Source organism: Nicotiana sylvestris, chromosome 1 (assembly GCF_000393655.2).
Source record: "Nicotiana sylvestris chromosome 1, ASM39365v2, whole genome shotgun sequence".
In the NCBI taxonomy this organism is placed as follows: domain Eukaryota; kingdom Viridiplantae; phylum Streptophyta; class Magnoliopsida; order Solanales; family Solanaceae; genus Nicotiana; species Nicotiana sylvestris.
In genome coordinates this window covers 80,112,186-80,173,133 of record NC_091057.1, presented here as the reverse complement: position 1 = coordinate 80,173,133, position 60,948 = coordinate 80,112,186, and the positions used below count along the sequence as shown (strand labels likewise).

The 60,948-nt window shown below is 38.4% G+C and overlaps 2 protein-coding genes across 2 annotated transcripts; one reads left to right on the top strand and one right to left on the bottom strand.

The window, feature by feature from the left end:
* Positions 1–8,381: 8,381 nt before the first annotated feature.
* On the bottom strand, positions 8,382–17,610 carry LOC104223979 (protein NETWORKED 1A-like). The gene is made up of 5 exons (XM_070161366.1): positions 17,343–17,610; positions 16,597–16,694; positions 16,258–16,471; positions 10,467–14,728; positions 8,382–9,867 (listed from the first exon to the last, which is right to left on the bottom strand). The coding sequence occupies exons 3-5, from the start codon at positions 16,355–16,357 to the stop codon at positions 8,647–8,649; spliced, it is 5,583 nt and encodes a 1,860-aa protein (XP_070017467.1). The 5' UTR covers positions 16,358–16,471; positions 16,597–16,694; positions 17,343–17,610; the 3' UTR covers positions 8,382–8,646.
* A 10,788-nt stretch (positions 17,611–28,398) lies between these two features.
* LOC138871857 (uncharacterized) lies at positions 28,399–29,270 on the top strand. Its single transcript, XM_070149766.1, has 3 exons — positions 28,399–28,599; positions 28,854–28,954; positions 29,063–29,270. The coding sequence occupies exons 1-3, from the start codon at positions 28,399–28,401 to the stop codon at positions 29,268–29,270; spliced, it is 510 nt and encodes a 169-aa protein (XP_070005867.1).
* Positions 29,271–60,948: the final 31,678 nt, after the last annotated feature.

The window sequence follows — 60,948 nt, the reverse complement described above, 5'->3', positions numbered from 1 at the left end:
CTTTCTGAGCTCGTTACTACTTTCAGCCCGAGGTTAGTCCTGTTACTTATTGAGTATATTGGGTCGATTGTACTCATACTTCCCTCTGCACTCCGTGTGCAGATCCAGGCACTTTTGGGCACGGTGGTTGCTAGACTTGGAGCATTTCCTGCTTGGGACTTTTGAGGTAGATGCTTTGACGTCTGCAAACCTCGACTCTCCTTCCTTTCAGATTATTTAGCACTGTTATATCCTTTCAGACAGTTGTATTAGAAATTTTGACTATTTTGTCATTTAATAGCTCATGTACTCAGTGACACTCGGTTCTTGGGGGATTTTGTATTGAGTTATGGTATTTCTTATCGGTTATGTATGAGATTTTCACGGTTAAACTTGTTTTATTATATTTTTAATTCGAAATGCGTAGTTAAATGGTGGTTGTCGGCTTGCCTAATATTGTGATAGGCGCCATCACAATATGTGAGTTTTGGGTCGTGACAGAAAGTATCAAATAAGAACAATTTATATCATTCATTCGAGTGAGAGTATTCTACTTTTAAGTTGTTCACACCCATGCAAAGATTAAAAAAATAAGTAAAACCGGGAGAATAAAAAGTTGTAGATAGTAAGACAAACTTGAAAATTGCTCAAATCCATTCTCTCCAAAGTTGTACCCGTTGCAAATTGAACAATTAAAATTAGTGTATGAAGAGATAGAAAAGTTTTTTTCTCACTCATCTTATTGGCTCATTTTACACTCTCTAATGCACAATAGAAAAAGAATTAAGCTATAATTCGTAAAAGAAACTACTAACATAAAACAAACTAAGGAGAAAGACTTATCAACGACTTGTAAATATTGTAGCCAATCACTAATGGAGAAAAGTGTGACTTTTTTGGGTAATTAATCGCTTTTATATTAATTACCGATAAAACTATACAAAAACCATAGCTTCGCTTACATGGCTAGCTATCTCATTATAACTCTATCACCTATGTAACATGAATTCTATACACACAAACAAAAATATAACTCTGCACTAATCATTGAATGCTACTGGTAGCTCTAATGTTTCATGTGTATGCTACTTCACGTGCAATAGCATTCCAATCTCTAGCCCTTTTTTCAAAGTCCTCAGATTTCTCTCAATCCAGATGGCATGTGATATTTCTGCATACACCATCCGGAATATCTTTGCTCTTTGGGATTTTCCTTTAGCATGTTGCAAACTCCATTGAAGGTGTTGCTCCTAGGAGTGTGTAATCTTGTATTCATGTTGCATCCAGTGCATGGTCTTCCTCCATAGATTCTTGGTATATACACAATTAACAAACAGATGCTCCCTGTTTTCATCATGTCCATGGCATAATGCGCATTGTGTTTCCACTGTCATTCCCCATTTTTGCAGGCTATCTGTAGTGAGAGAAGCCTTCCATGTAGTAGCATACACATGGTAAATTGTGCTTTAGGCCTAATGTTTTGAAACATTAAACAGTTCCAAATCACCCGAGGTCTTTCTCCCAGCAACTGCAGGTATATGTGCCTAATCAAACTAGTCCCTTAGTATCTCCTCACCTGATTCAAATTTGCTCGAGCATTGAAAATTTGTCTGATCACCCAGCAGGCTTGTTTAGGAACTGGCATTTGTAGAAATTGTTGACCTTTGATGTAATATGAATGAATCCATCTAATACACATTGTCCTGCTTAGCTTCCACATCTCAACATACTTTGGTGATAGCGGCACTATTCTACAATTGAATGTTCACTTGATTTAGGCCTCCACTAGACTTAGGAGAGCAGATCTTATCCCATGAGATCAAGGCCTTCTTAGTGATGGCATTGGTGGCAGACCAGATATAGCTTCTGCAATATGCATCAACAATCTTCAGCACCTTAACAGGTAATGGCAGCAGCTGAGCCCGGTAGGCTTGGATGCCAAAGATCACACTTTGTACTAGTTTAACTCTTTCTGCATAGGACAATTTATCCATGAAGATATTCTTTCCACTATCTTTTGAATAAGGGGTTGCCACTGGATCATTGAGATCTTTTTGGTTGATAGTGGTATGCCTAAGTATTTGAAAGTCATCTCTTCTTGTCCATATCCCAAATGTTGTAGGATTATGTTTCTTTCAGCAGTAGAGACCCCTCCAAAATACACAGAGCCCTTTCCCAGGTTGGATTGCACCTGATGCTTGTGAAAATTGATTAAAGCACTTGTGCATAGCAGCCACTGATTCTAAGTCACCTCTTGCAAATAGCAGTAGATCATTAGCAAAGATTAAATGTGCGATACCCAGCCTAGCACACTTTGGATGATATTTGAAGTCTTTATTATCATTCAGTCTATTTAGACTTCTGCTTAGGTACTCCATGACAATAACAAATAGAAAGGGGACATAGGATCCCCTTGTCTAAGTCCCTTTTTTGCATCAAATGGGATGGTGGTCTCTCTATTGATCAATATGGTATAATTGACTGTCTTGACACATTCAAGAATCCAGCTAGTAAATTGTGTAGGAAAGCCCAAATTATCCATTACCTGTTCCAAAAATATCCACTCTACTGAGTCATAGACCTTTTGTAGATCAATCTTAATTATGCACCTGTCAGAAGTGTGTTTTCTTGTATAAGTCTTGACGAATTCATGGGCAAGGATAATGTTATCAGCAATTCTTCTCCCAGGAATGAATCCAGGCTGATTTGCACTAATGATAGATGCAATAATCTTCTATAACCTTGCTGCTAGCACCTTAGAGATGAGTTTATAGAGTAAGGTACAGCAAGCAATAGGTCTGAAATCCTTCACAGTGGTAGGTTTATCAACTTTAGGTATCAGTATGATAGTAGTACAATTTATTGCCTTGTACATTCTACCAAGGTAAAAAATTCTTTAACAGCTTCACAGACCTCATCCTTGATAATTGGCCAGGTTTTCTTAAAGAAATAAGCATTAAAACCATCCATCCTTGGTGCCTTGTCATCTCTAATATTCTGTAAACTTTCAAATATCTCTTGATTTGTGACTTCTGCGCATAATTGAATTATTTGCTACCGGGAGAGTGTAGGTCCTAGTTTCATGATCTCCCTATTGATGGCAGGAATTGTTTGGGCAGCAATTTCCATCATAGATTTGTAGAACTCAATGATTTCATATTTAATCCTCTCAGCATCACTTAGGGTCTGTCCATCTAGAGATATAAGTTCCTTAATCTGCTTCTTCTGATTCCTTTCCTTCAATATAGCAGAGAAATACTTAGTATTTGAATCCCCAAGTTTAATCCACTTAGCTCTTGACGTTTGCTTTAAAACACTTTCCTCTATAAGGGATCATTTTTTCAACTGATGAAGAACATCTTTCTCCCGGTCCAGTAGGTAGTCATTGTATTATGCTACAATCTTCTCCTGAATATCTTGAAGTTCCACTTAAACCCTGTCAATCTTAGCAGTAATAATTCTGAATTCCTCATTGTTTAGTGCCTTGAGTCTAGGCTTTAAAGCTTTCAGCTTCAACCAAATAATCTTCATTCTCCATTCTGTTGTATTTTGATCTCATACTTCCTGCACTAGCTTTAAAAAGGTAGCATAGTCTACCCAAACATTTAGGAATTTAAAAGGGATTTTACCAGGCCTAGTAACTGTGGAGATTGATAGAAGCATAGGTGAATGACAAGACATTTGGGACATATCATATTCAGTCTGCACATGCCCCCATTGCATCATCCATTCAAATTTTCCAAAGACTGTCAATTCTACTACTGATTCTATTTGCTACATGTTGCTTATTTGACCAAGTGTAATAGTCTCCCTTCCATATTAATATTTTAGCTACAAAGCTTGAATGCAGTTAGAAAAATCTTGAATTTCTGCATATGCTATAGGATTGCCCATCACTCTATTTTGAGGATATAGCACTGCATTAAAATCTCCGCAGATTTTCTAAGGTGTTGCTATGTTTGCAGCCAAGATCTGCATGTCAGTCCATAGTGATCTCCTTTGTTCAGCCGTATTATATCCATAGACTGTAGTCATTAAGCAATCTATTTTCCCTGAGTTATCCTTCAGCTAGCAATGTAAGAATTATGCTCCAGCTTTTAATAAAGTCACAGTATACCATCTTGGATCCCATAGAACCCAAAGCCTACCATTCTAAGCATACTGGTAATTGGTAATCACACCCTAGTCAGGTACAATAGCTTTGATTACTCTCTTGGAGTTATGCTCTTTCACTCTAGTTTCCATCAAGTCAGCTAGTTTGATACTTTTATTTCTAATGTAGTTATGCAACTCTTTCTACTTATATCTCTTATTGACTCCCCTCACATTCCAAAATATCCAGTTAATCAACATGTAAGATGGCCTCTTCCCCTATCAATGGGTAATTGTTGTATATCTCCAGTTCCACAGGGTAGTACTTCAAAAGGATTCTTCACTGTAACTGCAGATAGCATAGGAAAGTTTGTTAAATTAAACTCAGGACTACTTTTCACTTGCTTTCCTCGATAACACTATTTGGACATATGAGCATCAATTGGAGTGTTACTGCTGTTTTGCCTTTGGTTAGTTTCTGGACTGCTACTTGGAGAAGCAAAGTATAACACCTGTTGCTCAACTGGTGCTTGTTGTGGTATAGGCATACTATCAACTTTTTGATGCTACCCTTTGGTTCTTTATTCCATAGTCACTCTCTTAGGTTCCCTTATCTTTTCATTCTGCTTGGCCTATTGTTTAGGTTCCTACTTGTTTGTTCCTCAATGGGGAGCCCATTTGTGACCAACCTTTTGGCATTGATCACAAAAATCAGGTCTCCACTCGTAATAGATTTCCTGCAGAAACTATCTACCCTTTGGATCCATAACTCAACTCTCATTAGGTAGAGGCTTAGTCACATTAATATCTATCAACATTCTGGCAAAGGACACTCTGGCTTTCTTAGTCGTACATTCATCAGCAAATATAGGAGTCATAATAGCACTAGCTATTCTACTCAGAGAATCAGCTCCCTAACAGTTCATAGGTAACTTTGGGAATTTAACCCAAAGGGGAATTTCAGTGGGAAATTCCTCATTAAAGTCAAAATCTGAGGTCCAAGGTTTCAAAATCATAGGCCTATTATTAATGGAATAAGGTCCAGAATAACAGATCTCTTGCATTTCAGCCTCCGTGTGAAAAATGATAATGTAATACCCTTCCTCTTGAAGGAACACATCCGGTTCTCTTAACATTTGCCCAATTAACAATGATATATCATTTCATAGTGTTATATCTCGGTATCTCGCCCAATATGTACACAATCAAAACACATTTCCACCTCTCTGTCTCAGATTCAACCTCGTCTTTGTCCAATTGCACAATTATTTGACCATTAACGATTTGTGGATGAATGTAAGACAGAGGCATACCATTTGCTGCTGAAAGAGATTAGACCTTGGTTCAGGAGGTACCTCTGTTGTAGCCGGTGCAGGATTCCTTGGTTCTCTACATTCCTCAGCAGTTGTTACTGGTGTTAGATTCCAGATCTGCATTTGGTGTTTGTATAGTTTTCTCATAGCTATCCACCTTCGTTTGAATTCGCGAGCTTACAGAACCTCCTACAGTAGTGATTGTAGCTTCTTTGGGCATGCCACGTCCTCTTCCCCTCCCTCTCGTCATGGATGAGACGAGTTCAGCGCACGTTACAAAATATGTTTAAACGTAAAGAATTAAGAAACTTTTTGGGTCTCCTAAACCTAAAAGAATTTCAAAGTGTTCCAATCCTGAACTTTGAAGGAATTCAAAAGTGCTCAAAAATTTTAATTAAAATAATCTAAGGAATTAATTGATTAAAATTTAATAACAAACAAAAAGACTCCTAAGACTTAAAGGAAGTCAAGTGGTGTAAACGACTTTACAAATAATTTAATTTTTATGTGTTAATATTTCTTTTACAAATTTGTTATATGACTCGGTTCAAAGCAGGAAGGATTTAAGACACCAAATTTAGTTAGTTTCGAAATCCTAAATATTAGATAAATAATTAAGTGGTTATTCTTAAATATTAATAAAATAATGAAATGACAATTTCGTCCATTTTTAAGGATAAAAAAGATAATTACATAAAAATCTCATCTATGAAATTATATGCTTAATTCTTACCGTTAACAATTTTAGCCTAGAAATTTCTCATAATAACTGGCGTTATCCAAAAGTAAATTAGTATTGCATAAATTCATGTCATATTATGCAAAACTTTAGAATCTCAATAGCAATTAAAGAAATAAGTTCACTTGCTATGACAAATATCAACTCGAAGAAAATTTATAGAGGCTTATCTTTGAGATTGTCACTACGATGAAAGTTGTAGCCCTATTTTCGTTAAAAATAATGATTTATAGATATTAATAAAGAATATAGCAACTTGCTAACTTTAGATATTGTGTAATCCAATTTTTATGAGTTTAAAAATTATATTATGCACCTAAAATATTCAACTGAAATGAAAGGAAAAATATTATTAATTTGATTAAAAGGCTAAGACAATTCTTTCAAGTTTCACCTATACGATTGAAAAAAATAATATATAGTAATACCTTCACTTATACGATTAGAAAAAACAATATATAGGGACATACTAAAATTAATATTATTCTTGGTAGTGCTAGCTCTTTTTATACATAAAGTTATGTTAAGATTATTGTTAATAGAAGAATAATAGGTGCTAAATATTTTGAAGAAACTTTTGACAATCAACTTTCACTAATTGGCCTTATGCATTACACATGGATGTATACAAATCAATAAATATGTACAAATAAAGATATGTTTGCTAATAGACCTCTAAAGACTAAAATCAGAAAGCTCCAACCTTTCTTTGCCTTCAGTAAAACGAAGTAATATAATTTATGAAAAAAATTATTGTGCCATGAATCGACCAAATCTATGGAAGAATTCATTAACTACGTGCAACCATAATCTATGTAAATTATAACAGATTGTGTAATTCAAAAAGAACATAATTTTAAAATAAATAAAAAAAGGTTAATCAAAATTTTTATTTATATTAAATGATCAAAATTCTATACATAAAATTCAAAGTGGCGTGTTCATAATTGACTTCAAATTACTAGAAGGAAACAATATTTTCTCAGGGTTTGCAGCACGTGAAATAAGAGTTGAACGTAAAATAGGAGACTTGGTTCAATTGAATTCAAAAATACCTACGAATAATATGAATAACAAAAACTATGAATACTAATCGGTTATAATTCCATAATACAAACTAGGAACTCCTAAATCTATAATACCACATGTAAAAACGATAATCTCCTAGTTTTTCTTTAAAGAATATTCAAGATCAAATAAAAAAAGAATTTATATAAGGTTACATCAGAATTGCTTTTAAAGTTTCAAATATTAAGCTCCAGAGAATATTTAATAAATAAAATTTAAAATAATTTACGAAATATTATCAATTGCAATTGAAAAAAATAATTTACAACCTTTTTTATATAGTAATAGAGTTGATAAATTTCAATACGAAGAAAGAGTGAATAGTTTTGTGGCCTTACTCTTTGCAGCCTAAAATGTTAAAACTGAACAAAAAAAAATACTCCTAAGCATGAAAGGAGTTGAAAGTTGTCGAATGATTTGATAACTAAATTTACAAACTTTGTTTAGTTATTCTTTTACACTTGAAAAATTAAATAAGGAAGGATTTTGATACACAAAATTCAATTGATTTTGAAGTCTTAAATATTAGGAAACTAATTAAATGACCATTCTTAAAAATTAGAAAAATAATTAAATGACTATTTTGTCTAGTGTAAAATCTATTTTTAAAGGGTAAAAAAAGACGAACGGGCCTTCGTGCTTTTAATATAGTATAGATATAGATACAGAAATATAGGTTAAATGACTATTTTGTTCAGTGTGATACATTTAAAGGATAAGAACAGTGAACATTATTTCGATAAGAACATTTGTACTTTTACTATAGTATAGATTATGTGCAAAATACATGATAGTTAAACACTAATAGTATAGAACCGGCTTAAAGGTGTTCTTTTATACTTGGAAATCATAGAATCAATTGAGATATATTAAAACAAGAGACATCATAGCATCTTGTGTTATAATTACTATAATAGTTGCATGCTAATGCAATTGACGGACCTATTTAAGTAAGTACCTTGCTTTTAGAGATAAGTAGGAGCTGTAACACTTGAGTCACAGCCCTCTCAAAAATGAGTTCCCCTACAGCAAGCTCCTACCTACTAGATCCTGATATTATGCAATCAGATTAATTACTTCTTACTTCTTGTTGCTGGAAGTTAAATTTCGTTGTAAAATATATATGGGGGGCACCTTCCGCCTCCATTCGGGAGTTAATAGGCTTGCATAATATGGATTTAGCAGAAATCTACATGAACAAGCTGAAGCTATATTAGACTGATAATACCCTAGAGAATTTCACAAACATAAGAATTACAAATCATAAAGCACTGCTAGAATTCGTTACAGTTAAAAGTCTGAATAATCAAAATAGTATCCATGACCAAGCTTATTTTGGAACTAGGTCCATTCTAAATTATTAACGCTTCTTCTAAAACTAAACAAGGATCAGTTTCTCTCTGACACACAAGAAATGATCCTCGTCCTCCCAACAAAGTAGTAAGGTTAGAACCATTAGACGCGATATCTGATGTTGCTGTTACTGCTGCTGCTGCTACTGGAAGGTCTAAAGCAACAAAGATGAGCCTTCTTTTTCTTCTCACTGTTCCTCCTCCCGATATGGATGAAGTTCTTCAGTATGATCCCTGTGTTGCTCCTGGAAAATCTGCTCCTAGCTTTACTTTTCTTTTCGTCTTCCAGTTTCAGCAAAATGTACTGAATTTTCTGAATCTCTAGCTGCAACCGTCCAATCTTCTCAGACCCCTTTCTTGCCTGTTCTGAAACTCTCTTCTGACGGATATTCATCACCTCTTTCGTGTCTGCTGAAGCACTTCCTGTAGAATATGAGCTACTTTCCTCTGTACCCTTCATCAATTGGCTATTCAAATTCACCAGCTGTACGACCGTCTCCTCAACTTCTTGTAGCTGCTCCTTAACTGTTTCAAAATCGACATTTTTGGGCTTTCTGGCCTTTCTGTTTGCCTCCATCTTTCTTCTCAGGTTATCAACAGTCATCTGAAGACTCATCAATTTCTCTGCATCAGAAGCAAGTCGCTGGAGAATCTTCTTGTTCATTTCTTGATTTGCCTCGGACAAGTTCATTGATAACTCTAACTTGTCCACACCCAACTCCTTCTCCACTTCTGACTCTGTAGGTGGATGTTTGCCCCTCCAATCCAAATTCCTGAATTGATTGCTCGAGGTAGGCCCCTCTGTTGGATGATTTGCCCGTTTCTTAAAATCCCTCATGCTACGACTTAGGCTGCTGCCTTCTGCAGTTTCCCACAGCTCAAGCATCTGATCATCCACTCTCTCTGCCGCAGAAGTAGCTCTTCTAATTCTTTCCGGTGAGCTATCAGAGACATGATCAAGTGGTATATCTTTCATTAGCGTCCCATTTTTTACTTCAAAAGACTTAGGTTTTGCTTTACGTCGATTACGGTCATCACCATGCTCATTCTGGTGACCCCTCCTTCCTGCAAGCGCGTGTTTCTCTCGATCCGGAGTGTGCTGAGATTTTAATACCTCAATTTCACTAGCAGTACTATCTCGGACAGCCTTGATATGTAACGGTTGATGCAAAATAGGCTTGTTCATATCTTCCACTACTTTCTCAACTGATTTAATCCTAGTCCTCAACTCCTGCAAATCAAGAACACCTTTTGGCATGATGGATTGACCATCTGTCAGCTTGTTGGAGCTAAATTGATCTGAATGAACCTCAACTTCAACACACTGCAAATGCAAGCAACAAGAACAAATTTCAGCAAAAAGTTGGAGCTCATCGCTATATTCTCAGACTGAAACTTAAGAACAGGGTTGAGAACTTGGGAAATGCTGATGCTGTATATATACTGGAGCACTTTATTAAATTTTCAAAACAAGATAGTTTTCAATGTATCCACAAGACAACTCCGCAATATAATACAATTTGTTAAAGGAATGTTTGTTCAACTAGATATCCTTTGACAATTATTGCAGGCTATAAACTTAGGACTCTCAGAAAATATAAAAATGGTTTAGCCCTAAGACTAGAAACTCTTCACTGGAACTAGCTCATAAAAGATTTACAATCCTCATTCAAGAATTTTAAAAGAAATCTTGGCCAAGAATTGTATTAGGAAGTAAAGGAGAGATACATTATAAGTATATTTTCAATTACATATGGAGGAAATCTTTGAGCAATCAAATCACTAATTGATGTTTTAAAGCAACGGTCGGTCATGTACAGAAAGACCAGAACTCCATTCAAACCCAAACATAGATATGTTGTTAGCTGTAGTAAATACTAGAATAAAAGAATAAAATTGCTTACATATGAGAAAGTTTATTACCTTTGATTCCTGAGAGCCAGCTAGATTAACTTTCATAAGGAGAAGAGCATTATGCTCAAGTGAAACAACGTCATCCCTCAGAGAAGCAATTACAGGAGCATGTGCATGTAACTGTGACTTCAGTTCTCCAATTTCACTCTGCATCGAATTAATTCTTCCTTTCATCTGTTCAATCTCCAAATCTTTGGAAGCATTTTTATCCTCGAGTCTCTCACACACCTCAGTCAACTCATTCATTTTGTTTTCCAGTAGTACTTCGCGAACAGAGGAGATCTGGAGATCAAAATAGAAGGTTGCTGCCTCTGCCTCCCATAGTTCAAATTCATAGTTCTTCTCTTGGAGCTCCGAACTCAAATATTCTTCTCGCATTCGTTGCTCTTCAATTTCTTCATGCAACTTACCCAGTTCAGCTACCAAGTTCATATTCACTTCCCGAAGGACTTCAATTTCTTCGCTTTGAGTAGTATTTGTATTTGATATTTCAACTATCTTCTTTTCTAGAATTTCATTTGTCAGCATGGATTCTTGACGGTCAGTTTTTAGTGCATCGAGAGTCTTACACAATTCTGAGTTCAAATTCTCAGATGTTATAAGCTTCTGTTTGGCTTCCAAGAGCCCTGCTTCCTGCTTATCAAATAAATCTTTTCCAGTGGAAACTTCCAACTTCAAATGACAGTTAGATTCCCTGACTTCATGGAGCTCCTCTTCTAGTCTTTGAACTGATTCCTTGAGGAGTAAGTTTTCAGTCTCCTTCATTTCCAGCTTCTCCTTCCATATGCCCATCTCCTTATCAAAGTCACTAATTACACCATAAAGATTGTGCATATCTTCACATACTGACTTCAGCTCGGCAGTTTTCTCACTACCAATACTCATCAAAACTGTTGAGAGATTGCTAAGAGCTATACTATCGAGTAAAACGGCATCATTTTCCTGCTCCACCATCCATTTCTCCTCCCTGATCTCTGTGATTGTTTGCAACAAAGTTCTGTTGTCCTCAAGAACTTGGGAGTATTTCTTTTTTAATTCAAGATAAGCTGTCTGCAACTGACCATGCTCGACGGACAGACTCCCAACCTCTGCATCAAGTACAGCCGTTAGTTGACTGCCCCTGCTCACTTCAAGTCCCAACTTCGTATTCATCTCTAGGAGTTCATGATTGTCTTTCTGCGCTGTGACAAGCTTCTCCTCCATGACATTGAACTCCTCCTCTACAGATTTCTTCGCCGACTCAAGTTCCAGGGCCTCTGATTTCAGCTGTGCAAGTATAGTTAGGAGAACAGAATTTTCAACCAACACCTGCTGCTTATCATCCTCGCATTCTCCGAGCGAACATTTTAGATCCTCTATATTACCCAAAATATGACGCAGAAAACTTTGTTCATTTTCGACCTTATCTTCAGATACAAAATAAGATTCGGTGTCAAGGGCCTTAAAAACCTGATATATCCCCAGTTTCAGCCTTTCAATTTCGCCTAGCAAAAGCTCTGCTTCGACCTGCTGCTCAAGGCTCTCATTCTCTAACTCTGTAATCAGCTTGTCAGCCAATTTGGATGCCTCAACATGTTTCTGACACTCAACCAACAAAGTATAATTCTTTTCTTCCATGTCTTGTATGAATTTCTGCAGGATGAAAATTTCACACTGGGCTTTCACAGCTCTGTCGAGCTCCTCTTCAAATTCTTTCTTCCTCCACTTACTTTCTTCTTGTAGGAGATGAATATGGTTCTCCATACTAATTAATCGGGTCTCACTCTGATGAGAAAATTTGGCCCTTTCTTGTTTCTCCATTCCAACTGCAGCTCTCAGTTGTTCTACTTCTAAGCTAGTTGCTTTTTTGTCCTTCTCCAGGCAAGCATATTTTTCTTCCAATCCTGTAAATCTTGATTCCATGTATTCTAGTCTCTGTTCAACGCTTTCCAACTGAAGAGCTAGGCTACCTCTTTCAGCAAGAAGATTGGACTTCTCATTCTTCAGCAATTGGCAGATTTCTTCTAAACCCTTGGATTTTTCCCTGAGACCTTCAAGTTCAACTTTTGCACCAAAAAGAGAGTTCTCAAGAACAGCATTTTTCTCTAGGAGTTTCTGCATGCTCTCAGTTATAATTTGCAACTGAGTTAGCAAAGCGGATTTCTCAGCGACGAGGGTCGATTTTTCTCCATCGAGAATTTGGCAAGACTCTTGCAGCGCTTTCACCTTTTCCTGCGATCCCTGCAACTCGCCATTCACATCGAATAGGGAACTCTCCAAAACAGCCTTCTTTCTCAGAAGTTCATCCATATTCTCCAGCTTTTTGTGAAGGACTTCTTTCTCTAGTTTGTCCTTCTCAGACATTATTCTCAGCTCTGAGCTTTCTTCCTGCAAGCTCTTTATTGAAGACTCAATACACTCCGGATTTAAACCTGCACCCTTCACTTGCTCCACCAAAGCCTGGTAGCTCCTGTTTAGGCCCTTGATTTCCTCCTTCAAACATGAAATGTCTTGCTGAAGGTTGTTATTAAGTCCCACTTGTTCTGCAACCTCCTCTTCAAGTCTCATTTTCATCTTCCTCAGGCTAAGGATTTCATTTTCCAGATTCTCAAACGAGATGGTTGAGGACAATTTCAGTTCACTCAAGCTTTGGTTTTCATCCTTCACTCTACGAAGTTCATCTTCCAGACTATTTTTGCTTGTTTCCATGTCCTTCAACAGTTGAAGGCCATTTTTGAACTCCAACGCCAGAGCTCTCTGCTCCTCTTGAGATTTAGAGTGCAAATTTTGCAAAGCCAAAAGTGTGGCTTCAATTTGTGCATGTCTTAAGTGCTCATATTGCAAATCACTTTGAAGTTTCTCCAGCTCCCTTTGTTTCTGAGAAAGCTCTTCATCTTTCATAGTTATCTTCTTCGCCAAGCTATCTGCCTCAGTGTGCAATGACTGATTTGATGTCTCAAGCAGAACACACTTCTCTTCAGCATTTCTAAGCCTAGTAGCGCCCGCCGAAAGCTCACCATTAAGGCGTTTTACATCCTCTTGTGCACATAACAGTTCATGCTCAAGCTTGGATATTTTCTCCAGACAGTTTTTATACTCACGGACTGAGGCTTCTTTCTCCTCTGTTAGCTCCATAACCAGCCTTTTCAGTTTCTTGATCTCACTTTCAGCTCTATCAGCTTTCTCACTAAGAAGTCTGGATTCTTCTTGAGACGCCAAGAGTTTTTTCTCCAGTTCAGAAATCTTTTCCAGGCATTGTTTATACTGATGAAAGCAAGAGTCTTTTTCAGACTCTAATTTACAGATCTCATTCCTCAGATGCTGAGTTTCGGCTTCTGCCTTAATTGCTCGCTCATTTACTCCTTTTGTGTCTTCAAGTGCTTGAGAAGCCTTATCTTCCAAACTAGATATCCGCTCCAGATACTCCTTGTGTTTGCTCAAAGCAGCATCTCTTTCAGCCTCCAATTTGATAAGGGATTCCCTCAACTTCTGAACTTCATTTCCAGCTTCACTAGCCCGTTCATTGAACTTAAAGGAGTCCTTCTGTGCAGTACTGAGATCCCTCTCTACAGCAGACAACTTTTCCAGGCATTGCTGATATTGCAGGAATGTAGTTTCTTTTTCCGCCTCCACACCAGCTAGGGCTTCTTTCAGCATTTGAATTTCCCCTTCAGCTTGACCTGCACGCTCTGACTCGGCAACAACTTTGGCCTTGAGGTTTTGATTCTCAATTGATAATTCAGATACTTGAGAATGCAAACTTTGTACTTTTTCCTCTGAATTGCAGTTCAAACCTTTTTTCAATGTTCCCTCAAGGAACTTTGAATTCTTTAGCATTTCTTCCCCAGCCCCAAGCATCTCACACAATTGTTTTAGACCCCACTCACTTGTTCCCTTATCAGAATCTCCACTCTTCTGTACAGCATGCATTCTTGATAGCAGTAAGCCCACTGCATGCTGATTCAAGTCACCTGTATCCGGCAAAGCATGAGTAGGGCGCAACCCTTCAGGAGTATGTGGCTCTGCCTCCTGTGAGGAAAATCTCACTGGCGAATCTTCAAGAAGAAAGGGTACTTCATTGGGAAATGCCTCTGACATGGTCTTTTGGGCCTGCTTAAGCTCGCCCGTTACATGGTCATATCTTTCAGCTAATGCTCGGTATGCCCTGTAAAACTCCTCGACTAATTTCATTAGCTCAGGCCTTTTCTTGTAGTACATTTCAGCCCTTCTTGCAAATGAATCTGCATCTTCTTCGATGAGCTTGATCATTGCCTTCACTTTAGAATCCATTTCTGCGAAAATAAAACAGGTTTAATTCCTCATATTGGATGAGAAAATCTATTATAAAGAATTAATACATACTTTTCCTGTTAAACAAGCAGAAGTTTTTGTTAAATGAGGAGAGGAGACAAAATGCCACAGCATTATTCCACCAGCTTTTACAACTGCTTAGATACCTTTTCCCATTATATATGCACATATATAATGTTAAATATATTAAATATGCTAGGTTGAGTGAAATACAGGAGTGAGTTGAGGTTAGCAAGCATGGTGCCAATTGAAGTGTTTTTGCATATATTTCCATTAAGAGTTGGGTATTAATGAATACTTACATTACAGAATACATGTATATTATACGGGAATAAAAAGGCAAGGTTCTCTATGACAGGCACTGGCACTAGGCAGGGGTGCACATACTGTGTTACATACACAAGAGAGGGAGGCAGTGGGATTTGAAGAGACTGGAGCACCAATCTATAGGGAAACAGTAAAGACAAATTCTGCAAACGTTTGGGAGGCAAAACTAATTTCTAAAGATATCTGAAATTCATACTCTTTAACAAAATGAAGATATTTTAAATTTTGTGAATCAAATGTTGAATGAAATCGGTCCTTCTCTGCAACTGCTACTAAGGACATATAGGTTTGCCTACCTACTTTCTGAAGATCATGAGAATGGGCTATTCAATCAAAAAGGAAAAGCCCCTATTTAATTTCACAAGCCATTGTCATTACCAATAAACATAAAAGAAAAGATTTTAGTTTGTGAAAAGTTTAGAAGGCAGCCCATATCACCCCTTACCAAAAAATATCGGCCTCGGGAAAGAGGGACGGTAACATGAAGACTAGCTAGAACATAGATTCAAGGCAAGTCCCCGAATGTTAGTCTTGTTTTTGGGCAGAAAGATAAGTTATGTAGACACTCCAAGAATTTTATGCAAAAATAACCGATAGTAGAAGGTAATGGAACAATGAAACACATTTTAAATACTCTGGTGAAAAACTTCTCAATTTGAAAAACTCAAAAAAAAATGCAGGTAACCAATTCCCAAGCATAAGCTACATGTACGCATCATATACATATGCCCTACAATGGCCACATTGTTAAGTACAGATTCTTATGGTAAAGGCATAAAGCAAGACACAAGGAAAAGCATTTGCAAAATATGATCTGAGCGTGCATGAAACCTTTTACCACAATATAATAAAATCATGGTAAGCACTATGTGGAAAAAATATATTTGTTTCTCTTTGATGCTTTGATGATATATATTTTCCTTCTCGAAAAATAAATGCATGAAGCAGATGGTATCAAATCCAACTATCATATTCTATTCAAGTGTAACCATAGACATTACTTTTTTGTGATCCAAATAAAAATCACAACACCAAATAGACAACATAGGAGACATAATTAAGGACAGTAGATCTATTTCTTCCAAGGAAAATGAGCGCATAAAAATATTAGTAAGAACTAAGCAATTTCTGCAAGGCCAAGGAGAACAAAAACAAAAGTAGAGCCAAGTACAGAGATACTCACCAGTAAGATTCTCTTGAAGCCATTTTGAGTTCTTTGGGATATGACTATCCCACCACCAAGAATACTTGCGCCTGGAGTCCGAATGTTTCAAGGTTGCCATGACTCCAGCAAAGAACAAGAAAACGACTGGATTTACCCTTGGAATCTATACCAGTAATAGAAATTATGGATCCCAGACCAGTATCAAACCTTAAATTGCTTAACTATCAAGCCCCTACAGGAAAAGAGAACAGATTAAGAAGAAAGCAGACAAAACCAATTTTGGGTGTACAGGATCAAGGCCTAGGAATGAAAATCATGTGAAATGGGCATTGAAGTTAATACATCATTGCAAAATACCTGTTCTATGCCTCTGGGATCTGCCAAGAACAAACCAGAGGTGCAGCTACAGTTACTTTTCAACTTAAAAGCTTCAATGCCTGTACACTAAAAGCAACCTGAACAGGAGAAGGAAGGGAAGAAATGACTGAGAATCAGGTCTCATACATTACAAACTGCGCTATAAGCCAGATATATCTCAAAAATATGAAAGAATTATCAGTTTGTTAGACAATTATATCTCATAAAGATTAACTGCTATACACATCATAATTTGACAGTATGTTCCCTCAATTCACCAATTGACAAGATATATCAAATTCATTCAAGAAGGGGAACATTCTAACTTCTAAGCAACCCCTAATTCTGATTAAGGCTTCATTAATAGACTTGTCAAGTAGCAAAATGAAAATGGAGATATTTTCATTAACTCTTAATTACCAAGATTCTTTTTTTTTCTGGTAAGTAGACTCCTAATTGACAAGATTTACAAACCCCAACATGAAAATCACTTATTTTGAGCAAACGGGCACGAGTAAAACCACATAAAAAATCAATCTTTTTATAATTTGAATTGAAAAAACAAACCAGAAGAACAAAATCTGGAAGCAAAAACTGTTTCTAAAAGTGTCATTGGTACCCACAACATCAAAATAAAAAGCAGTGTTCACATCAAGAACACTGACCCAATAAAATGGAACAAATGATTCTCAATAAACAAGCAAAAAAATTGGATCTTCAAAACAAAACGAAATTCAGAAAGTTACCCAAGAACACAGAAATCTGAATGAATAACAGAAGCCTGATTAGCAGCTGTGATTGTCAAAACCAACTCAGCTGCTTCATTTTCTCTCACCCCATTTCCTTTCTTGCTCTCCCTTTCTCATTTACACACACACTCTTTATCCTCTAGTTGGTACTGTGTCAATGACCCAATGTGACAATCTGTAAACAATTGCACCTTTGAATATAGGTTCAACTAGACACTGTGTATAACATATGTATAATCTTAGGATATAGGACTACAAATTACATACATATGTATTCTTGTAATGGTGGTAAATTGCTAGTTGGTGGGGGGGGGGGGATTCGGGGGGTGGTGGGGTTAAAAAAAATGACGTTGTGAAATGGAGTAAATGTTGTGTCATAAAAAAGGAAGTAATGATCTTTATCAATTTGATTTCTTTAAAAAAGATTTTATTTGTTGAGATATTGTCGCCACTTTATAGGGTAATACAACTCTTGTATACTCATGACCAAGAATGGGGGTACTTAATTTTTGGACTAATATATCCTTTGCTTGGGCATAAAAATGTTCTTTCTTGGGTCTCATTCCATATTTTTATAAAAAAAAATCATTAATTTAGTCAAAATTAAAATCTTATGAGAACCCCTTTTTATGTGGCAGCAGCAAACCAGATCTTCTCTTTATTCTTTGCATTTTCATTAATGATACTTCGTATATTTGTTTAATTTTTAACACAAAGAACAAAGATTTTCTCGAGTGAAAATTATTCTTTGTTTTGCTAAATCAACTTGGAAGCTTAATTCTTGGAGAATTTTAGCATTTGTTTGAGTGATAGTAGATACAAAGAACTCACTTAAATAGAATTTTTTTTTATATAGCTGAATGTTTTAATTCATACAAGATTCAACAGCAGCAAGTTCTTAGGAATAACAATCAAAGTAATTAGTTACTGTTCTCTTTTATTATGAAAATAAAATTTTACTTTTTTATGTTCCAATTGAAATATCGCGTATTTTCAAATTTCTAAGAGGGCTTTAATTAGAAGTGGAAGAAGAAATTGTAGTCATATAAAATCATATTGTAGATTTTATGTGCCGACAACATATAATCTTTTCCAAATAAGGTAGGTTCATATAATATCCTACCGTTCTTGTTTTGATTACTGTAAATTATATTTATATAAAGATTTTAAAGTAAAAATAGCACGGTATAGCCAGTTTTCGGACTAGTCATTCAAAAATAGCCAGCGTTTACCAAGTCAATGAAAAATAGTCACTATTTTGCTGCAACAGTGACCGATCCAGCATAATATACTGGAGTTCGGTGCACATGTGTATGAACTCCAACATATTATGCTGGACCAGTATACTTTGCTGGCTCCAATATAATATACTAGAGACTGGAGCACTGATGCTCCAAACTCCAGTATATTATGCTGGACCGGTATACTTGCTGGAACTCCAGTATATTATGCTGGAGTTCTAGTGTACTTATGCTGGAACTCCATCATATTATGTTGGAGTTCCAACATACTTATCTTGGAACTCCAGCATAATATACTGGCGTATTTTCCGGATTTTCAACATTGTTTTTGCTCAAATTTATCTTTACAAGAAAAGTAGCTAAATTTCGATTACTTTTGAAACTGAGCTATTTTTGAACGACCAGTTGTAAATATGGCTATTTTCTAATTTCTGCCGATTTTAAAGCTACTTCAACTGAAAAGCATAATTTTAGGAACATGCTAATGCTATTAATTAATTGATTTAAAATTTTAAAAGCTGCTAAAAAGTGAAAAGTGAGGGATGTTGCAGGAGTAACAACTCATCCCACACAATTCTTTAAGGAAAATTTGATCTTTTGTCCGACAATTTCTCCTTTAGTTTTCTTGTAACATTCCATTAATTCATATATTTATTTACACAAAATTGATGTTATTTTTTGTATTTTACACAATTTCTCTTCTTCTTCTTTTTTTTCTTTTTGGTTATTTGATTCAGATTCAGTTTTGATGGGATCTTCTTTTGTTTAGCTTAAAGCATATGCATGCGTGAAAGCTTCGCTGGCTTATCAAATACTTAAAGCAAAAACAGATATGACGTTAGCTTCATTTTCTTTCCAACTTCTACAAACAATTTCACCACCTAGTTATTAATTATTATCGCGATTAAGCAAATCAATGTTATATTATTACCACATTGTATTTTGTTAATTTATACGTACTTCTGTTGTTCCATTATATATGTTCAGATAAGAGAATGGTTTAACATTTTAAAAAATGTAAAACTTATTTAATATGTGTTGAACTTTTTATATCGTAGATAGAATCTCACAAATTTTCCTCGATATTTTGACTTGTAAAAACATATATTTGTATGCGGGTAAAACCGGAGGTAATGAGCACCCCGATTTTCCGGTAGGGCAAACGAGACAAAGAGGTAACTGCGAGGAATCGAAGTCGAAGTTGGGAGCCTTCAGTATCAAGGCCCAAACACAACACCTGCCATCGGAGCCATCGAGAACATGTCCTCCCTCCTCCTCCGGACCCGATTCGAGCTCCGAGACCCGTGAAGCAATGCCAAACGACTACACACGATTAACAAAGGACACATGCCCAACTGGATATCACGGTATAGATCTTGGTACATATCAGCGGCATATCAGTAATTAGCAAAAAGGAAAATTTTTATCTTTCTTAGGATTGTACTTAGGGTAGAACTCCTCTACTATATAAAGGGTAAGCCTATTATTTAATAAACTCTCTGTAACATGCATATCAAGTCTGTTTTCTCTGTTTCTAAAAGTTATTGCTTTTGTTCATAAGTTCTTCATAAGTGTTGGCTCGGAATCGAAGGCAGGCTTCTTGTTAAACTTTTTAACCATGCCCGGACTCAATATCGCCATTAATTTGGCTGTTTATTTTTATCTTTATTTTCTTACCTAATGTCATAAAACATATGTATTGAATTAACCCATATATACTTAAAACCGCGTATAAATTTTTAAAGGTAAACAATATTGCTTATGGTTTCAAGAATTACACAATCAGCATTATTTCATATTTAAAGTAGCAAAATCATATTATAACCTACGAATGCACAAAGCTGCCTTTACGTGCTAATGTTTTTCTTTTGTGTAGTTAGTATATTCTTATATTTTATTGGATCATAGATATATCCATATTTTCCTTAATTCAGCTTCTTCAAATACTCCTTAAAAGGAAATTCAAAATAAACACAGAAATAAAACTAAAAATTTCTAAAAATTAAATAGAATGAAAGTTTAAAAGGGATTAGGGAAAAAATAATCATTTTATTTAAGGAATTCGGTTTTATTTTATTATATCCATCATTATTTATGTGGGAATATATTTTAGATAAGTTGGTAGGCATAAAACAATTAAAATTCAATGCATCCAAGGATAGAAGTTTTACATAAATTAAGCTAGTTTGTCATAGAAAAACTTTTCCATTTGTGGGTTACATTATACTTGTGTTTCAAAGAATACGAAAGGATAGATGTATGTGAAATATTTAAATGATCCAGAAAAAATAAAAATAAGACTATAGGGGATGTATATATATATTAAAAGTAGAAACCTCGTGAGAGGTTGTGTAATTCTCCTGCATCTAAATTGTTAACACGTAAGGTTATTGACAGTATATTGTATTTCATGGCTTGACACCTTTTAAAAAAAATGGGAAATTGATTACAAATAAATATCCAAGTTTCACCTTATGCCATTGTATAGATGACTATAGTTGTGTCATGAGATGTCAACTTTTTTATTTTGTTGGGATAACTTATGAATATTGGTCAGCCATACTTTATCTTTTTTCACCTTGAGAGTTATAGTGGGGAAAAAAAAAGAAGGGAAAATTATGTATGAGATTAGCTTCGATTTGTTTTTCCATCATGATAATTTCATTTTTGTCGACTTTATTATCACACAGTTTCAATTAATCATAATGGAAAACCTTGTGCCTACATTAATTTGGATAGAGTGGTTGGTCTTTGACTTTCTGGCTTAGCTACATTTGAAAAATGAAGTTGTAGCAGTTTGCAATTAATTGAATTAAGGACATTTCATTATGGCTAAAGCCCTAATCAAATGGTTTTATATCTACTAGTATTAGTATCCGCACGATGTGCGGATAATATTATGATACTCCTAAATTCTATAAATTAAAAAGAATAAATTATGTGAATAACTATTGATATAAACTTAAATATTATAACCCCATATGTAGTCGGTGATACAGACAAATAAAAATATAATATTATTCAAAAATAAATACTCCCTCTCTTTCAATTTACATAAAATATTTTTCTTATTAGTCTGTTCCAAAAGAATGGCACATTTATGTATTTGGAAATAATTCAACTTTAAATATTTTATTTTACCCATTTTACATATTATGAGAAGTTTTTACACCCATATAAATATCATGGCCCCACAAAATTGTTAGGATCATAAAATTCAAAAGTTTTCTTTTTCGTTCTTAAATTCCGTGTCAAGTTAAACTATCTCATCTATATTAAAACTGAGTGAAGTCATACTATATAGAGTAATAACAAATAAAAATACATTTAGTAATATCTTAATTTAAATTATAAAAATATATTATATTATTATCTCAACATAATAAATTCTCGCATCAACATCAACTTCTACCAACCTAAAATTATACAATGACAAATTAAAATATACATACATGATAATTTATTAACAACCAATATATTTTAACTTGGGAGTTATCAACTTATAAAATAGTTGGATCGTAATTTGCTCAATAATTTTGCTAGTTAACTCAATTTTAACCACACAATTAAAGTCACTTTATTTTTAACAATTTAAATGATACATTTGGGATATAGTTAAGATTAATATATTATAATTAAATAAATATTAACCTACTTCAAAATATTTTTCTTCTACGATGCACATGTAATAAAAGAAGATGAGTTCCTACATGTAATTCTTAATTAAATGAATCTTACCTTATGATTTTTGTAATTCATTTTATTTTGTGTAAATAGCAATTCCAAATAGTGCAATTATATTCATCTATGTGTTTACCCTATCCAAAACTATTTCATTCTAATTGACACACACACACACACACACACACACACACACACACACATATATATATATATATCGACCCCATCGGTTGCTCGATCAATTAGCTCATACAATTTGAGAGAACATAAATATCAACAACGGGCTAAAAAGTTATTGTCCATACATGAGCCACTAGAGAAGAATCTATCCTCCCTTATCTATTTAGCATAGCAACTGCTAGCACTAATAGAAAAATAAAAAAAATGTATGTATTGCTTCCAAACAATTGAGATATAAAATAAATTATAAAGAATTGGATAATTAATTTTACCGTAAGGCAACACAATTGACATTTGTTCAGCCGATGTCTGAGTCGATTCATAGTTTAAAATATTATCCCCACAGAAATGTATGTCATCAGTTCCTTTATTCTTGTGTAATTTTATGGTTGATCTACTCCCTTCCAACATATTGGAGTTGCTTTAAACATTGATAGAATCGAACAATATTTATGTGACTATTCTCTTTCTGAGAATCATTTTAAAAGTATTCGACTCCAAACCACATACATCACACGTCTTGATTCTCAAAACTGAAAATGCTAATTGAGCAAGAGATATAGATTTATTTTTAAATTAATTAAACGTATCAATTTACCCACACTATCTTTATACCCCCTCCCCCCTATATTATTCTCTCTATTATAAAAGTTTATATAATTATTTCATTTATATGGAAGTTTGACTTTAAATTTCCATTTAAATTAACTATATAATAATTTAAATTATATTTAAATTTTTTTAATTTATTTCCCGGAATTATGCCAATTATTTATATTTTTTTAGTTTTATTTATTATAACGGTTTTAAATACATGTATCTTATTTATATAGTATATGTTAGATCATTAATATTTTAAAAGCTCTTCTCAAAGATCAAATAAGTCTTATCATTACGTATACATCTACTACTGAAATTATTTAATTACATATTTTTTCTTCTTTTTTGATTCCTTGTTCATGTTATTGCATTACCCATAACTTAGAGTTGTTCATATTATAGTCCATAACTCTCATTAATAGATGAATTTAGTTTTTTTTCTTGTAATAAAAATTATATTCATTATTTTTTTTATTATACTGCTCAAATTGATATTTAAATTTATCAATAATATTTTTGAGTATCATTTATTTATTATCTTCATTTTATATTTTAGCCTTTAAAAAATTATTTTTATTGTATACTTGTTTAAAATTCAGAAAACTTAGCCTAAAATAGACATTTTGGATTATCCATTTTGAAATAAATAAATTATTAAATATAGATACATTCTGAACTTTAGGTTAAAAACTTAAAATATATTTATCTTCAACTCATTAAAAAGTATTAAATTTTTACAATAAATTAAAATTACACATTAGATTACGGTAGGATATATTCTTCTTACTCGATATTAGAATAGGAATCAAATACTATTGATATCAAAATTCTTTACTTTCCAAATAAAAAATTACAGTTAGAAAATATTAGTAGAATGATTGAACTTTATTTTTTTTTAAAAGAATTCTTATTTTAATTTAATTTCAATAAATGGATTTCCATATATAGTTCTTAAGTGATATTTCCTTATTTGACAATCTCCCACAATCTTAAATTTAAGATTGCCAAGTAGCTTTTTAGTAGCTTCCACTTGGCTTAACCACAATGCAAACTTTCTTGCTTTAATATATATATAATATTTAAATTTATCAATAATATTTTTGAGTATCATTTATTTATTATCTTCATTTTATATTTTAGCCTTCAAAAAAATTATTTTTATTGTATACTTGTTTAAAATTCAGAAAACTTAGTCTAAAATAGACACTTTAGATTATCCATTATGAAATAAAATAAATTATTAAATATAGATACATTCTGAAATTTAGGTTAAAAGCTTAAAATATATTTATCTTCAACTCATTAAAAAGTATTGAATTTTTACAATAAATTAAAATTACACTTTAAATTACGGTAGGATATATTCTTCTCACTCGATATTAGAAAAGGAATCAAAATACTATTGATATCAAAATTCTTTACTTTAAAAATAAAAAATTACAGTTAGAAAATATTAGTAGAATGATTGAACTTTATTTTTTTTTAAAGAATTCTTATTTCAATTTAATTTCAATAAATGGTATTCCATATATAGTTCTTAAGTGATATTTCCTTATTTGACAATCTCCCACAATCTTAAATTTAAGATTACCAAATAGCTTTATAGTAGTTTGTCACTTGGCTTAACCACAATGCAAACTTTCTTGCTTTAATATATATATATAGATATAGATATAAATTCTTATTTCAATTTAATTTCAATAAATGGAATTCCATATATAGTTCTTAAGTGATATTTTCTTATTTGACAATCTCCCACAATATTAAATTTAAGATTGCCAAGTGGCGTTATAGTAGTTTGTCACTTGGCTTAACCACAATGTAAACTTTCTTGCTTTAATATATATATATATATATATATATATATAAATTATATTCATTAATTTTTTATTCTACTGCTCAGATTAATATTTAAATTTATCAATAATATTTTTGAGTATCATTTATTTATTATCTTCATTTTATATTTTAGCCTTTAAAAAAATTATTTTATTGTATACTTGTTTAAAATTAAGAAAACTTAGTCTAAAATAGACACTTTGGGTTACCCATTATGAAATAAATAAATTATTAAATATAGATACCTTCTGAAATTTAGGTTAAAAGCTTAAAATATATTTATCTTCAACTCATTAAAAAGTATTAAATTTTTACAATAAATTAAAATTACACATTAGGTTACGGTAGGATATATTCTTCTCACTCGATATTAGAAAAGGAATCAAAATGCCATTGATATCAAAAAATTTTACTTTCCAAATAAAAAAATACAGTTAGAAAATATTAGTAGAATGATTGAACTTTATTTTTTTTAAAAGATTTCTTATTTCAATTTAATTTCAATAAATGGAATTTCATATATAGTTCTTAAGTGATATTTCCTTATTTGACAATCTCCCACAGTCTTAAATTTAAGATTGCCAAGTGGCTTTATAGTAGCTTGTCACTTGGCTTAACCACAATACAAACTTTCTTGCTTTAATATATATATAGATATAGACTAGAAGGTCCTATAATCAAGGTTTCAGTATTTTCCCATGGCCCGGAAAAATTGATTAAATTGTTGGAGTAATACGTGAAAAGATCACAAGTTTGTAGCTTGTTCAGGCTGAGTATTAGGTAAATGCAAATTTATCAACGTATAGTGAAAAGGCATAAATTTATATTCACTATACAGTTTTAAGGAACCTATATGATAAAACTTAAACTATACATAATTAAAAAGGAAAAAGGTCAGATTTGTCCCTCTACTTTAGGAAATTATCCACGTTTGTCCCTAGTTCTACTATCCGTCTAAATATATCGCTACCGTTAATGAAAGTAGATAAATTAGTCCCTAACCCTAACAGAATTCCAACATGGCAGCGGGCCCTTCTCTTCGATTGCCAACTAGGCAAATTAGTCTCACACGTTTCTTATTTTTTTTACCCAAGAATACTAAGAGGCAAATCTTTTTAACCCAAGAATACTAAGAGGCAAATACTATTTAGTCTCACACGTTTCTTATTTTTTTAACCCAAGAATACTAAGCACCCCAAAAAGGCCTAGAGGCCACTCTTCCTCCTCAGTATTAAACCTGCCCAATTTCTCATCTCATTGCGAAGAGCTCCATTAGAATCAGTTATCACCTCCGTCTTATATATTTTTTCCAGCGTTGTTAAAAATTCAGTTGGCACAATACAACGTCATTTTAAAAAAAACTTTTTTTTACAGTCTGAACGAACCAATTTTCTTACTGACGTATTCCCCGACAAATATTTAGCCATAATTTTCCAGTATTTAACCTCAGGCCACCGTAGAAAATGCTCCCTCGTCTGTCGGAGATGGCTCTGAGTTGAGGGGAAAAACCATAAAAGGCTCTCCCTCACCGCAAAAGCTAAAATACTCTCGGTTTTACCTTCCATCTTCTCTTGTTTCGATTCAGTCACCAAACTCGCTCTCCGTTGTCACAGGAATTCGATTAGAATAAATAACGAAGGCTTTATCCTTATCTCTCTTAAGTGCGTGAACCTCACTTTGGGGATTTTGCTTTTGGTGAAAGCTCCTGGATGCATAGATACTGAGTTGTTTATTTGGCTAGGCATTGTAAGTTGTTGATGAAGCTTTACATTGATGGATTAGGATTGTAATGGCAAAGGGAGGTGGTTTTGGGTGGGGCGGAAGAAGAAACGGGTTTTAAGAGGAAAAATGGGTCTGCCTGGGTAATGGGCTATTTGAATGGGTATGAGTTTTTTAATTTGCCTAGTTGGCAATCAAAGAGTAGGACCCAGGTGCCACGTTGGAATTCTGTTAGGGTTAGGGATAAATTTGTCTACTTTTTTAACGGTAGGGACATGTTTAAACGGATATTAAAACAAGGGACAAACGTGGATAATTTACTAAAGTAGAGGGATAAATCTGGCCTTTTTCCCTAATTAAAATCTGTACATCGTTACCTTACTGAAAGTAGGGATAAGAGGGTATAACTTGAAAGTTTTTAGAATTCATATATCGAAACCCGATGGTGTTCCCTTCTCACGTGGGGAGTATTCCTGCCACCGTCATGGATGAGAATTTTCCAACGGTGGAGGAGATAGTTCCTCACAACCCTGATATAAGATCTGATTTCTCCAAGTCGCTTGACGCCGAACCTAGAAATTTCAAATCCGGGATGACAGAAGCTGATTTGACACAATTAAAGCTAAGTTCGGCCTTTTTGACCATGTCGAGTTGGTTCCGGCCGAAGGGGATACAGTTGGGTCCACTTCCCTGGGTATTGTGCCTTTTATGCCTACCCTTTTCAAGTCGACTACACCCTTCCTCTCCTTCCGCTAGCGGAAGAATTCTGTCGCTATTACGGCATTTGCCCAGCTTAGCTTGCGCCATACATTTACAAGCTCATAAGGATGCTAACTAAATTTGCAGAGCTGGAAGGGATCGAACTCTCACTTCAGCATCTGATCCACTTGTTTGCCCTTAGCTTTTATAGGGGGCGATATTGAATCTTCGCCGCCGAGGAGGTGAAGACGGATGATAAATCCAGTCGTCGGTGTTGGTTCAATTTTTTCTTCATCAGAACCAAGGACGTGGTAGTTAGTTTTGATGGATCCCCGAGGCCTGGAGCTACAATCGTGAGTTCCTACTTCTCTTGTATGATGAATGTAACTTTTGTTTGCTTGGTCATGGGTTTTGACTCCTCGTCTTTTTTTCATGTAGCTAAGACCTCGCCCCTTCCTTCTATCAAGGACATATCTGGCTGGGTCGGTCGACTCCTGCCTCATATTGTCGAGATCCGTGAATGGTCCGGCTTTTTGAAGAACTTTGGGCCGCATCCCCCTTCAGCTGGTGAGTCATCTCTGTTACCGATGTCTTAGTTATTTTCATCTTTTGGCTATCCTTGTTGATTTTCCCTTCTCTTTTGGTCTACCTTTAGCTTTGAGGAAATTGAAAAACTCTGCGCCTGCATTCGAAAGAGGAAAAACACTAAGCCTTCGGCTTCCGCCCCCACTTCGACTGCAGCTACCTCTGTTCGGGATGATGCCTTCCTCGCCCTCAGTTTCCTCTACTTATACCCTTCTTCCTCTTTCTCCTACGTCTAGTCCTGTTCCTTTCTCGATTACGGGAACCCCAACCCCCTCTTTATAATATCTTATAGAAGAAGACGACGAGCTTGCACCTGGAAAGGAAGACTTGATGCCTCGGAAGAGGAGGTCTGTAGATGTTGGTAATGGGCTGCCCGGGCTGTTGATTTAATGGGGGGAGACTTTTTGCTCCGTGATATAGCAACCATTGTCATCGGAGATGACGTCTAGCCGGTATCAGATATTTTGAGGTCGGCGGAAGCTGAAGTAGGTATGTCTCTTCTTTTTGTGATGACGGAGCCAGAAGGGTTAGTCATTGGAGTCCTTGATACTTCGCGGCAAGAGGGATCGTCGACTTCTCGTCCAACTGATGATACTTATTTACTGGCCGATGAAAGAGGCAAAGACGTTGCTGAGGAAGGCTATAAGATGGGTTCGGTCGTCGATGCGGGCGAACTGAAGATGGTGGTCGAAAGATTTATCCAACTCGAGGTGATGTTAGAGGGGTCTATGAGGACCATTGCAATCCCTATGGATCATGATTTGTTGAAAATTATGGAGTACGTGGTCCCCACCCTCGTCCTCCTCTGATCCGAGATAGAGGATAAGACCCTTAAGGAGTTGAGTGACGCTACTCTGTCGAGGAATATTGTTGGCCTTGCCCTTAGAGTGAGTTTTCGGTGTCTTGTTCTTTTCTTCTTTTTTTCTTTGTTTTTGTTTCCGACTTGTTTCTTTTCTTTTTCTAGTTGCAAACTGTGATTTTGGAGATCGAGAGCTCCCAAAGGGAGGAGAGGCATAGGAAAAATTTTATAAGATTGAAAAACAAGTACTTTGATTACCGACGCAAGTACCGGGAGTTTTGTTGGTGACTCGAGGAGGGTGGCGACATGCAGGCCCTTCGAAACAAGGTAAAGGAGAGATGTGATGAGCTGGTGAATTCCATTGCTAAATGTAGTGTCCTTGATGGGACGTTGAGAAGTAAAGAAGAGGAGCTTAATGTCAGCAAGGGCGTGGAGGCCCAATGCAGTGACCTTCAAGCACAAGTGGTTGAGCTGCGTAGGCGATTAGAGGAATGTCAGCTTCAGTTGGAGGGCCTTAATGGTAAAGTTGTAGAGAAGCAGAGTGATCTTGAGAAGGCGGAGTCTCTCCGCTTGGACGGTTAAAGAAGATTAGAGGTGCTTGAGCTTGTGCACAGTGTCCTTCAGGCCCAACGGGAGAATGTCCAGTCCACGGCAAAGGCTAAGGAGGAACGATTGGAGGGTAGGGTCGGAGGGCTGGAGAAAGATAACGCCCACCTTCATGGTCGGGTGGTCACGTTAGAAGATGAGAAGGCTCAACTGCTTGCACAACCCTCTTTTTTTTATACTTCAAGCTTTCCCAACGTTCCTCGGGAATTATATGAGAAGTAGACTCATGCCGAGGCTTAATTGGATGTATATCGAGATTTGCATAAGGTGGGATCCGTTTTCAAGGTCGTCCTCGAGGGTGTTCGCATTAAGACCCGTGAAGCTCGAGTTGCTTGCGAGTATGATCCTACTACTCCTGAGGGTGATGAGGAGGATGGTGAAGGTGTGTATCACCTTGAAGAGGACGCTTGGTAAGACACCGCTTATCCTGAGGGCGTGGACGGCATAAGTGGAGGTGACCAAGGTGGCGAAGGCGCAAAAGGTCATAATGGCGGTGATTAGTAGTTTTTCATCCTCTCTTTTTTGTAAACTTTTGTGCATTTTTTGGTGGCATCTTCACAAGCCTTTGTAACAGATGTTTTAAGTGCGAAATGTCAAATTTGTTTTTTGCATTTGCTTCTTTTCCTGTAGTTCGCTTTCTACACTTGTATGTTTTTTGCTTCTGTTGCTTAGCTGCCTTGGCTCTTTCTTTGTGTGTTTGAATATGGCCGAGTTCCGGTAGGTGTTGGTTCGAACAAGGTCAAATATAACGTAAATTTATGGCCTAAGTCCAGTAAGTGTTCGTTCAAACAAAGTCGAACGAAACCTAAATTTTATTATGGCCGAGGGCCAGTAGGTGTTAGTTCGAACAAGGTCGAACGTAACCTAAAATTATGGCCTAAAATGATGGATGAGGGCTAGTAGGTGTTAGTTCGAACAAGGTCGAATGTAACCTAAATTTAATTATGGCTGAGGCCAGTAGGTGTTAGTTCGAACGAGGTCAAGCATAACCCAAATTTAATTATGGCCGAGGGCTAGTATGTGTTAGTTCGAACAAGGCCGAACATAACCTAAATTTAAGAAACATGTGCTAATAAGTGTAAAGTCTATTATCTTGGCATTGTTGCTTTGGTTACATACTTGGAGAAATTTACAGGTTTTTTGGGCGTTGGCTGGTGTTCCAGTTCCAGTCCTAGTCTATCTAGTCCCTTTATTGGTTGACCTGGAGAGTGTTTGAGAGGTCGAGCAATGAATTAGCAGTCACGGACCTGTCTTTGCGTACTTCGACTTAAAGTGTTCCCTTCATCGCCTGGTTAAAACCTCCTTGAGAATACCCAACTGGAACAAAACTCAAGTGAGGAAAAAAATAGTACGACTTGAGGGACGCTTTATCTCTTAAAAGTTAAAGTATTTGAGGTGGTTAATATTCCAATTCTTTGGTAGTAGCTTTCCTTCCATTGTTTCTAGTTGGAATGACCCTTTATTTGCTTTTGCTGTGATTTTGTACAGACCCTCCCAATTTGTTCCCATCTTGCCTTTTTTGGGGTCTTTGCTCACTTGTGTTTTAGCTTTAAGTACGTAGCCCCCTACTTTGAGCGACCTGAACTTTGCTTTCTTGTTATAATAGTGTTCTGCTTGTTATTTTTGGGCGATCACTCTTATATAGGCCATATCTCTTCGTTCGTCGACTTCGTCGAGCTCCTACCTTCTGCTCTTATTGTTGCTTGTGCCGCTCTCATGGGAGTACCTTAGGCTGGGTTCTCCGACCTCTACTATTATCACTGCCTCAGTCCCATAGACCAAAGAGTATGGCGCCTCTCATTTGCTCGTCTTCAGAGTTTTTCGGTAAGCCCACGGTACATCTAGTAGTATTTCCGGCCACAGTCCTATGGTGTTTTCAAGCCTTTTCTTCATGATGTTCAGTATCGACTTGTTGGAGGACTTTGCTTGCCCGTTGCCTGTGGGGTGGTACGGTGTCAAGAGTATTCTTTTAATATTCAATTTCTGAAAGAATTCAGTAGTTTTCTTTCTTGTGAACTGGGGTCCGTTGTCGCAGTTGATCTCTTTGGGAAGGCCGAACCGGCATATGATGTTTCTCCATATAAAGATGATTACTTCATGTTCCCGTATTTGGGCAAATGCTCATGCGTCCACCCATTTAGAGAAATAGTCAGTTAAAACCAAAAGGAATCGCACGTTACCTCGCCCTGCCGGGAGGAGGCCCACGATGTCCATTCCCCATTTGATGAACAGCGAAGGTGAGGTGATCGAGTGGAGGTGTTGTGAGCACGTGATTTTTGCCCTATATATGAATTATGCCCAAAAGTCAAATAAAAAAAGATTTTCCTCATAATTTTGTGAATTTTGTTTCAATTGGTTGCATTTCCATTTGTGCATTTTTTTAATTTATATGAAAATACAAAAATACAATTGGCATTTGCATTTAGGATTTAACTTCATATTTTAAGATTAATTAGGGGTTTTAGAACAAAATATATGGAAAATAACAAAAAGAGTCCATTTTTGCGTTTTAATGGTTTAATCGCGAATTCGTCCTGGAGTCATTTTTAAAATAATTTTAGGAATTAATTAGTTTAATTTTGAAATATGTTGGGAATTCATTTTAATTTTTGCCTTTTTATAAAATCAGAAAAAAATATATATAGGTATATATATGAAACACAAAGTGGAAAACAAAATACAAAATGGATAAAAGAAATAAAAGAGAAAGAAAAATAAGAGTTTAAAAGGGGTGGCCCTTCAAAAGACCAATCTGGGCCATTTTGATCCAATTCCCTTAGCCCAATACCCATTTCCACCGACCAAACGACCCAGGCCCAATCCCTTACCCGGTCCTCCTCCCAGTCAATGAAACGACGTCGTTTCCCCTGTCCTCAATCATGACCGTTGGATCTCATCAATCCAACGGTCCGGATCTAACTAGGACGTTTTGTATTTAAATGTCTGAAACGCCCCCCTACCCCATTTGTATCGTCTCCCTCACCCTCACAAACCCTAATCCACGCCGCCCCCAAATTCCTCGCCGGCGGTGAACGTCAACTACACCAACGGTCACCCAATTAACACCATCAACTCCCCTCTTCCACCTCTTTCCAGTCCTGTATTTGCTTTTCCTTGAATCCGGCCAGAACTCGTCGAATATCGATTTTAAGTTTTCCGGCCAATTCTCAAGTTTGTCCAAACCCGTCCAAAATCATACCACACAATCCCCAGACTTCCCTCAACCTAAATCCATGACTATTTTCCTTCGAATCCTGGTGAAGTAGCTCGGACTTCAAATCTGAAAATTTTTGGTCAAAACCCTAACACAAAATCTTGTGATTTTGGACCGTACTATCCTTAACCATGTGTTTATTGTGAAAACACATGGTTAGGGATGTTACGAGTCAAAAATTTGGAAAGATTTGAGCAAGCAGTGATTAATCGGAGGTTTAGCTCCATTGGTAAGTTTTTCTTCAACTCTCTGAGTCGATTTTTATTTAATATAGTCTCATATTCCCTTCTTCTTCTTCTTCTCCCTTCAGTTTGTTTGATTTCTGGAAATCAGTCATAGTCAATTTTGGTTTATTACTGGTTCAGGCTTAAATTTCATTATGTTAGTTTAGTTCATGTCATTGTTTCTAAGTCCACTTCAGTAACAGTAGGACCTAGGCTAGTTTAATTGGTCATTTGGGTTGATAATTTATTAATCATATTTTAGTGTTGTTAATAAAAATAGGGTTTATTAGTTAAATATGTTAACACCGTTCAGGATTTGACCTTTGTTCTGATGTTCCCAGGCCTTTGTTCTGCCTTTCTCTTGTTCTGTTTCCTGCTTATGAATTAATGACTCCGTGATAAGTGTTAGCTAGGCTATTCTAAAATTGATGATCAATTTCGTTTGATTATTGGTTTGATTATGCATTAGGATTAATTGGTAGGATGACTCAGTTGGGACATTTTGTATTAGAAGTGAACCTGGTTGGTTATAGCTGAATGGAACCCTTTGTTTTGGGCTAACCTCAGTCAAACTCTGGCTAGGGTAAAGGGTTGGGATCAGTTAACTCTAGTCTGTAAATTTCATACTAGTGGAAGGGCATTTCAGGCATAGAAAAGGGTAGTTTCTTTAGGATTAGTAATTCCAAAGTAAGGGTAAGGGTAGTGTAGGTATTTTGTGGGTAGAAGAGCATCCTAGGGCATTCTAGATGGTACTTTAGTGTAAATTTCAAATCAATTTAGGACACTAGCTTGGGTAACAAGTTAATAAATGAGGGACTAAAATAAAAACCCAAAAGATCTGATTCTTATCCCCTAGTTGCCTATAAATTGACATCCCAATGCCTTGGGGAAGGCGTCTTCTTCTTTGGAGCCCAAAAATCCCCACCAAAAGCTTTTCTTCTAAATTTCAGAGTGGTATTTTGAATTCAAGTATACAAAAACATCAAAAAATAGAAAACCAAAAAAATATTTTCACTGTTTCATAGCCTTTTTCAGTCGATTTCCAGATTCTGCTTTTGTGTTATTCATTTCTATTCTGCAATTGAGTGCTCAAAACATCTGAAAGTATTTTGAGGCTTTGTGTTGATTCTAAAATCACTCCTAGTTTGGCTGGGTTACATCTGTGTTGCTACATATTTTTGGGCTGCGTTGGAGTTCTATCAGTGATCGCTGCTGACTGCTTCTACTTTTCTCCTTTTGTTTGAACTCCAATTTCAGGTACACATCGTACAACTCAGGATTATGTAGAATTTCGGTTGAAATGAAAAGAGATGGAGGCATAATTTATTGGAGATTACAGTTGTTTTAATACTTTCCTTATAATTGACTGTAACTTTGGTTCGTGATTTGGACTGTTGTTAATGATTTGGACTGATTAAATCCTTAACTGGCAGCTGACTGTGTTAAGGAAATGATTTATGAAGCATGAGTGTTTCCAGTTTAACCCACAGATGTATGCCTGTATACTTGGAAATGTGTAGGACTTAGTGGGCGAGTACTAGCAATAGTTAAACTGAATATGCTCCTGCTAGCTTAGTTGATTTGTTGCCTATTGCTTCATAAATGCGTAACTCATGTTAGATGTTGGATAAGAAATGTTAGCATATCCATGCTTTGGGTAAACATGAAAATAAGGATACTCGTTTTTTTACTACACTTGGAAATTTGGCATCATCTGAATTTGGGCCTCATAAGCCCAGATTGTCAAGCGCATTTGCAAGAGGATCGTTTCAGTGGAAAATTCTGGGCCTATTTGGTCGATGGAAGTCGATCCCACAATGGCCTTGGGGTCAGATGTTGAGCCGTGGATTGGGCTCGTGTGTTGGGCCTGTTTCCCAAGATTTCAATTCAAGGTTTGATTGTTATGCGGAATTTGGGTTTTGGGTTAGGTAGCGGGCTCAAGCTAAAAGGTTCGTCCTTTTGTTTGGACCTGGACTTGAACTTAATGCCCGGATCTCGAATACAATCAATTAGAACTTTCCCTTCTTTATCCTAGACGAAATCGAAAAGCAGAAAACGTAGTCGTTTTAGGTTTACCTTTAAAATAAGCGAAACGAGCCTCGCCCAAATAAAATCACAAATGCGGGGCCCTCAATGGTTGATTAAAAATATTTTAGACTTCGGGATGAGCCGTTTAGCGAATTTCGCGGCTTTCCCTAAAGATAACAACGCGTAGACCCTTTAGGAGCGTTTCTAATAAAATTACTTTCTTAAACTCGGGTGCGCATTGATGCAACCCAAGTCCAAATCTCAACGGAGTTGGAATGTGTCAATAACCACGGGTGCATTGATGTGACGTGGTTCGAGACACATTTTCACGACGTTGCAACTCTCGTTAAAAATAATGATAAAAGCGGTTTATAAATAAAAAGCACATAGGCTAGCATGTATCAAAATCAGATAAAATTAAATACAACAGTTAAGCGACCGTGCTAGAACCACGGAACTCGGGAATGCCTAACACCTTCTCTCGGGTTAACAGAATTCCTTACTCGGATTTCTGGTTCTCGGACTGTAATAGAGTCATATTTTTCCTCGGTTCGGGGCTCAACCGGTGACTTGGGACACCATTAATCTCCCAAGTGGCGACTCTGAATAATTAATAATTAAATCCCGTTCTGATTGTCCTTTAAATGGAAAAACTCCTTTACGCCCTTACGGGTGTAGTGAAAAAGGAGGTGTGACAGCTCTGGCGACTCTGCCGGGGACCGAACCCAGAATCTCTGGTTCAGGGTTCAGAATTCGAGCTTAGATAAATTGTTGTATTTGATTGTATCGGATTTTCCTACATGTTTTATGCTGAATGTGTTAAATGTTACCGCTTTGATATTATCTGAACTGTATATAAACTGTGTCGACGCCCTTCTCTCTTCACCTCCAGGGATGTGCTTACTGGTTGAGACTCCCTATTCTGTTAGTGTCATACCTTGAAATAAGAAAGAGGCCGGACAAGTTACGAAGCCGGATGGCCTTTTGGTTCCCGGTAAGTTGCCCCCTCCTCGACTCGAATTGTCCGCTCGGGTACACAGTCTAGAATACCGACTCAGGTTTTGAACATAGAATAACGTGACTTCATGCCGGATCCCTAGTAGGAACACTTATTTGCATAACGTTGCATTTGACTTAGGGGACTCAACACAGGGGTTGGGTCCGTCCAGGACTAGCAACCTGAAATGAAAAGACCATCCTAATGCATTCTCTTGTGTTGTGCATTTATTTGTTCCGAACCTGCATGTTGACCGGTTTCTGAATCTCGAAATGTTGGAAATTTGAGGAAGGAAAAAAAAGAGCGAGAAATAACAGGTAGGGAGTTAAAAACCCAATGCCCAAACACTGTCGAAACTCTGTCGAAATTTTGAGAAAATAAAAAAAAGGAAAATGCTTTATTTCTAAGAGTCTGTTTTACTAGAAGCAAAAGAAAAATAGAAAAAAGAGTCTTTTATTGTTGGAAAAGTGTTTGTTGGAAAGTAGGCTGTTTATTGTTTGTTGAAAAAGAAAAATTGAAAATGGAAAAGAGTATTGTTTTAAAATAGTTCGGTTAATTGGCCCGAACTACGCCGGTTTGATTCTCACAGAGTGTGGGATACGTAGGCAACCCTCATCGGGTCCAACCTTTCCTTTGCAAAAATAGCAAAAAAAAAATGTCAAAATTTTTATTTTTCGTCATAACAAAGTTGGGTGATGTTGTTTTGTCAAAAATAGCCAAATGTTCCCAAACGGAATGCCGGAAGGCTGACCTTGCATAAATAGCCACCTTTGGTCATGTTTTCATTTTTCGACCCTCACAGCCTTAAGTTTTCGTCCTCGAGGCGTTGAAAGGCCGTGTTGCAATACCGGGTCTTTTATCTTAAAAAAAAAAACAAGTAAAAAGTTGTAAATAAGTCAAGTAGAAGCCGTCTTGTCATAAATAGCCGAATGTCCCCAAAAGGGACGCTGGAAGGCTGACTTTGCAAAAACGGCCATCTTGGTCAATTTTTTATTTGTGACCGGTTGACTTTCGCAGCCTTAAAATCTTGATTCCCGAAGTACTGAAAGGCCGCATTTGAGAGTCGAGTTCTTCTTTTGTAAAATTTGAAAATATATAGGTAATTTGATTCAAGCTATAGATAGTTTTTTTGAGTCAAATAAAAGTTTTTCTTTTGCTTAATCGTTTTAATAAATGTGCAGGATGAGCACGATGATAAATGAACCCTTTTCAATAATGACCAAAATCCCTTTTGAGTTGCAATTATGGTGGAATGATTTAGGCAAAGAGGGGCAAGACGAAGTGAAAATATATTTGAAAGATCTTCCGGATTTATTAGACATTTAGCCTCGGGGGGATATTATCAGGGCATTGGTCGCCTATTGGGATTCGGCACATAATGTATTTCATTTCTTAGACTTTGAGCTCACTCCGACATTGGAAGAAATAGCGGGGTACATCGGAAGTTATCAAGCTCCGTTGAGGTTCAAATACTTAATTGCTCCTAGGGCCATTACCATACACCGGTTTTTGGATTCCTTGAAAATACCCCGAACGGTTCATCATCCAGACTTTGCAAAGGGTTTCTGCAGTTTCCGCTTCATATATGATAGATATGGTCACGTGGGCGGGTTCAATAATCCAGACTTTAAGCTATGCAGTAGAAGTAACCGACAAAAATGGGAGGAACACAGACGGGTGTCTTTTATGATAGCCTTTTTGGGGCTTATAGTATTCCCAAGGAAAGATGGTACTATTGATTTGAAAGTAGCGGGGGTCGTCAGTACTTTGCAAACCATGGGGAAAAGCACTTTAGCACCTATGATCGTGGCTGACATCTTCCGGGCTCTCAAGCTTGCAAAGCCGGGGGCAAATTTTTTGAGGGATGTAACTTGTTACAAATGTGGATGACTGAGCATTTGTGCCCCCGCTCTCAGCTATTGAGTTATGGTTCATTTGAGAAAACTTGTATAGGAGAATTTTACACCAGAATCAAAGGGGCTAGTCTACCTGAAGGAGTCACGGCCTGGACATCATTATTTTGGACCCTCACTGCCAGCCAGATACAGTGGGTTCTTGGATGGTTGCCTGTCGAAGAAGTCATATATATGCCAGCAGCCCGGCCGCATTTTCTGTTGATGGGACTCAAAAGCATCCAGCCCTATGCACCATATCGGGTTCTGAGGCAACTTGGGAGGTATCAAGTAGTACCGAGAGATGAAGATCTGAGTACCCAAGTGGTCGAAATTAGTCTTGACGGTCGGTTCCCCGAAGAAGAGGTTCGCCAAATCTGGAGCGAGTGTCAACATTTGATGGCGAACACTTGTGTGTCAGATAGGGCTAAAGGGGAAGTTGCCCCAGGGTATCATGATTGGTTCAGAGGTGACGTGGCGTGCGGGAGACCGGCTAAAAGACCTCATCTCGAAGATTTCGCCAAGTCGTCCCAAGAGCAGTGGGACTGGTTAGCAAAAGAAGAAGGCTATCGAGTTGAGATTGGTAAACTAAAGCAGCAAGTTGAGAGTCTAAAATTCGAGAACAGTGTACAGGTTGCCGCGGATCAAGGTGAAAAGAACAGACTGGTTCGAGAAAACGAAGCGCTTAGGGCCCAAATCCGGCAATTGAAGATAACCGTCGATAAGCAACCGAGGAGCCGATCCGATGAGCAATTGATAAAAAGATTGGAAAACGAAGTCAGGGAATGGCGGGATGAATTAGATAAATCCGAAAATATCATGGCAGAGCTTAAAGCACAGTGGGGTACCCGAACAGAGGATCGTCGCCAGTACTTGAATCAGTTGAAAAGGGACCATGAGAAAATTGTTGCCGACTTAAAGAGAAAAGTGGTTGCTCTTGAGGGTAAAATGGTTAGGCAGACTAGATATTTTGGAATTGAAAGTGGACATTGTTATGACTTGTTGGCCCAAATGGAGGTAGAAGTGCAACAGTTGCAAGATCAACACCTGCAGGACTCTCGAGCTTTAAAGACATGTAGTGATCAGATAAGACAATTGCTTATAGAAAAGAAGCAAACAAAAGACAGGATTAGAGCCATTGCTCATGCCATTTTCAGGAGATGCCGGGTTTGTGAAGACATGACCCCCACTACTTTTATCTCCGCAGTGGTGATCTATGTGAAACGAACCATGAATGAATTAGAGAAGCTTGAAAGGGATTTGGATCCTAGGCCGGCGGCGAGGCCGAACGACGCCCCGCAGACACCTAAGTTTGAAGCACTAGAGTATGCATAGGCCATATCTGTAGTTTTCTACCTTTTGAGTCTGTCTTTCGTATGTCCGTTATCTTTTCAAGTCAAGTATGTTTGCAGTCTTAGAGTCTGTGTTTGATTTTAATTTGCCTTTGTTAGTTTCATTCTGGAAAATGTTTAGTTTGTAATAGTTTGTTTTAGTAATGAAAAATGAAATTTTTAAAAATAATTCTTATTTCCACTCGTTATTTTTGCATTTATTGTTCACGAACTACGCTTGGTCTGATTCGTGCGGGGTCATGATACGGAGGCAATCTCTATAGGATTCGACCGTAATCATAACAACAAAACGTAAGAAAGAGAAAGAGATAAAAGAAGGGAGCGGAAAAAAAAAGAAGAGAGCGGAAAAACAAAAAGAGAAAGAGACAGCAAGAAATGAGCGGAAACACAAAAGAGAAAGAAATAAGAAGAAAGGAAAGAGAACAAGAGAGGGATAAGGTGAGAAATTTGAAAGAAAGGTAAAAAGAAACAAAGAACAAAATGCCGGGATGACGCATGCAATCGAGCAAATGCATAATAGCAATGATTAACTGCATAAGTGCATTCATGCCAACGTGCGGTTGTCAAATCTGTTAAAACTTAATCCCTAACAAAGTGGTTGTCTAAATGTGTGAATTCAGGCAGGTGGTTAGTTGATTGACAATTCTGGCAACTCACCCGTACAACACCCGGTCGAAAGATAAAGTAAACATGAGAGGGCAGGACTCGGAGATCAACATTGTAGACCCTTCAAATGAAGTTGAGGTAACAGATGTGGGTGCTATGAAAGAAGAGATGAGGAAACTAAAAGCACAAATGGCTGAAATACATCGGGCATGGGTTCAGGGATATCCGACACCACTATATCCCGCTAATCCATCTTACATCCCACCTCTGGCTTAGGCTCAGGAGCCCACCAATCCCCACGCATCTTCAGCCTTCCCCTATCACGCCCAGGGCTATGGTACCACTTCATACGATCCCCCAACTCCACCCCTCAAATAGAACCCTCCCCCACCCATGGTTCCAGTCTTCGTGGCACCTCCCCCAGCCCCATTACATAGATCGTCCAGTGAGCCGCTATTCCAAGCTCACGACACCCAATATTACCCTCCTGAACCCACTTTCAAAGCGCCTGAGCCATATACTTATTCTCCCTATTTTGAAATCCCGGGAGAAGTTGAGAAACCGATTAAGAATGCAGAACAGGAGGAAGTGATTTGTAAAGTCAAAAGCCTGGAGCAATCCTTCAGGAACATGCATGGTTTAGGCAACCAAGTCAGCGTTGCATACAAAGATTTGTGCCCTTTCCCTGATGTTCAGTTGCTTGCGGGGTTTAAAATGCCGAAGTTTGACTTGTATGAGGGGCACGGTGACCCAGTAGCCCATCTGCGTGGTTTTTGTAGCAAAATGAGAGGTGCTGGGGGGAAGGATGAATTGTTGATAGCATATTTCGGTCAAAGCCTGAGCGGATCCGCACTAGAATGGTACACGAGACAGGACCCCGGCCGATGGTATACATAGGATGATTTGGCACAGGCATTCATTGGCCATTTTCAGTATAACCTTGAGATAGTCCCTGACCGTCTGTCATTGTTGAAGCTGGAAAAGAAGCCTGGGGAAAGTTTTAGAGAGTTTGGTTTCCGCTGGAGGGAACAAGCAGCAAGGGTTGATCCTCCAATGAGGGAGAGTGAGATGGTAGATTACTTCTTGCAAACATTGGAGCCTACCTATTTTGGTCATCTGGTGACATCTGTCGGAAAGTCATTTAATGAAGTGGTAAAGATGGGAGCCATGATGGAAGAGGGATTGAAATCTAACAAGATCTTAAGCTACTCGGCATTAAAAGCAACCACCCCGGCCATCCAAAGCGGTACTGGTGGTGTGCTTGGAAAGAAGAAGAAGGAAGAAGTTGCTACGGTTGAAACTAGTGCTTGGTCCAGGCCCAATAACCCTCCACCCAACTACAACCAACCCAGACCCCACCACCCAAACTACCAATATACCCCATATGGCCCACCGCAACACTACTATCCACCACCAGAACTATACTTTTCTATCCACCACGCCCAAACCTACACTCAGCCTCCGGTGCACTCGCAATGGCGTGCACCGAATCCCCAAAAAACACATCCACCCCCACAAAACACCTATCCACCTCCCAGGGCAAACAGACCAGGAACCAGCTTCCGCCCAAACCAAGCTTTTAGAAGTGAAAAGGCCCCAAACAGAAAAACATTTACTCCGCTGGGAGAATCTTACACCGCTCTCTTCCATAGATTGAAACAGTTGGGAATATTGACCCCAATTGAGTCCAAAGCACCAAACCCCCTTCCCAGAAACCTGGACCATTCTGTTAGCTGCGAGTATTGCTCAGGGATGCCGGGGCACGATACTGAAAAATGTTGGAAGTTGAAAAACGTGATACAAGAACTCATTGATAATCGCCGTATTGAAGTACAGGCTCCAAAGGCCCCAAACATCAATCAAAATCCGTTACCAGCACATTATGAAGCCAATATGATCGAACTGATACATAAGGGGACAAAGCCTAAAAAACCCTCGCAGACGGTTATGGTGATCCGTTCTACGGAAGCCAAGGTCAAAGAAAAGACAGTGAGCGCAAGGCCAGTGGTTCAGCTAAAAGCAATAAAAGATAAGCCAGTGTTGGTAATGGGAAAAGGACCATTTGTTGCTGCAAAAAAGCCAGAGCTAGTCAAGTTAGTGGTACCAGGGTCATCATCTGCGCTCGTGGTTGTTGTGGAAGGGGCCTACATAGAACCAGTTGTCATAAAATCGGTAGTCCAATTACTCATGGTTGATAGCAAAGCTGTACCGTGGAAATATGACAAGGTAGTGGTGACATACAAAGGAAAGGAAATTAAGGAAGAGAATTGTGAAGCACAAGGACTAACTCGGTCGGGACGTTGTTTTGCTCCCGAAGAGTTGAGAAAGGCTAGGGGCGCTAAAGACAATCCAGTGCTAGTCAAAAAGGCTGTGACGGAAGAAGAGGCAGAAGAATTTCTGAAAAAGATGAAAGTGCAAGATTATTCCATTGTTGAACAACTGAGAAAAACCCCGGCCCAGATCTCGTTGTTGTCATTATTGATCCATTCTGACGAGCATTGCCAAGCTTTGATGAAGATATTGAATGAAGCTCATGTGCCCGACAAATTTCAGTGAACCATCTGGAGACAATTGCCAACAAGACCTTTGAGGTAAACAGGGTAGCATTTTCTGATGATGAATTGCCTGTGGAAGGCACAGAACACAATAAAGCTCTCTACTTGACGGTCAAGTGTGAAGGTTCAATGGTTACTCGGGCGCTGATCGATAACGGGTCAAGTGCTAATATTTGTAAGTTGTCCACATTGAACAAGTTGAAGATTGATGATGATAGAATCCGCAAAAATAGCATTTGTGTTCGAGGGTTCGAAGGAGGGGGAACAAACACAGTAGGGGATATTGTACTCGAATTGACTATTGGCCCAGTCGAGTTCACTATGGAATTTCAGGTGTTGGATGCTGCAGTGTCCTACAATCTTTTGTTGGGTCGACCATGGATCCACGCGGCCAAAGCAGTGCCTTCCATACTGCACCAAATGGTCAAGTTCGAGTGGGACAGACAAGAAATTATGTTATATGGGGAAGATCCCACATGCGCCATGAATGATGCCATTGTGCCCTTTATAGAAACTGAAGATGATAAGGGACCATGGGTTTATCAGGTCTTCGACACGGTCCCGGTGAGCAGAGTGCCCGAGGGTAAAAACATTCCATGTCCTAGGGTGGCAGCTGCGACCGTCATGGTAGTATCAGAAATGCTGAGTAATGGGTTCGTGCTAGGAAAAGGTTTGGGGGCTGAACTTCAGGGCATTGTTCAACCTGTTTCTCTGCCCAAAAATCTGGACACCTTCGGATTGGGATTCAAACCAACAATGGCAGATGTTAGAAAGGCTCGTAAATTGAAAAAGAAAGTTTGGGTTCTTCCCAAACCGATTCCACGCTTGTCCAGGTCCTTCGTCAGGCCGGGTAGCAAGAAGCAGTCATTGGCAAAGGTGTCAGGTCCACTGATTGGGGCAGAGGGGAAGTTGGATAAGGTGTTCGAGAGAGTATTTGCTGAAGTGAACATGGTTGAGGCCGGGGAAGGGTCAAGCGGAGCAGATATACAGTACATCGGACCACATGCTAACATCAACAATTGGGAAGCTACTCCTCTTCCAATTCGGAGGGAGTCGTGGTAGTGGGTTTTGTTTCCTTTTGTCACCTGGATTATTCCAGGGTTTGTAGTCCAGTTGCTATGTTCCGTCCGTTTGGATGAGTTAAAACCCTGTTATCTTTACATTCAATGAAATGCAATTTTCTTCGTTCCTAATTTTGTTTCCATTTTTTCTTTTCTTTTGTACAGTTATTTTTATGCTGATATCAATGATATGACATGCATGAAGAATCTTCGGCCCAGTTTTAAAAGCCAATCTAGCTCAGAAATAATAATACAAGAGATCGAGTGTGATGATGGGGTGGATTGTAACAACGATGAAGCTTATGAGGAAATTAGTAAAGAATTAAGTCACTTTGAAGAAAAACCCAAACGTAACCTAAATGACACAGAAGCAGTTAGTCTAGGGGACCAAGACAATGTGCGGGAAACTAAAATAAGTGTTCATCTGGAGCCACAACTCAAGGAGGAGATAATTAGAGTATTGCATGAGTACAAAGATGTTTTTGCATGGTCGTATGATGATATGCCAGGTCTAAGCACCGATTTGGTGGCCCACAAATTGCCCACTGATCCGGCATTCCCTCCTGTCAAGCAGAAGTTGAGGAAATTCAAAACGGACATAAGTGTGAAGATCAAAGAGGAAATTACCAAGAAATTTGACGCAAAGGTCATTCAGGTTACACGGTATCCCTCTTGGTTAGCTAATTTGTGCCTGTGCCGAAGAAAGATGGCAAGACCAGGGTATGTGTCGATTATCGGGATCTTAACAAGGCAAGTCCAAAAGATAATTTCCCCCTGCCCAACATCTATATACTGATTGACAATTGTGCCATGCATAATATTGGTTCTTTTGTGGATTGTTACGCGGGTTATCATCAGATTCTAATGGACGAGGAAGATGTAGAAAAGATGGCATTCATCACGCCATGGGGAACGTATTGTTATCGGGTCATGCCGCTTTGTTTGAAAAATGCTGGGGCAACTTATATGAGGGCCATGACAATCATATTCCATGATATGATACACAAAGAAATCGAGGTGTACGTGGATGATGTGATCGTGAAATCTAGACAGCAATCCGACCATGTCAGAGATTTGAGAAAGTTCTTTCAAAGGCTTCGCAGGTACAATCTTAAGCTCAATCCTGCAAAGTGCGCTTTCGGGGTGCCATCTGGGAAGTTGTTGGGGTTTATAGTCAGCCGGCGGGGTATTGAATTAGACCCGTCGAAGATCAAAGCTATTCAGGAATTGCCACCTCCAAGAAACAAAACCGAGGTGATGAGTTTGTTGGGAAGATTGAACTATATCAATAGGTTCATGGCTCAGCTCACGACAACTTGTGAGCCGATTTTCAAATTGTTGAAGAAAGACGCTGCGGTCAAATGGACTGATGAATGTCAGGAGGCTTTTGATAAGATAAAAGGGTATTTGTTGAACCCACCTGTGTTGGTCCCGCCAGAACCAGGGAGGCCTTTGATTCTATATCTGACGGTTTTGGATAATTCATTCGGCTGTGTACTGGGGCAGCACGATGTTACGAGTAGAAAGGAGCAGGCTATCTACTATCTCAGCAAGAAGTTCACATCTTACGAGGTTAAGTATACTCATCTGGAGAGGACATGTTGCGCCCTAACTTGGGTGGCACATAAGTTGAAACATTATTTGTCATCCTACACTACTTGCCTCATATCTCGCTTGGACCCGTTGAAGTATATTTTTCAGAAGCCCATGCCCACAGGGAGGCTTGAAAAGTGGCAGATCTTGCTTACAGAGTTTGACATTATCTATGTGACCCGGACTGCGATGAAAGCACAGGCACTAGCCGATCATTTGGCTGAGAACCCCGTCGATGAAGATTATGAACCTTTGAAAACTTATTTCCCTGATGAAGAGGTGATGCACATTGATGAATTGGAACAAGCCGAGAAGTCGGGATGGAAACTTTTCTTTGAGGGGGCTGCAAATATGAAAGGCGTGAGAATAGGAGCGGTACTTATTTCTGAAACAGGTCAGCATTACCCCGTTACAACTTGGCTTCGTTTCTACTATACGAACAACATGGCAGAATATGAGGCGTGTATATTGGGATTGAGATTAGCTGTAGATATAGGTGTACGGGAAGTCTTGGTCATGGGTGACTCAGACCTACTGGTACACCAAATTCAAGGAGAATGGGAAACACGGGATTTGAAGCTTATACCGTATCGGCAGTGTCTGCATGAGCTTTGTCAACGGTTTCACGCTATAGAATTCAGGCACATTCCAAGGATTCATAATGAGGTTGCCGACGCTTTGGCCACTTTGGCGTCGATGTTGCATCATCCAGACAAGGCTTATGTTGATCCGTTGCAGATTCAGGTCCGTGATCAGCATGCTTATTGTAATATGATAGAAGAGGAAATCGACGGCAAGCCGTGGTTCCATGATATCAAAGAGTACATCAGGATGAGAGTGTATCCGGTACAGGCCACCGGTGATCAGAAAAGAATGATTCGGCGATTGGCAAGCGAGTTTTTCTTTAGTGGAGGAGTGTTGGACAAAAGAACTCCAGATCTCGGATTGTTAAGATGCATGGACGCGAGACAGGCTACATCTATCATGACTGAGGTACATTCCGGAGTTTGTGGACCGCATATGAGTGGGTACGTTCTAGCAAAAAAGATTCTCCGAGCAAGTAATTATTGGCTCACTATGGAGCGGAATTGTATCAGTTTTGTGCGTAAATGTCATCAGTGCCAAGTGCATGGAGATTTGATTCACTCTCCACCATCAGAACTACATATGATGTCCGTACCATGGCCTTTTGTTGCATGGGGCATGGATGTTATTGGGCCAATTGATCCAGTAGTGTCAAATGGGCACAGGTTTATTCTGGTAGCTATAGACTATTTTACCAAATGGGTGGAAGCTAAGATGTTCAAGTCTGTGACTAAGAAAGCTGTGGTCGACTTCGTACACTCAAATATCATCTATCGGTTTGGGATTCCGAAGGTAATCATCACGGATAATGGGGCTAATCTTAATAGCCATTTGATGAAAGAAACATGTGAGCAGTTTAAGATTACCCATAGGCATTCTACTCCATACCGTCCCAAGGCAAATGGTGCGGTTGAAGCAGCCAATAAGAATATAAAGAAAGTACTTCGGAAGATGGTTGAAGGGTCTAGACAGTGGCATGAGAAATTACCTTTTGCATTGTTAGGATACCGCACCACCGTTCGTACCTCGGTGGGGGCGACTCCTTATTCATTGGTGTATGGCACCGAGGCAGTAATACCTGCAGAGGTGGAAATCCCGTCTCTACGAATCGTTGCAGAGGCTGAGATCGATGATGATGAATGGGTGAAAAACCGCCTTGAGCAGTTGAGTTTGATTGACGAGAAAAGATTGGCATCATTGTGTCATGGTCAACTGTACCAACGAAGAATGGCAAGAGTATACAACAAGAAAGTGCGTCCAAGGAAATTCGAAGTCGGACAGTTAGTACCGAGGCGGATTTTGCCTCATTGGGCTGAGGCAAAAGGAAAATTTGCCCCAAACTGGCAGGGACCATTTGTAGTAACCAGAATGTTGTCTAATGGGGCATTGTATTTGACAGATGTAGAAGGAAAATGTATAGAAATGGCCATCAATTCCGATGCAGTTAAGAGATATTATGTATGATTTCTTTATTTCTGAATATATCTGTTTGTATTTGGCATATCTTAAAGATTGAAATGACGAACGCATTTTGTCCTGCTATCCAGACACTTTTATCCCTTGTCATCCCCTTTGAGCCTTACTTATTTTTCATACCCCTCTTTCGGAATCAATAACACTATCAAGGAACACAGGTGCCAAACATAAAAGAAAGAAAAGAAAAGCAAAGGGAAAAGAAAAGAAAAGAAAAAAAGAGAAGAAAAAAAAGGAAGAAAAATGAAAAGAGAAGGAAAAGAGAAAGAGAAGGAAAGGAAGAAGAAAAGAAAGAAAAGGAAAAAATAACAACAAAGGTAACTATGATACAGTGAACTACGTTTGACTTGATCCCGAAAAGGTACGTAGGCAGCCTTACTCCGAGATTCAGTCATACCAAAATACAAATCCAAAAATCCCCAAGCAAGAAACTGGGGCAGAAGTTGTGATTGTTGTGAAAATTGGATTCCGAGAGTTGTAATTTAAACCCATTTGAATTGTTTTGATCCTTTTATACCTTTCTTTCTAACTCAATCCAAAAACCTACATTACGGTCTAAAGAAAGACCTTCTGATCAATTCTTAAGAAATGCCAGGTCGAGCAGGTAGCGGTAATTCGTAGCAGTGGCAACACTCTGGTTCAAGAAAGAAAGAACAACAGTAAAAATGAGAGAGTCTTATTGGTGAAAACCTTCACGGGCACCGTAAGGCGACGAGAGCTGAGAGAAAATAAAATGAGAGAGTCTTAGTGGTGAAAACCTTCACGAGCACCTTGAGGCGTAAGGGAGTTGAAAAATGATTAATTGGCAAAAGGTCTGTGGTTGGAAAACTGTCTCGAGACACCGCAGGATGAACAAAGTTAAGGTCTGGGTAAAGTAATCAAGCGATAGAAATTCTGGGGCAATAAAGTATGGCAATTGAAAGTTGGTTAGTTGGACAGATTGGGCCGATTAATCCAAAATGCATGTCAGGACCATTGGTACCAGCTGTTCCTGTCAGATAAGTTTCTTTCCTTTACTTCATTTTTAGTAGTCATCCGATTTTGGATTCTTCTTATCCTTAACCCGTAAAACCATTGCATTTCATTCTCTTTTAGGGGTTTTGTTTGTCTAAATGTTCCAATGTCAGTTTTGTTTAAAGCAAAGGGGAAAGGATCTCAAAGCCCACTACCAACTTTAGAAAATGGTAAAGCATAATGTGATAGGGGAGGTCGCCGGAAGTTGCACCGGCAGAATATTTGGGAAATATTGTGAGAAGTGTGAAGGTCCAGGCAAAAAGGGTCGGAAAGATGAGACAACAGTATGGGTACAAAAGCTTTCAGGTGGTCAGAAATTGGGGAATGTGGAAGTCGGTTGGAAAGTCAGGCAGTTCAGAGGAAGTTAGTCAACACAAAGCAAGGCAAGGCAAGGACGATGCAGCAAGGGTGCCATCAGCTAACCACCATTTTTAAACTAACGGAATTTTCTTTGATCAAAACAGGGGCAGAAAATTGTTTGGCGGAAGGGATCTCCATGAGGGAAGAGCAGGTATTAACCCAGTTTAATCGCAAGTATGGCATGGTTAAAATACAAGAAAATGAAGAGTAGCATAGGGAGACGTAAGTTGTTCCAGGTCTGCATTTTAGAGTAGTGGTAAAGTATTGAAGTGGGGAACCCGCCCCTATAACAGAGGAATATGTTTCAGTCTATAAATTTCAAAGCATGCAAGTTTTAGTTTTCAACCCTTATTATTATATGATAACGAGCCCCAGTTTTCCCAAACTGGGGCAGGAAGTTTTCTTGGTTCGTCTATTTTTGAAATCAGGAGCCCGCCCGGAGAACAGAGGCATACAATTTCAAAATTCAGAAGTCAGGAGCCCGCCTGAAGAACAGAGGTGATACAATTCAGTTTTAGTTTTCAATCAATCTCTTTGTCCATGTTGAAATTAGGAGCCCGCCTGGAGAACAGAGGCATACATTTCCAATTTTGAAGTCAGGAGCCCGCCTGGAGAACAGAGGCATACAATTTCAAGTTTCAAAAATCAGGAGCCCGCCTGAAGAACAGAGGCATACAATTTCAAAATTCAGAAGTCAGGAGCCCGCCTGAAGAACAGAGGTGATACAATTCAGTTTAGTTTTCAATCAATCTCTTTGTCCATGTTGAAGTCAGGAACCCTCCTGGAGAACAGAGGTACAAAATTCAAATCTCAGAAATCAGGAGTCCGCCTGGAGAATGGAGACATACAATTCAAGTTTTAGCAGTCAGGAGCCCGCCTGGAGAACAGAGGGTGATACAATGCAAATGAGTCCGCCTGGAGAATAGAGATATTCAAGTTCAAAATCCAGCAATCAGGAGCCCGCCTGGATAACAGAGGAATACATTCAAGTTCAAGTTTATTCAAGTCCGGCAATTTGGGGAGTAGCAACAACATCTCGGTTAGCAAGTCGAAGAAACAACAATGGATTTCACCAAGAAAACACAAGACAACAAGGCAATAAGGAAGTACAAGAGAAAGTTTGAAGACTGTAGACAGGACTTTTTGTAATTCATAGTTCATAGCATAGTCTAGCTTCTTTTATTTTGCCAACGGTGTAATAAGGAAGGTCAGCAAGCAGTAGCAGCAGCAACAGTCGCGGTGAAATCACAGCTCCCGGTAGTCCCAGCTACCGGATACTCCTGAACTACACTGACCTGATTTCTGTTTAGCCCAGGATATGTAGGCAGCCTCTGAAGCAGGGTGCGGTCAAAACTCTCTCAAAGTGCTTTATAACGAAATATTTGAACGGGCAAAAATCGCTCGTATTTGCTCACTTATCTTTGCCCGAAAACCTTTCATGTTTCCGAGCAAAGAGGGGCAGCTATGAGCACGTGATTTTTGCCCTATATATGAATTATGCCCAAAAGTCAAATAAAAAAAGATTTTCCTCATAATTTTGTGAATTTTGTTTCAATTGGTTGCATTTCCATTTGTGCATTTTTTTTAATTTATATGAAAATACAAAAATACAATTGGCATTTGCATTTAGGATTCAACTTCTTATTTTAAGATTAATTAGGGGTTTTAGAACAAAATATATGGAAAATAACAAAAAGAGTCCATTTTTGCATTTTATTGGTTTAATCGCGAATTCGTCGTGGAGTCGTTTTTAAAATAATTTTAGGAATTAATTAGTTTAATTTTGAAATATGTTGGGAATTCATTTTAATTTTTGCCTTTTTATAAAATCAGAAAAAATATATATTATGAAACACAAAGTGGAAAACAAAATACAAAATGGATAAAAGAAATAAAAGAGAAAGAAAAATAAGAGTTTAAAAGGGGTGGCCCTTCAAAAGACCAATCTGAGCCATTTTGATCCAATTCCCTTAGCCCAATACCCATTTCCACCGACCAAATGACCCAGGCCCAATCCCTTACCCGGTCCTCCTCCCAGTCAATGAAACGACGTCGTTTCCCCAGCCCTCAATCACGACCGTTGGATCTCACCAATCCAACGGTCCGTATCTAACTAGGATGTTTTGTATATAAATGTTCGAAACGCCCCCCTACCCCATTTGTATCGTCTCCCTCACCCTCACAAACCCTAATCCATGCCGCCCCCAAATTCCTCACCGGCGGTGAACGTCAACTACACCAACGGTCACCCAATTAACACCATCAACTCCTCTCTTCCACCTCTTTCCAGTCCTGTATTTGCTTTTCCTCGAATTCGGCCAGAACTCGTCGAATATCGATTTTATGTTTTCCGGCCAGTTCGCAAGTTTGTCCAAACCCGTCCAAAATCATACCACACAATCCCCAGACTTCCCTCAACCCAAATCCATGACTATTTTCCTTCGAATCCCGGTGAAGTAGCTCGGACTTCAAATCTGAAAATTTTCGGTCAAAACCCTAACACAAAATCTTGTGATTTTGGACCGTACTATCCTTAACCATGTGTTTATTGTGAAAACACATGGTTAGGGATGTTACGAGTCAAAAATTTGGAAAGATTTGAGCAAGAAGTGATTAATCGGAGGTTTAGCTCTATTGGTAAGTTTTTCTTCAACTCTCTGAGTCGATTTTTATTTAATATAGTCTCATATTCCCTTCTTCTTCTTCTTCTCCCTTCAGTTTGTTTGATTTCTGGAAATCAGTCATAGTCAATTTTGGTTTATTACTGGTTCAGGCTTAAATTTCATTATGTTAGTTTAGTTCATGTCATTGTTTCTAAGTCCGCTTCAGTAACAGTATGACCTAGGCTAGTTTAATTGGTCATTTGGATTGATAATTTATTAATCATATTTTAGTGTTTTTCATAAAAATAGGGTTTATTAGTTAAATATGTTAACACCGTTCAGGATTTGACCTTTGTTCTGATGTTCCCAGGCCTTTGTTCTTCCTTTCTCTTGTTCTGTTTCCTGCTTATGAATTAATGACTCCGTGATAAGTGTTAGCTAGGCTATTCTCAAATTGATGATCAATTTCGTTTGATTATTGGTTTGATTATGCATTAGGATTAATTGGTAGGATGACTCACTTGGGACATTTTGTATTAGAAGTGAACCTGGTTGGTTATAGCTGAATGGAACCCTTTGTTTTGGGCTAACCTCAATCAAACTCTGGCTAGGGTAAAGGGTTGGGATCAGTTAACTCTAGTCTGTAAATTTCAGACTAGTGGAAGGGCATTTCAGGCATAGAAAAGGGTAGTTTCTTTAGGATTAGTAATTCCAAAGTAAGGGTAAGGGTAGTGTAGGTATTTTGTGGGTAGAAGAGCATCCTATGGCATTCTAGAATGGTACTTTAGTGTAAATTTCAAATCAATTTAGGACACTAGCTTGGGTAACAAGTTAATAAATGAGGGACTAAAATAAAAACCCAAAAGATCTGATTCTTATTCTCTAGTTGCCTATAAATTGACATCCCAATGCCTTGGGGAAGGGGACTTCTTCTTTGGAGCCCAAAAATCCCCACCAAAAGCTTTTCTTCTAAATTTCAGAGTGGTATTTTGAATTCAAGTATACAAAAACATCAAAAAATAGAAAACCAAAAAAATATTTTCACTGTTTCATAGCCTTTTTCAATCGATTTCCAGATTTTGCTTTTGTGTTATTCATTTCTGTTCTGCAATTGAGTGCTCAAAACATCTGAAAGTATTTTGAGGCTTTGTGTTGATTCTAAAATCACTCCTAGTTTGGCTGGGTTACATCTGTGTTGCTACATATTTCTGGGCTGCGTTGGAGTTCTATCAGTGATCGCTGCTGACTGCTTCTACTTTTCTCCTTTTGTTTGAACTCCAATTTCAGGTACACATCGTACAACTCAGGATTATGTAGAATTTTGGTTGAAATGAAAAGAGATGGAGGCATAATTTATTGGAGATTACAGTTGTTTTAATACTTTCCTTATAATTGACTGTAACTTTGGTTCGTGATTTGGACTGTTGTTAATGATTTGGACTGATTAAATCCTTAACTGCCAGCTGACTGTATTAAGGAAATGATTTATGAAGCATGGGTGTTTCCAGTTTAACCCACAGATGTATGCCTGTATACTTGGAAATGTGTAGGCCTTAGTGGGCGAGTACTAGCAATAGTTAAACTGAATATGCTCCTGCTAGCTTAGTTGATTTGTTGCCTATTGCTTCATAAATGCGTAACTCATGTTAGATGTTGGATAAGAAATGTTAGCATATCCATGCTTTGGGAAAACATGAAAATAAGGAAACTCGTTTTTTTACTACACTTGGAAATTTGGCCTCATCTGAATTTGGGCCTCATAAGCCCAGATTGTCAAGCGCATTTGCAAGAGGATCGTTTCAGTGGAAAATTCTGGGCCTATTTGGTCCATGGATGTCGATCCCACAATGGCCTTGGGGTCAGATGTTGAGCCGTGGATTGGGCTCGTGTGTTGGGCCTGTTTCCCAAGATTTCAATTCAAGGTTTGATTGTTATGCGAAATTTGGGTTTTGGGTTAGGTAGCGGCCTCAAGCTAAAAGGTTCGTCCTTTTGTTTGGACCCGGACTTGAACTTAATGCCCGGATCTCGAATACAATCAATTAGAACTTTCCCTTCTTTATCCTAGACGAAATCGAAAAGCAGAAAAAGTAGTCGTTTTAGGTTTACCTTTAAAATAAGCGAAACGAGCCTCGCCCAAACAAAATCACAAATGCGGGGCCCTCAATGGTTGATTAAAAATATTTTAGACTTCGGGATGAGCCGTTTAGCGAATTTCGCGGCTTTCCCTAAAGATAACAACGCGTTAGACCCTTTAGGAGTGTTTCTAATAAAATTACTTTCTTAAACTCGGGTGCGCATTGATGCGACCCAAGTCCAAATCTCAACGGAGTTGGAATGTGTCAATAACTACGGGTGCATTGATGTGACGTGGTTCGAGACACATTTTCACGACGTTGCAACTCTCGTTAAAAATAATGATAAAAGCGGTTTATAAATAAAAAGCACATAGGCTAGCATGTATCAAAATCAGATAAAATTAAATACAACAGTTAAGCGACCGTGCTAGAACCACGGAACTCGAGAATGCCTAACACCTTCTCTCGGGTTAACAGAATTCCTTACTCGGATTTCTGGTTCGCGGACTGTAACAGAGTCATATTTTTCCTCGGTTCGGGGCTCAACCGGTGACTTTGGACACCATTAATCTCCCAAGTGGCGACTCTGAATAATTAATAATTAAATCTCGTTCTGATTGTCCTTTAAATGGAAAAACTCTTTTACGCCCTTACGGGTGTAGTGAAAAAGGAGGTGTGACAGGTGTTTGCCTGCTTGGTGAATCATTGGGGCGTACTTTTGGCATTGCTCGCATCTTTTCACGAATTCTACGGCCTCTTTTTTTATGTTGGGCCAGTAATACCCCGCCTGTATGAGGAATCTGTCCAGTGCATGATTTCCTGAGTGAGCCCCGCAATGGCCTTCGTAAACTTCTTCAAAGATAGGTCGATTTTGGTTTGGGCCTAGGAATTTTGCTAAAGAGCCTCCGTAAGTTCTCTTATACGGGCTATTGTGGAGGATATTATATCTGGCCGCTTGCATTCTTAGTTTCTTGGCCTATTTTTTATTGTTTGGGAGTGTGTCATCCTGAAAGTATGTGATGATACGATTAAGCCAGTCCCAAGTTAAGTTTATGGTTCTTATCTCGACTTGGTCTAATGATGAGTTGAGGAGGTGGATCACGTTTTTGTCTCTAGTTGCGATGCTTTTGGTAGCCGCGACTAGTTTTGCGAGGCCATCTGCCTTGGCGTTCTGTGCTCGTGGAATTTGGTCGAGCTGGCATTCGTCGAACTTGGGTAGCAGCTTGTATATTTTGGTATGGTATTTCTACTTTCTTTGTTCCTTGATTTGTAAAGTCCCTGTGACTTAGTTGACTACGAGTTGGGAATCACAACATAGTTTTAACCGTTTTGACCCATACTTTAGCGCTAGTCTCAAACTTGCAATTATAGCCTCATACTCGGCCTTGTTGTTAGTCATATTTGGGCACCTTATGGAATGGCAAATTACATAGCCTGTTGGGACCTCGAGTACGAGTCTCAGTCCAGATCCCAACCCGTTGGAGGTGCTATCAGTGTATAGGACCTAGAGGTCTTATGCTTGACTAGAAGTTGGGTTGACTTTCCTTTCGACTTCGGGCATTATTTTTTGCACTGAAGTGGAAACAAAGTTAGCGAGCACTTGTGACTTTAACGACTAGTACGTGATATCGTTCTTGTTCAGCTCGATGGCCCATTTGTCCAGCCTTCCCGATAGCTCAGTTTATGCAAAATACTTTTTAGGGGAAAAGTCATGGCGATCGAGATGGGGATTGGAAATACGGTCTAAGCTTTCATGAAGCTACGACTAAGGTCAAGGCCAATTTCTCGAGGTGAGGGTACCTCATCTCGGAATCAACTATTGTTTTGCTAATATAATAGATGGAGGATTGTGTACCTTTGTTTTCTCAAACCAGGACTGCACTTACAACTACTTCAGATATAGATAGGTAAACGAGGAGGCGCTCCACCGGCTTCGGTTTTGAAAGTAAGGGTGGCGACGACAGGTATGCCTTTAGTTCCCTCAGGTCCTAGATGCACTCAGAAGTCCATTGGAGGTCGTTATCTTTCTTAAGTATGATAAAGAATTTGTGGCACTTGTCCGACGACTATGAGATGAACCTTGATAGGGTGGCGATATGGTCAGTCAACCTTTGGACCTATTTTTTGGTGGTCAAGCATTTTGGTATCCCCTCGATGGCTTTGATTTGGTCAGGATTGACCTCGATCCCTCGTTGTGCTACCAGGAAACCTAGAAACTTTCTTGAGGCCACACTGAAAACACACTTTTTCGGGTTCAGTTTCATTCCATACCGTTTGAGTATGTCAAAAGTTTCTTTCATATTGTCGATGTGGTATTATTTCCTTTTGGACTTGAACAGCATGTCGTCTATATAGACTTCCATCATTTTGCCGAGCTGGCCCTTGGACATCTTTGTCACCACCTTTGATAAGTTATCCCCGCGTTCTTTAGCCCAAAGGGCATGACCCTGTAGCAATATGTCTCTTGATGGGTGATGAATGTGGTTTTTTTCCTAATCCTCTTCTTCCATGAGGATTTGATTATAACCTAGGTAAGCGTCTAAGAAGCTCAGTCATTCATGCCCGGCCATTGCATCGATGAGTTGGTCGATATGAGGTAACGAGAACGAATCCTTGGGGCATGCTTTGTTCAAATTTGTGAAATCCATGCATATCCACCATTTCTCATTCTTCTTTTTCACCATGGCCACGTTGGCGACCCACTTGGGACACTTTAACTACCTGATGGAGCCATTTTCTAACAGTTTTTCCACCTCTTCGTGTAATGCGTCATTAATTGCAGAGTTGAACTTAAGCCTAACTTGTCTCACTAGGGGGTGGAATATGACGACGCTCAGTTTGTGCGTGGCGATTTCCTTTGGGATATTTGGCATATCTGCATAGTTTAAAGCAAACAAATCTGTGTTAGCTGTTAAGAATTGACGGAATTTACCTAGTTCCTAAAGTTTGCAGCCGATATAAGCCTCCTTGTTGTGGTTGTTGAGGTCTAATTGAACAGGGTGAAGGTCTTCTATGGTCGATCCTGCAGCTTCGACCATATCGGGGTCTCTGATGGCGTCCCCGCTATTGTCATGTTCTGACCTCGGCTCTGCTAATTACTATGTTTTTTTTTCTTTGTCCCTTTTTTGTTGGGTGGCAATGCTATCTAGAGCGACACGGTAGCATTCCCGGGATGTGCATTGTTCCCTCATATACTTAATATTCCCCATGGAGTTGGGAATTTGATGACTTGATATAAGCTAGAGGGGTCAACATTCATGGAGTGTATCCATGGTCGTCCTACTATGACATTGTATGCAATGTCTTGGTCCATGATATTGTTTCTAGAGTTACACCACCAGCCACAACAGGAGTGTAATTTCACTAGATGTTCACTCAACTGCATTGTTGAAACTAGTTAGTGTGATGCAACGCGACATTATCTTATCTTCGAGTTTCATTTGTGCAAGTACTCGAGGATGGATAATGCACACGCCACTCCCGTCATCTACCATAATGCGTCTCATATCGGTATCTAAAATTCATAAAGTAATAATGAGGGCATCATTATGAGGAAAAGTCAAACCGTCGGCATCTGACTTATCGAAGATGATACTCTCTTCGAGTTCATCGTACCATTCGCGGGTGATTGACCGCTTGAGCTTGTGGGTAGTGGTGAATTTCACACTGTTGATGGAGGTATCGTCGCTGCCGCCAGCGATTATGTGGATGGTACAAGCTGGTGAGGGCGGCTTTGGCGGTCCTTGGTATTATTCGCATCCTCTGGCTAAATTGGTTCTCCCTCTGTCGCTCAACAACTCTTTGAGGCGCCCTTATCGTAACATGTTTCCGACGTCCTGCCTTAGAGAGATGCAATCTTTAGATTTGTTCCCTCGTTCTTAGTGGAACTCGTAGAGGGCATCAGACTTTTTGGTACTCGGATCTGACCTCATCTTCTGCAGCCACTTTACCTTTGGTCCGAGCTTCTCTACAACATAGACTATCTCTGTAGGTGACACACAAAAATTGTGAGCAGATAATAAAGGGGGCATACCTCTTTCGTTCCAATAAGTCTATGTCCTTGGTCTAGACTGGCCTTCTTCATATTGGGGGTAGGTCGTAGTGGTCGTTCTGACATATGGTTGATGTTGTTCCCTGTTGAGTCACGGAACTGCAAGATCTCTTCTAGTGTCGTTTATTTGATCTTTTCTGTACCCGACATGTGCCTAGGTCAGTCGATGAGTTGGTCCATTAAGGTCATCCTCATTTGCTCTGACCTCAGCACAATAAGCATTGCGTATTTTATCCCAAGTGTAAGCACGTGATTTTTGCTTCCCGGACAATCACTCCAAAAGAAATCAAAAATAATAACAAATGGCCTCTCTGTACAATTTTTCGATTTTTACGTGACATGTGTTGGTAGTCATTTGTGGTTCTGTCCATTTTTTTTATTATTTATTTATTTTATTTTTATTTATTTAATCTTATCAAACAAAATACAAAATATGTATGTCATGTACAATTAAACCATAATTCGGTCATTAAAAGAAAATTCACAAAAAATATGCATCTTTTATTCTAGGGTGTGATTTAACCTATTTTTATATTTTGATATGTGTGTGATAATTGTGTTAAGTGTTAAATTAATGGTTGTTTTAATTTCGTTTTTTTTATTTAGTTTTAAAATTAGAAAAAAAAACAAAAGAAAAGAGTGAAGAAAATCTGTTTGGGCCAAGAAATGAAACCAAAATAGGCCCAAACCAATTCAATTTGACCCAGTCCAAACCAGGCCTCAGGCAAACCCCCCAAACGACGCCGTATAAAGGCGTTTGATCTGAGCCGTCCGTCCAGGCCAATCCAACGGCCCAGGACCCCCTTCACTTACCCGTTACCTGACCCAACCCGATGAAACCGGTTTGACCCAGTCCCAGCATGAGAACAAACGACACCGTTTCCTTTCAGTAGAAAGATCACAGCGATTGATTGTCAGCAATCCAACGGCCAACATTCAATCACTCATCTACTATATAAGCCCATTCCTTTACCCCACGCCCCCTAGCCTGACCCCCCTGCCCTTAGATCGTCCTCACTAAACCCCCAAACCTTAGGAACCCTAGCCGCCCCCTTTCCCCTCACCATTAATCCCGGCGGCATGGACGCCGGTGACCCCCACCTTAATACCATAGGACTGCCTCACGACCCTGAACATAGATCTGTTGTCCTTTTGCTTCAAATCAGTCCCTAGGTTCTCGAATATTCATTTGAAGATTCGAGCAGGACTCCGATCTACACCAATCTACCCCAGATTCACACTAGATACTACCCTGATATCCCTCGTGACCAAACCATGCTTGGTTTGGTTCGAATCCACCCACAAATCCCAAAAAAATCGAATCTGAAAAAATCGAACCCTAGAACATAAAGATTTCGTGGGGTCTGTTTGAATTTAGAAAAGTTTGGGGTCTGGTGAACCCTAATCGAAGTGTTCTTGGTCGAGAACACCTCGGTTAGGATTTGTTCGACTTCAAACGGGCAAATCAAGTCGGGCCTAGGGTCAGCTATGTTTGAGGTTTTTCAGGTTTGCTCATTTGTCCCTTTTGTTGTCCATTTTTAGTTTTGTTTGTTGGCATGTTTAGTTTGTTTGTCCGGTTCTGGGATTTCTGTCATCAGTTTGTCTCCCCATCTCTACAAGACCTTTTGTTTGTTTTGTTGGTTTATTCTGTTATGTTCATGTGGTAGTGTGCTTATTTCAATTCAGTTGGTATCGTCAAACCAATAATGCCCGTTTGTTTTCATGTATCGTTGCAAATTGTCAAGAACGTTGTTACACTTTGTTTTGTGTTGTTTTGTTTGGATGGTTGCTTGTCCTATGTCACAATTAGTACAGTCGAGTCGTTATACGTCGCTGAATAGTTCAGCTGTTTGAATGATAACAATTTGACTTATTTTCTGCTGAAACTTTGTTTGAGTCAAATTAGAAACTGAGTGTTGTCTATGCTTGTTTGGTTTGAATCAGAAATATTTATAGTTTAGTTTGTGATTTCAGCTCAGCTTGAGTTCTCAGTTGATAGCATGTGCACCATAGTGCTTTAATAATTAGAGCAAATGGGACAGCATGGGCTGTCAGGCCATTGGCAGCCTGCCCAAACCTTTGTTTAGTTTAATAAGTGGATTAAAAGGGGCTGTCAGGAAATATCATGGGAGGGTTCTACTTTTAAAAATGAGTGGAAAAACAGCAGAAAAGGGGGGGGGGTTCTGAGTTGTCCAACAGACTGTAAAGGGCTGATGCTAGGCTATAAAAGAGGCAGAACTTCCATTAGAACAGGGGGAATTTTTTTTAGTCTTCAGAGAAAGAAAGAAACATAAAGAAAATTTCAGAATATTGTAACCAAACACTGTCTGAAAACTGCATAAGATTTCAAGTTGGTCAAGCTGTCTTTGCCAATTGTTGTTTATTTGCCGAGCTGTTTGTGATTGTTGAACTGCTGGTGCTGTTACATTGAATACTCTGGTTTTTCTGCTGGTTCATTATTCTGTTTCTGGGATTTCTTGTTTGTTGCTCGACCACTTGTGAGCTTCATCATTGGGGATGATTGTTTGTTGCTATTGGTCGTTGACTGCTGTTTACTTGTTGTTGCTGTGTTGTTGCATACTACTCAGCTGATCATTCTCCTTCTTCTTTTGTTTTCCTATACCAGGTACACGACTAATACTGTCCATGTAACTTGAAAGTTGAGCATGAATACAAAAGAGAAGAGTTGAAGATTGTTTATTTTTAGACATAGCCTGTATACTGAATATCATGTGATGTATAATAGTTTTACATTTTTTGCTTGGATACTGGAGTTAGCTCTCATACATTGCAAATGTCAATTGTGTGGTAACTTGATATCTTATTGTGTGTGTAGGTTGATAGATAAAAGGTTTGACAGTGTAATAGGCTATAGCTCAGAAATTAGCTATGTCTGTGATTAACATGTCCATTAATGCATGAAAGTTATCTATCATTAGTTAATCTCCTTCCCCCTTGACAAACTGCCTTGTTATAACTGATAAACCACATCTTTAGAACAAAGAAACAGTTTACGGTCTCAACCTCACGAAGGTCGAGCCCAAGTCGAAACGGATTAAGCAGGCCCTCATCGGAAAACCAGTGGCCCAGGCCTGGCCCATCCCACACGAGCTGGGTTTGGGCCCATAAGACGCGATCGATCGCCCGTGGGCGTGGCCATGAATGTGATTTTGTAAAAGCATTTTAAATCCTGCTATAAATAACCTGCAAGCATGTAATTATCTAGGACTATTTCTGCTTTCAATTAGTAGAGACCAACGCGACAAGACACGTAGCTACTATAGGATATCCTTTTAAAATAAAGATGAGATGAGCCTCGACAAATAAAAACGCACAAGCTGCGGGGCCCTCATTAAATGTATATCGAAGCACTCAGTTTCCAGGGCGGGCCGTTTAGCCAATTTCACGGCCTTCCCAGAATAATAACACGATAGTCTCTTTAGGCGCGTATTTAATAATGTTATCTCCGTAAACTCGGGTGCACATTTATGTGACCCAAATCCAAATCTCAACGGAATCGAAATGTGTCTCTAATCACGGGTACATTGATTGTGGCGTGGTCCGAGATGCATTTCCGTGACGTTGCAAATTCCTTTTTAATAATAAATGAGACGAGCCTCGACAAATAAAAATGTACAAGCTGCGGGGCCCTCTAAATGTATATGTTAAAATACTTAGAATTCGGGACAGGCCGTTTAGCGAATTTTACGGCCTTCTCCAAATAACAATACGCTAGTTGCTTTAGGCATGCTTTTAATAATTTATTTTCCCTAACTCGGGTGCACATTTATGTGACCTAAATCCAAATCTCAACCGAGTCGAGATATGTCAATAATCACGGGTGCATTGATGTAACGTGGTTCGAGATATGTTTCCACAACGTTGCAAGTCCTATAAAATAATAAATAATTATGAAAGTAGTAAAAAGTTAAAATTGCACATAAGTTCATATTTGTATAAAATCAGATTAA

Excerpts from the sequence above, each read along its gene's own strand:
- LOC104223979 (XM_070161366.1), bottom strand. The coding sequence starts at position 16,357 with ATGGCAACCTTGAAACATTCGGACTCCAGGCGCAAGTATTCTTGGTGG. Across the intron at positions 14,729-16,257 it reads GCTTCAAGAGAATCTTACTG|AAATGGATTCTAAAGTGAAG; the intron begins GTGAGTATCTCT and ends TTATTTTCGCAG. Across the intron at positions 9,868-10,466 it reads CTGGCTCTCAGGAATCAAAG|TGTGTTGAAGTTGAGGTTCA; the intron begins GTAATAAACTTT and ends TTGCATTTGCAG.
- LOC138871857 (XM_070149766.1), top strand. The coding sequence starts at position 28,399 with ATGACGGAGCCAGAAGGGTTAGTCATTGGAGTCCTTGATACTTCGCGG. Across the intron at positions 28,600-28,853 it reads AAAGATTTATCCAACTCGAG|TTGCAAACTGTGATTTTGGA; the intron begins GTGATGTTAGAG and ends TTCTTTTTCTAG. Across the intron at positions 28,955-29,062 it reads TACTTTGATTACCGACGCAA|TGTCCTTGATGGGACGTTGA; the intron begins GTACCGGGAGTT and ends TGCTAAATGTAG.